Source organism: Phragmites australis, chromosome 2, assembly GCF_958298935.1.
Source record: "Phragmites australis chromosome 2, lpPhrAust1.1, whole genome shotgun sequence".
Classification (NCBI taxonomy): Eukaryota; Viridiplantae; Streptophyta; class Magnoliopsida; order Poales; family Poaceae; genus Phragmites; species Phragmites australis.
Genome location: NC_084922.1, coordinates 47,765,189 through 47,836,895, shown reverse-complemented (window position 1 = coordinate 47,836,895; position 71,707 = coordinate 47,765,189). Strand labels below are relative to the sequence as shown.

Genomic DNA, 71,707 nt, shown 5'->3' with positions numbered 1-71,707 from the left:
TCTGAATGACAGCAAGAGTGAGTACGAAAAGTACTCAGCAAACCTTATACTACTTCAAGGTGTTGATAGATGCATAAAGGATTTATTCAAGGATAAAGCTTTACAGTTTAGATTTAAGCGTAAAGCAGTTTATGCAGATATCCAATTGTATCAATTATGATTGACTTCAAAATATTTTAAGTTGTTTGAAATCAGGTAACAAGCTATATTTGGGGGTTTTGTCCTGGGAGGAGCTACACTTCACTCCGTAGTCCATATTATCACATTTGGTATATCTCTAGTACCACACAACTTCTGGCGGATCGAGCCAGGAGCTTATCACACGAACATCTAGTCTACACACTTACTCATCAAGACACACGCACCTGGAGTCTAGTCAAAAGGTTCTACCATCGTATGTCCATGATCTTGGACACGGCTATTCGAATAGATTTACTCTTTGTAGAGGTTGTACAGTTTTATCCACGCGATATGCTCAGCCTTCAACCGTTGCAAGCGGAGGAGCTAATCATACCGAGACTTTCCAAACACCTTTCCTGCCAGGCTTTTCCACGAGACACGCCAAGTACCAGAGCTGCATGTTCTGAAGGCCAGCATACCTTTTTAAGCCTAAGCCGGTCCCTGAAACCTCCAAACAGCGGAACAGATAGACCCTTGGCTGCTCGTTGCTTTCAACCCCTTGGTATAATGCCCAACTCAGTCCGGTGAAGGAAAGTCAAGTCTTGCCCATACAGGATGCATGGTTGCACGAGGTTGCTAAGGTATGGCTGTGAAATGACTCGGTCCTTAAATGGCTGGGCCAGACATCTTCTTGAATTTATATGTATTTTTTTTCTTTTATTCTTATCTTGTCCTTGTTTAATAAATGCTATCACTCTCATAAATAAATAAGTTGTCTTTTCTAATACAGAATAAATGAAAAACAACATGATTATTTAATCTATTTTTTTAATTTTTATGTATAAATTTAAAATGACTTACGTATGCAATCGGATGGAGTATTTACTTTGTTGTAATGCTTTTCCGTTACAATTGCCGCTGCAGCTGTGAAAGCCCATACGTCATGGCCTACCCTTTTGTTGTCACACTGTTGTTTTTGCAGAATCCTTACACAATGATGCAGTTCGTCTCATTTGTCCCTGTATTTTCTGCAGTGGTGGCTGGCCATGACGAGGTAGGCCCGATGTTGATGTGGCTCCTGTTTCTTTTGCCACCGTGGCTGGTGTGTCTGTGTTTGGAACCCATCTGTCGAGGGAATGGAAGGCAAAACTTAAGAAGCAGTCCCTTTGAAGAAGGAACGGGAAAAGCAGGCATACGAATATCCGGTAAAAATCCAAAATTAGATAATATATATGGATATATTTGTTGAAATAGATAATATATAGTCGTATTTATTAATTTTGTATCCGTATTCGGCACACGGTGTACCAAATATAGATTTTCGGTACACCGTATACTGAAAAAATCATTTTCACCACAAGATGTGCCGAATATGGCATTGTTCCCGTATTCGGCACACCGTATACAAAAATAGATTGTATTCGGCACATAGTGCCATTCGGCACATCGTGTGCTGAAAAACATTTTTTTTACCGATATGACCGTGTACCAAAAAAATATTTTTTGGTACATTTTTTAGCACACAGTGTGCCGAATATGGCACTGTAGCCCGTATTCTGCATACCGTGTGCAAAAATGGATTGTGTGTCAAATACAGTCAACAGTGCCATATTCAGCATACCGTGTACCAAAAATGCATTTTGCCGAATACGAATGTTAAATTAATAAATACAAGTACATATTATCTATTTCAACAAATACACTCATATTTTTTCTAATTTTAGATTTTGACAGCAATATTCCTGTAGGTTTGACACCGCTGGCTTTTGCTTGTTGTAAAAAAGCAATAGTGTGCTGCTCTTGTACTGCAGAGCCTTTATCTATGGATCATGAAGTTATAACTCTTTTTGTCTTTACTATTTAGCGGGTCTATGTTTACTAGTATCTGTTTTTCAACTGTGATAAGTGCTAATATTTGTCTTGCTGAGTCATAAGCAGAGGTAGTAGTATCGAATTATCGATGCGAAGTGGTCAGAAGATTTGCAGGCACTGACGACGCTAATGTGATTACCTTAGTTCCTTATATGCATGAACGATTCATTTCCAGATATTCCTCATTTTTGGAAGGGTTAGTTGTACTGAATGTATCTAATCACGCAAGGAAATCATATTGATTTGTTTTGAGCGAAAGGTATTCAGATCTAGAATAATTCCAGAGCGAAGTGTAAAGTATGACCAAATTTCAGTCTTCTTATATCTTCTGTGCTAGGCCGATTTCTGGTTTTGAGTCGAGATCGGCAGCGGTATGAACAAAAAAACATAAACGCTTTGTCGTCTAATATCACTCCGAATCACACTTTTGCTCATAAAAGGTGCAAACCATGCATTAAAATAGTGTTTCATTCGAGGAGTGGTGACACAAGTGAAAATAAAATCATATTACAGGGGAGTAAGAGTTGGGATCAGTTATTAGAACCATTGTGTGGTGTTACATAGGGATGTAAGTCTATTCTGTTTGGAATCGTCGGGTCGACTCAAAACTTACTTAAATGATTTAAAATCCACATTCATCTAATTGACATAACATTGCAAATGGGCTAAAGCAGTAACTCAGAACTACCCATTAGTATCACCATTTGCATCTCTAATTTTATAATTAGCGATACTAGATACAAATTTTGATAGAAAACTACAACGACAATAAAACCCTACATTGAAGTCATCATCCTGCTCTCCAGACGCTGACGCTATAGCGAGAGGTGGACACAAGGATGAGATGTGCGAGGTGGCAGCACCTAGAGGCCAAAGAAGGCGAGCGAGACAAAGATATAGAAGAGGGAGGGGTGTAGTATCAAGTTGGTTTGTTTGAAAGAAGAACATGCTGAGCCGTATTTGTGTAGGTTTGACACCCTTGCTTTTGAAAAGACTTGTTTGTAGAAAAGCAATAGTGTACTACTCTTATGTATTGTTGGGGTGTTATCTCTTAATTACGACGTTATAATTGTTCTGACTTCTTTAGCTACTCTCAGTTAACTAATATTTGGTGTGACTTATTTCCAAAATAAATATATATATATAAAGTGTTATTCTATATCTAAATATAGAATAATTATTTTACACTTAGCTAAGCCTAACCCACACTAGCCTCGCGCTGCCCACCCACGTTAGCCCACGTGCGTGCCGACAGCCCACGCACCTATGCTTGCCCAGCGCGCGCCCCTCGCGTCAACGTTGCTGCAATGGTAGTGCCCCTCGCGCCTATGTAGCCTATTTTTTTAATTGATACTAATTACGATGGGAAGATTTGGTATCCGGGTGTCATGACTCATGCGGTTGAGATGATTGAATCAACGGTAGTGCTGTTTTTTAATTGACGCTAATTATGTCAGTATTCAGTGCGATTTAGTAGTAATCAGTAATTTTATATAGTACTAGTCAGTATTTAGTATCATTTAGTAAGTCATCGGTACCAGTAGTTTGTTTAGTAGTGTCAGTAGTTATTAGTAGAAAACTTTTTGTTAGTGCTAGTAGTTTAATATTCAGTAGTTTTAAGTTATAGTAATTTTATTAAGTAGTTTATGTCAGTAGTATTAGTAGTTGTCAGTAGTATCAATTGTTTATTTAGTACTAGTTATTGTTTAGTAGTTGATTCTGCAGTATTAGTAGTTGTCAATAGTTATTTAATAGTTATAAGTTATAGTAAAATTGTTTAATAGTATCAGTAGTTTAGCTCAGTAGTTGTCAATAGTAATTAGTAGTATCAGTAGTTCTAAATTATATTATATTTGCTCATTAGTTTTGTTCAGTAGCATCGATAGTTTAGTTTAGTAGTTATGTCAGTAGTTTGTAATTTAGTTGAGTAGTTATACCAGTAGTTTAGTAATTTGTAATTTAGTTTAGTAGTTATGTCAATAGTTCCGTAGTTTGTATTAGTAACATCAGTAGTTCACACTTTTATTTGCACTGTATAATCTGTTTCGAATTAGTTAATTTATCCGGTGCTCGCAACTCGCAAGCAGTGCACTGTGGCTGTGTCAACGGGTAGTGCTGAGGAAATATGCGGCGAAATAAACAATTCAAGACACGTGCTAGTTTCTTCCGGTGATTTACACTACACTGTTCTGGTCATAGCTGCCGTGCGCACATGTTTCATAATCCAAGTTGGCACGTCGTCCGCGAAGACGCCCAGAAGCTCTCTCTGGTGCCTGACGCTGTTTCCGGGCCTTCCTCACGCGGTGTGAAAAGCCTGCAGCCAGCCGGCCTCTGGTGCCACGTGGCGCACGCGGCACGCAGGCGCGCGAGCGCACGGGCGTGCTATGGTTTGCACGGGCGGGCTGGGCCGACGGCCCGCTGACACAAAATTGTTGAGATGGGAGGCAGGCACGTAGGGACGAGTTGGCTAGTGTTATTGTATGTATATATATTGTGTCTAGAATAGTAGTTTATCTCTATGTATATCTCCGTTACAATCTCAAAAATAGTATAATTATGATTTATAAAATATATCAGTTACTACAAATATATATGGCCATAACTCGGTACCTTTTCTAATTGTAATTATACACATTTTGTTATGTGATCGTAACTTGTTCACATCTGCACACACCCCTCAGTTACGATCCAAAAACAATATAATTGTGATTCACAAGATATGTCAGTTATTACAAATATATATAATCGTAACTCGATACATAATCTAGTCGTAATTATATACTTTTTATCATATGATCGTAACTCATCTATCTGTGTCATCGTAACTGACTATTTTCTTAGTCGTAACTTAGAGGTGACGCAAAGGTGAATGTAATAACTGAGGGTGGCGTAATACTGAACTATAATGCAACTAGACGTTGTCGGAGGATGAACTCCTGTCGCAGGGATCCCGAGAGACCCCTTTTTAAAGATTCGGCCGAGGGATGATTCGGAACGAGTTCGTCAGAGAAATAAATGGAAGTGGAAATAAATGCAACGGCCGGTGGTGGGGGATGATCGACCTAGTGCGAAGAGAAATAAATGCACCGGAGTTTAGACAGGTTCGGGCCGCACGGGGGCGTAATACCCTACTCCTGTGTGGATGCAATATCCTTCCTTGAAGGGAATCCTTCAAGGATATATCTGGTTACAAGGGTGTATTGTCTAGAAGAGAGCTTGAGGCTCCTTTTCTCTAGCTCTACTCGAGATCGCTTGTGGTGTTCTTCGGATGCTTCAGGGGAGCTTCAGGGGTGATAGCTTCTTTTTTGGAGAGATTGCTTCCTCTTTTTTTTTTCTTTTTTTGATCCAGGTTGATCCTTTCCTTTTATACACTCGCCGACCACGTCTTACCCCAAATGGGAAAGAGGGGGCGCAAGTTCCAAGACGCCACGGAGAAAGGCGTCATAATTCCCTCTGGGCGAAGCGACAGGGGCGGTGGAAAAACTCGGCGCGCATCCGACCACCCGTCACTGTGGACGTCCTGACGCTGTTGAGAGGGCCCACCGGGCGACCACAGAGGCACCCGGCGCGCCCACCCTGTCTTGTTCTTCTACCAGGGCGGGGTGGCAGGCGGAACGCTTTGGTCCCGGCAACGTTATCCCGAGATTCCCCGGATGATACGGGACGGGATCCGTGCAATTAATGGACCCACGCGCCTCTGCCAAAACATGGCAGGGACTGACACTGCGGCGTGGACAGTTGGGAATGTCAGGATGTCAGGCCGCGCATGCCCATTAAATGCGGCTTCGGACCTTTGACTGGTTGACACCTCGCCTGACGGGTCCTTCCGGGTCGTCGGGGCGTCGGGTGATCTTGCGCGAACCTTCGGGGAACCGGGTGCTCGGGGGCTGCCACGTGCAGCCCCGAGCACTCTCTCCCGAGCACTTCCGTAGAATCTTCGGGGAACCGAGTACTCGGGGGCTGCCACGCGCAGCCCCGAGCACTCTCTCCCGAGCACTTCTGTAGAACCTTCGGGGAACCGAGTGCTCGGGGGCTGCCCCGAGTACTTGTTTGTTCGGCCCATCGGGGGACTATGGTACTCGGGGGCGAGCGGGTACCTCCCCGAGCACTTTCTTCCCGGTACTTGGACTCTGCGGGTCATCGGGGAACTGGGGTGCTCGGGAACCAGAGGCTGTGGCCCCGAGCACCTTCTCCTGGAACTTAGATTTTCCTCATCTTGCAGGGGACCTCGCAGGATGGTGACACGTGGCGGACGGCCGGCCTGTCCTCGGGACTTAGGGACCCATGGTTCCTGATACACCGACAGACGCAGAATAGACTCGTCATGTGTGTGTGTGTATATATACGGCGAGGCTATTATGCGTCTATGCACAGTTGCTATTCGTACTGCGCACATCCCCCAATTACAACCAGAAATATTGTGAATTACAACTTGTTAGGTAGATCAGTTACAACTTCACGTCCAGAAATACATAATTGCAACACGAGAAGCTAACACTATGAGTTACAGCTTGTTATTCGCGCTACGCACATCTCCCAGTTACAATTCGAAACATTGTGAGTTACAGCTTTTAGATAGACCAGTTATAATTTCACGTTCATAAATGTATAATTACAACACGAGAAGTTAACACTGTGAGTTACAACTTGTTATTCGTGCTGCGTACATCTTTCAATTACAATTCGAAACACTGTGAGTTACAGCTTTTTGATAGATCAGTTATAACTTCACGTCCATAAATACATAATTACAATACGAGAAGCTAACACCGTGAGTTACAATTTATTATTCGCACTGCGCACAACTTGTTACAACTTATTATTATGTGTGTCTATATATATATAATGTTGTGCCCTTGTGGAGAGTGCTAAGGTGTGTATTGCTGGATTGCACAATGGTACGGCGCCAGTCTCCGGTTCTTTTAGCACAATGACAATTGGTACAGGATTCGACTTGAATGTTGTTATTTGTTGATCATATTTGTGATTCGGTGTATCATTTATTTCGCTGCACAACCCTGTTTTTTTGGGCATCCAAGTGTTCTTATTTCAGCGGACTGTTCCCTTGTTACACTAGCAAAGAGAAAGTGTACTTTTTATGTTAACAATGAATGAATAGATAGATGTTAGCATCTCTGGAAGAAGAATAAAATTCTGCTGACAGTTGGGATCTTGCACATCCAAGAGCCAGAGAAGTGGTGGGAGCTTGCACTGGTCAGTTTTCTTGTCGTACGAAGTCACCGTTATTTAGGTCTCGCTAGATAGAGGTTTGTAACATAAAATAAAGAAATTTAAATATCTATTTTTTAGTCTAATATAAGAATAATATAACTCAATCAAAGATTCTTCATCTGCCTATAACTCCAGTTTAAAAAAATTTAAAGCTAAAAATAATTAGTTCTAAAAATTATTGGATCTAGAGCTTTGTCAAACAAACCCTTACACTTAGTCATACTTAGAAAAATTAGTGGCGTGCTTAGAAAAATTAGTGGCCGGTTCTCCTCCTCACCTTTCTATAATCCATCATCATCGAGCCTGGTCAACCAAACTCGTCCAAGCCATCATCCCCTTCTCCCCTTCTCCTAATAATTCCTTGACACGTACAAGCCTATCATCCATGACTCCAATGTGCTTGTCGCCTAATGCCCCATAGCATCACCTTAGAGCTAGCACTTGCCTTCTGGGTTAGTTTTCCAAAGAACAAAATAGAATTAAGTAAAACCCGTTGAATGATTTGGTCTCTGTGAGGATCCACTGTAAAGCAAGGCTTGGTCCAACTCTGACAAATTTTAAATTATGAAGGGAAAAAATGCATCATGGAATCATCGGGCAGTGGAGGGGCCATTCACACACATCTAAATACAATTAATTTTCTCTTAATTTACTGGTTAGTACTAATCTAGTACATAAACAAATAATTGGGATGTCAATATTTGTTTGTTTATTCTTCCTGTCTCAGGGCTGTGTTTGGTTTCAGCATCTGATGGAATCAAAGATCCTTTGCAAATAAGGAATAGAAAAGCTTCCAGTTGGAGGGGTCACTATGCTGGCACTAGCTTAGATCTCTGTGCTAATCTTGGTTTCAGTTGTTAAGTTTGGGATCAGATTTTGCCATTGGCTCATCGGTGGATTGTTTAGAGAAAGGGTACTGTGGCAATGTTTGGCCAGAGGCAAATGCAAGTTGGCTTTAATTTTTTTTTTGAAAAAGTGCCAGAACATCAAGCATGTGTAGGGCTGGAAACGAGCTGAATCGAGTCTGGCTCAGCTCGTAGAAGCTCGGTGAAGTGTAGGCTCGGCTCGGTTTGTGAACCGAGCTAAAATGATGGCTTGGCTCTGCTCGGTAGCCGGCTCGCAAGCCTACCAGTTCATCAAGCATCAGTGCAGATCAGAAGCTCGAAAACATCTCACACGTAAACAGGGAACACATGATAACAACAACTACTAGATTTATTTATATACATTTATGCATAAGTCATAAAACACAACTTAGGCTCACACCAGATAGCACTTGTTGCGGCTTTGCGGTCTGTATTACCACACCCAGCTATATGCCTATATAGCTCTGCACTACATCCGTCACGAGGCCTAGGTATGAATAAATAGGGGCAACAAATTAATGGAGCAAAAATATGTACACACGCACTGTCTACAAATAAACAGACTGATGTTGGAGTGCTGAACTACTGAGTCGGGCATGCCAAGAGTCCATGCATCAGTTCGGCTCACGAGCGGTTCACGAGTTAGGTCGGCTCGGCTCGGTTCACAAAGCGAGTCAATGGTGTGGCTCGAACTCAGCTCATTTGGGTAAGTTACCGAGCTTCCACAAGCCTAACCTAGCTCGTGAGCCATGAGTTTTTTCCCCAGCCCTAAGCATGTGTTGGTTGCACAAATTGTTGTGATCTATAAGGACATGGCGATACTGTTTTTGGCTAAGTACAAAGGTACTTTTGTGAGTTGTGAAAACCATATTTTCATGGAGACAAACTCCTATTTATAACGTTGGTTATTTTAGGTGCATTTCCTTATTTAATAGGCTTTATTTATACACAGACGAGTTCTGATATATGTATGCTGACAAAATGCTTATATGTCTTTCTTTACTGTAAAGTAAAGTAAAAACTGAGACACAAACATTTGAACAATTTTGAGCAAGTGGTTGAACATCAATATCATCTTTGATTGGGATCCCTTCCTACTACTTGTATTTGACGTGTCTTTAGATGTAACTATTATAACTCATATGTAGATTGAAGGTTCATGAATAGTGACATTTATCCTACTTTTACTGAAAAGGATAGACAAATAACTCACTTATCCACAATTATGCTATTATAATTTGCACAATTTCTAAGAATGGCTAACACGTTTTTCGCAATAGTTTTTTAGTATGATATATCATACTAGAATTTCAACAATCAAGCCATGTGTTGCTATCTGTAAACGTTTCACAAGGATTGACTAAATAAAAACTAGTAGAAGAAATACATGGTTGGCATTGAAACAAAGGAAAAAAACTAAAGTGAATAAACAGAACAGAAGCCAATCCAAAGTTTCAGTGCGAATTTTGTACTCTTCTATTCAAACACAAACACTCCCACACACGCACACTAACCAACCATACAATTAGATGTCCACATCTCACATTCTGCAACTGACAAATCATTACCAAGAAATGAAAAGGCTTATCCAAACCACCAAAAGTATGGTGATAAAAAAAAATACTAACAAAGAAGGGAGCTTGAACCAGATTCCCCCCTTGAGAGACACTTAATTAAATAAAAGAAAATCCCACAGAGAAAAAGAAAATGGCATTTATTTCACTTTCTCAGTCCCAGGCCCTGAAATCTGAATAAAATCCACTCTCCATAATTCCTCTCTTCTCCTCTCCCCCACCGCCCCCTGCTCCTCCTCCGCTGCCGCCGCCGACCGCCGGTGCCGCGTAGGTATCCGGCGGGCGAGATCCGTGCCGTCGTTACGGATAGAAATCTGAGGTTCAGTGTGGCGACTTACAAGGTGTGGCTGCATTCGGCCTCCCGCTCCTCCACGCGCGCACCCAGCCTCCCAAGGCTGGCTCTGGAGACCAAGCCTGGGCTCCCAGTGCACCACCGCTAGCCCTTCTACCGCCGCAGTCACTCCCTCCCTCAGCCGGATCCTCAGTCCACTGCCACCGCCGCCGCAGCGCCGCTCCTCCTTCGGTCTAGCGGAGTGGAGATCCGTCCGGGCGTGGATTGATTTCTTCTTCTGTTGGTGAGTAATCCTAGCTTGCTTGGATGGATGCTCTGGAGAGTTCGTTTGTTGTGGGGGCCCTTTTCTTTGCTGTGGCCGTGGGCCATCAAATCCAAGTCTTTCCTCGTCTCCATTCAGTTAGTTGTGTGCTGCGTGGTGCCGCGCCCTTCATCCATCCGTGCTCCAAGTAGGTTCATCTTCAGCGCGCAAGATCGATTTTTTTTTTTCGAAATTTTTTGTCGGTTCAGCTGAACCCTCATGCCCCACGCTAAGTCAGCTGTCGACCTATGTTTCCTTTGGCATGAGAAGAGACAAATGCAGCATGCTGGGTACATTCGAGCCTTAGATTTGTACAAAAGAGGTGAATTTGGTCAGAAATCTTAGGCTTCAAGAGCTGGAAATATCAGATTTTGTGAAGGAAAGGTCCTGTTCGGTTAGTTGATTCTGAAAGCGAAAGTTGCCTCTTGGAGAACACTTGTGTTGTGGGCTTGAAGCCGGTAGATGTTTACTATTCTATCTCTTCCTTACGTGCTAGTAATGGCCTGAATGCTTGCTTTGTCCCATCGTCCAGTGCCCAAACCTATTCTTTCCTTCAGTCCTAGGGAAAACCCTATCCAGTTCTATCTGATGACCCGGTAATCTTATTTGTTAAAAATGAGCACCGAGGGGGGGGGGGGGGGGGGCGTCCCCTGGGGATTTCATTAAGAGGATGCAGAGCCTGAAACCCGGGCCGGCTTAGTGAAACCGTGTTCGACTGACCGTTAGCACCGTGAGAGGCTTGACAGCAATCTTATTTGTTTTTCTTATGAATCTTATATTCAGATGTCGGAGCTCAGGTAGTAGTCAACTATGGATGCAATGGAGACTGAAGGGGGTCCTTTTCTGGCTAATGATGCCAAGGTATAATCTTTACAGTGGTTTTATTTTGCTGGCAATGAATATATATGTTGTTCCTGTTAATCTGTTAATAGTCTACCTTTTGTTTTAAAAGGCTACCATGCTAGTTGATCAATGAGAGTTACTTTTCTTTTTTGTATTCTCTTAAGGAGTAGTTGTATCAATCGTTAGTCCAATTGCAACGTTTTGATTTCTATAAAGTTTCTTTTATTTTTTCAAAAAACAATAACAATTACTTAACATGCGTCTTTTGTACTGTATAGAGCAAACAATATACTTGTAATAAGTTACTGGAACCTTATGCCTTCTCTTTTGGGGATTTATTTAATTTTGCTACGAACTTTAAATGAATTTTGGTTTATGCAGTTGCATGCAGGAATGTGTAGAGTATTTCATCCAGCGGTATCTAAACTTTCCGCCATGTTCCCTTTCATCGAAGCATCAAGACCAAGAAGCAAGTCTGGTATACAGGCATTGTGTTCACTGCATGTAGCTCTAGATAAAGCGAAAGGTCTTCTTCAGCACTGTGCAGACTGCAGCAGGCTCTACTTGGTAACTTGTTGTTCCCCTCTGCCCTAGACACTTTCGATACACCTAGATTGCAAAGAATCCATGGTGCATGAGCATCATTGCTTTTGGAGATTTCTGCAATTGGAAAAAACGAAATGTTAATGTGAAAGTCTTAACAGTGATGTTATTTCATTTCTAGGCCATTACTGCAGAAACTGTGCTTCTGAAGTTTGAGAAAGCTAAAAGCCAACTTCAGGAAAGTCTGAGGCGCGTTGAAAGCATAGTAACGGAAGATATCAGTTGTAAGGTATGTTGTGCAAAAATATCACCTAGTCAATATCCTTGGACCACAAGTCCTTGACTTTTTTCCTTTGTTACTTTATGGTTACGATATATTACAATGTGTGGTACTTATTGATACCCTGAACTTCTGCTGTACAGATTGTAGAGATTGTTAGCGAGTTGGAGGAGATTGTATTTACATTGGATCGATCTGAGAAGGAAGCTGGTGATGAGGTGATCAATTTGCTCCAGAGAAACAATAAAATAAATGGTTCCAGTGATAGTGGGGAGCTTGAGGTCTTCCATATGGCTGCTCTGAAATTGGGGATTACATCTTCTAGGGCAGCACTAACTGAGAGAAGAGCCCTCAAGAAGCTAATTGAGAAGGCTCGTTCTGATGAAGACAAGCGGAAGGAGTTTGTTGTGTCATACTTACACAACCTCATGAGGAAATACTCGAAATTCTTCAGAAGCGAGGCTGGTGATGATACCGATTCTCAGGGATCGTCCCCATGCTCGCCTACCGTATTAGGCATGGATGACATGTATGGACCCTATGGCAATGGCCGAACATTCAGTAGACAACTTTTGAACATTCAGTCATTCAATTCTAGGCTTGGATCTTTCAATTCTAGGCTTGGGTCATTCAATTGCAGACGTGGTGGCCCAAGGTTCGAAAATATGCCAATCCCTCCTGAAGAACTTAGGTGCCCTATTTCCTTACAGCTTATGTATGACCCAGTCATCATTTCATCTGGGCAGACTTATGAGCGTGTTTGCATTGAGAAATGGTTCAATGATGGTCACAGCACATGTCCTAAAACTCAGCAGCAACTTGCCCACCTGTCTTTGACTCCAAACTACTGTGTCAAGGCCCTGATTGCCAGCTGGTGCGAGCAGAATGATTTTCCAGTTCCTGATGGTCCACCGGGATCTTTTGATGTAAACTGGAGACTTGCTTTCTCAGATTCTGAGGCAACAGGTTGTGTGTCTGTTGAAAGTTTTGATTCTAGCAATGTGAAGAGTGTCAAGGTTGTCCCGATGGAGAATATGAGGAAAGAGGAGCCGACAAACAGTGAATCAGGAACTCTGGATGACAGCTCTTGTTATGATTTCAATATAAATGAGGGCTATGGGAACTTGTTGCTCATGCTTCATGAAAGGACCAACATGCACAAGCAATGTAGGTTGGTGGAGCAGATAAGGTATCTTTTGAAAGATGATGAAGAAGCAAGGATCCAGCTAGGCTCAAATGGGTTTGCCGATGCTCTGGTTGAGTTCTTGAGGAACGCTGTGAATGATGGAAATGAGAAGGCACAGGAAGTTGGTGCCATGGCTCTTTTCAACCTTGCAGTCAATAATAACAGGTATGAAGTTTATTTCCTAGTTAACTGGTGCTTGCCAATTGCCACTAGTTGAAAATATCTAGAGTGCATTTTGACTCATGATTAATGAAGAGTTTTTTTCCTAGCATTTTTGCTTATCAAAACCCTTTCTTATTTCAGAAACAAGGGACTGATGTTATCTGCTGGAGTTGTCAATCTACTTGAGCAGATGATATCGAATCCACGTCTATCTGGTCCAGCCACAGCACTCTACCTTAATCTTTCCTGCCTCCCTGATGCAAAGAACGTCATCGGTTCGAGCCAGGCTGTGTCGTTCCTAGTAGACCGTCTGTACAGCCATGACGCCGGCAACACTAAAGGCAGCTCATGCAAGCATGATGCCCTGTACACACTGTACAACCTCTCAAACCACCAGGCCAGCGTCCCAGCGCTCATTTCTGCAGGCATTGTGGATGCTCTCCATTGCCTTCTTACCGAGTCTCCTGCATCCGAGGGCCTTGGTTGGACAGAGAAGGCCCTTGCAGTGCTCATCAGCCTTGCTGCGACCCAGGCTGGCAGGAAAGGGATCATGTCCACCCCGGGTTTGATGAGCACGTTAGCAATGCTGCTGGACACAGGCGAGCCGACGGAGCAGGAGCAGGCCGTGTCCTGCCTCCTCGTGATGTGCACGGCCGATGACAAGTGCATCGTACCGGTGCTTCAAGAGGGCGTGGTCCCTTCCCTGGTCTCCATCTCGGCGGTCGGCACAGGGAGGGGAAGGGAGAAGGCCCAGAAGCTCCTCAAGCTGTTCCGTGAGCAAAGGAAGCAGGACACACCGCCGCAGCAGCCACAGCAGCAGCAGCTGGCGGAGTCCGGGAACGGTGCCATCGTCTGCCACCGGGAGTCGAAGCTGCTGTGCAAGTCGAAGTCAAGGAAGCTGGGGAGGACGCTGAGCTCGCTGTGGAAGAACAGGAGCTTCTCGCTGTACCAGTGCTAGTAGGGTAGAGTAGAGTAGAGTAGAGTTCAATTGAGTCTATCGGTGGATATGTACATCTCTTCTTCCATGTTTTCCTCCTGATCTTTCTCTCTTTGCCTTTTCTTGGGTGCTGTTTCCTTGGGTAAAGTTACAAAAAAAAATTGTCCCTCCCCCCTCTCGGTCGGGTGATGTAGGGCATTTCCCCTTTGCCTTGTCAAGATATGTGCACAGTTCTTCACTGTCTCTGAATCTCGGCCCTGCCCCTTCTCAGATGTATCTCCTTGAACCCAGACGTGCTTGCAACTGATTCTTCTCAGTCTCCAGTCTGTAAGATGATTCATTGCTTTTTTTAGTGGAAAGATGATTCATTGCTTTTTTGGTGAGGCATAGCTGTTATGTAGCTAGAAGCCTTCGGCAAATACTAGGAGTTTAGACTTCGGATCAGAAACTACTCCATGGTACAGATTATTAAAAGCTGATGTGGTAAAAGTAGTTTGCTAGGCACTACTGCATGTGGTGATAACTTAAACGTATCACGTGGTTATTTCTAGCTGATATCTTTTATTTCTATCGATATACTTTTTTAAAAGATTTTGTTTTTAATTTTTTATATCTCATAATATTTAGAGTTATTTCTTATTTTTCTTTAAGAGTCAGCTCTTCAAGATTCTTCTTCACGCGAGCAAGATTTTTGAATAAGTCAATTTTATCTCTAACTCTATCTACTTCTCTTCTTTTTGCATGCCACAATAATAAAAACTAGCTACTATCTACAACCATTAGAATTATCTTTAGGATAATATTAATGATAAGTAAGATTGTTGATAATGACACCGACTCACCTAGTGTTGTAGGTGAAAATGATAATGACATGGACACATCGGCTGACACGAATGAACATACTGTATCACATCTTTTGGCTTTAGTTTGAAACGGGCATAGCTTTGATGGTTATTTCTAGCTGTTATATCTTATTTCTCTCAGCATATTTCGTAAAAGATTTTGTTCCTAATTCCCTATACCTCATAATACTTTATTTTCTCCTTTAAAAATTAGTTTTCTAATATTCTCCTCCATATAAATAAGATTTTTCTATACATCAGCTTGATCTTTACCTAACTATTTTTCTTCTCTTCTCTCTGTATACTATAATAATAAAAATTAGCGGTTATCTATAACCATCGAGCTACCTAATTTGCTCTTGTCGAACAACCCAATCGAAATCGGGTTAGAAGAAACACGTGTAGATGACGACGATGCCGAACGTAATGCGCAGGCCTACGGCAGAACATGCTTCTGGGGCCCACGCCCATGTGTTATCATCTCCTGCTTTAATCTCCTGCCACCAGCGAGCGAGGTTTGAAAGCCACGGCTCCGCGATTATTTGTGTCGGGAAAGGAAGGAGAAGTCAGGCCATCAGAGCAGGCAGCGGCGGTGTCCACTCCACCCAGCGGGCGGCGGAAGAAAAAAAAGGAATAGCGAAAAGGAGAGTGCGCAACCGTGAGAGAATCCAATTCCAATTCCAACCCTCTCCGCCTGCTAAGTTTGTTCCATTCCATTCCACCTGCCTGCTTGCCCTGGCTTTGCTTTGCGACGCCTGCTTCTCCCTCGCGCCCGGAAGCGGCAGCGGCAGCAGGAGGAGGAGCCGAGGAGGGGATCGCCGCCGCGCGGCGGATGTCGGACAGGGAGCTCCGCCCTCTGCGCTCGATCCGTACGTCCTCGCGTCATCGCGATGATCGATGATGACGAATGATTCCTCCTCCTCCTGTCGACTCCTTTGCCTGTTTCTTGGTGTGTGTGTGTGTCTGTTTAAGTACTAAAAGAGGGTTCATTCGGCGGTGATCGGTGATAAAAAAAGGATCCTTTACTCCTTTTGGTAGCGATTGTGATCGGAGATCTTAGGTTTGGACTCTGATCGAGAATAAAGTGGCTAGATCATTGTTTATCGAGAGTACAATGACTGTAACCATGATAAACTAATGGAGCAGTAGTAAGATGCCTTTTCTACTTTCGTATTCTCTTTTTCCATATTATCTTAAGCTTATATATGATAGTAATTTAAAGTTGCATCTTCAGAGAAGTGAGTATCCCTTTTGGCAAATTCAGAAAACAGAAAAGTAGATTGAAGAAACAAATAGCCTCCTTTTGGCCATAATACTATCATCATAAGTCCATAGTAACAGTAGTTCCTTGGTTTCTGTGAATTCTTTGTGTGGTTAATTCTGATGAAGTTTTGATCAGTAAAATGATGCTATGGATTGCTGAACATATGAATTACAGAGTTACCGCCTTCACATTTCAGGAATCACAGGGGATGGGAGATGCCTGTTCAGGTCTGTTGCTTACGGCGCCTCCTTAAGGAGAGGAAAGCAGGCACCTAGCGACAGCGTCCAGAAGGAACTCGCTGACGAGCTCCGAGCAAAAGTGAGTGCCCATCACCTGAGCTTCTGTTTCTGAAGCACATCACTGCTCTATGTATTTTGACAGAATTCTAAAATAGCATACGCATGCACAGTTGTTGTATTTCCATTTATTTGGTTGTTGAGCTGTTGTTGGTCTGTTCCAGGTAGCTGATGAATTTGTCAAGAGGAGAGGAGACACTGAATGGTTTCTTCATCTTTCCATTTTTAATCTGATGCATATGTTTCCCTGGACAATGTTTCTGCACTAGGAGTAAAGAGCAAAAGAATATGCTTAAAATTGATAAAGTACATTATTCTCACACAACAAATCTACACAATTTTTGTGATAAATATAGCAAGTTTAGCTTTCAAAGTATTCTTACTATTAAAGCCTATGCTAAAGAAATGCTTCAGCTTCAAACACACAGAAAAACGACCTCGGTCACATGATCTTTTCTCTGTTAGGTTCCTCGAAGGCGATTTCGAGAGCTATGTGAGTCAGATGAGAAAGCCTTATGTTTGGGGAGGAGAACCAGAACTGCTCATGTGCTCCCATGTTCTCAGGTAGGCATCTGCCTTGTGCTCGGTTCAGCTTTCCATGCGTAACTGTTACTAAGAAACGCTGCATCGCAGGATGCCCATTACTGTTTACATGTACACCAATGGCTCTGATAGCCCCAGAATCATAGCAGAATATGGTCAGGAATATGGCAAGGACAATCCAATTCGTGTTCTCTACGATGGTTACGGGCACTACAACGCGCTGCAGTCACCTCTTGTAAGGACACAGTCAAGACTGTTAGTATAGTACTGTACAAAATCTGACAATAAGCAGACCTAGCACTGCTATGCATGTTTCTATTTTGGCTTGAGTAATCTCTTCGAGGAACCAATGCCCCTTGTAAAATTGCAGGAGAGAGGTGTAAATAACCAGAGAATGCGTTACCTAAGCTTCTATAGGACAGCTGCATAAGTGTCAGCAGCTCAATCTTCAACGACGTGATTTTGCCCTATTTGACAAACCATATAGCACATGAAGTTCACCCTTGCTTTGCTGTTCAAGCTTTTGCTTTTCGTCAAGGTTGATGTATAAATAAACTTCAGAAACAGTCACAAAATTAACTGCATGACCTGATACCATGTTTTTAAAAAGTTTGTTCCATCATTTTACATCATAGAATGCCTCGCAGAAAGTAAATATATTAGGATTCTTCCTGGTAGTGAGTTATGGTCTTGTCAAAGTCTAATAATCCGCAAGAATTAACTTGAAGACACATAAGATATGTCTACAATACTCCTATCAACAGCAATAACATTCGTGTTGTAATGGAAAATTTTACACACAAGCCACTGCCTCACAGGAATTAAATTATGATAATCTACTTGTCATCTCCTAGTCTTCAAGCCATTGACGCTATCCGTAATACAATCAAGAAAGGGGGGACGCTCAGGCATGGAAGCCACTTGACATTTGAAGCACCTTTGCAACCTAATCTCCTGAAGCAAAAACTTGGGTTCATCGAGCACATCAGTACGACATAAAACCTTGTACATCCGGTTCACCAGCCTCAGCAGTTCTCTTTGCCTGAGCAACTGCAGTTTGCTTGGTTGTGTTTTAGCTTCTGCATGGATTCATTTTAGAATAGTAAGAGCTATGTTTATTTGAAGGTTCAACTCTAAATCTCAATAGGTGTTCACAAATATTAGTTATTTCCCTTTGAAAATGAGTAGTGTAGTAACTAGTCATGTGTCAAAAGTAAATGGGGCGTATCGGCACGGACATGTGGAAAACTGAAAATATGGCATTTATAAGTATATCTGAAATGTGTAATGGAGCATACCTCAACTTGGCCCTGCAGCTCTTTAATGTACTCTACAGCAAGATCCAACATGTCTGACGTATTTGTTTGCTGCAATATTCAAGAGGGAACTAATAAGCTTATCACATCACTTTAAATGATTTTCAGAATAGCAGGACTAGACACTTCAGGAAGATCATGTTCTAACTGTGTGTTAGTGTGTAGATAGCGAACAATGCTTACTGATAAAATGAATTCCCACAAAGCAGAATCGCTAGTCTCTTTGGTTCAGTGAGGACCGACTTTCAGCAATGCTTTGCAAAAATCTATCCACGGAAATGGTAATTATTGGCGCAATGTAACTAACTTACCTTGTCCATGTTTGGCACAAGATCTTGTAGCTTCTTTAGCTTCTTGCTAATCCGTGTCCTTCTTTCCTGAACATCAACAAAAACAATGATTCTGTTTAATACGCAACATCAGAATGTTGCGAGCATATTAGCATATATACTGGAGCTTTAGAAAATGGGCGGGGACTAACCCGCTCAGCGATGCTTCGTGGGTGAGTAGCGCACCCACGCTTTGCACGGACTTTGCAAGCGATCGACTCCTGCTGCAGCTGCAGGTAATCATCCATGCCGGGCATCTCCAACGACGACTTTGACAGACCAAACTGAACCGGAAGAAACAACAGATTGCCATCAACACAAGGCCATCACCTATCAAGGTTCGATCAGTGACCGCACGAGCGTACATTGACCTGCGAGTCGATGTTGCTGAAGCTGGTGACCATGTCGTCGGCAGCGTCCACCTTGGCCTTCTTGCTGGGGGAGGAGAACATGATGGAGTTGGTCTCGTCCCAGGAGCTCATGGAGAAGTTCCGGGAGAGGTAGGAGGACGACTGCGCACCGCCGCAGTCGCTGGAGCTGTTGTATCCACCGCCGGCGACGATGCTCTCCCCGATGTCGGGTATCATCCCCATATCCGATATCTGCGGAAGGTCCTGCCTCCAGAAGCTGCACTGCGAGCTTAGCCGCCTGTGTCCGTGAGCCATTATGGCGTCAGTGCCTGCCTGCGAGTAGCTCCCCATCCCTCTCGTCGCAGCCATGCCTGCCATGCATGCATGCACACATCAAAAAACACATCGGTTCTGCAAGTTGCAACTATTGGTTCACTCGTTCAGATCACTGTGCTTAACCAGCACGTCAGACAGGTGTAACAGCGCACATGTCAGCTGTGACTGTTCTTGGCGATTTTGCAAAAAGTCATTCTTAAGCTTGATATACTTCTGTTCCCTTATGCTTAGCGCCAGAAAAAAAACACAGTGACCCAGTCAGTCAGTCAGTCAGTGCCAATCGTGTGACATGGCAGCATTGCCTCCTCCTGGTGCTACGAGCACCCACTAGGCCACTATCCTGCTACCCCACCGCCATCTCGTCACGTCCCATCGATTGGATGCAACATACGATGCATTTACTGTGCAGCTGTAACAGTGTCACGCTGCAGGTAACTAATCACACTAGCAAGACAGGAGTAATTCTAATTCAGCAACCTCTATGGCAGTACCTTTTTTTATTTAACCTTTTCCTTCGATAAAATAAAATTGTTCCTCGAATCTCTTTTAGCCCCATGGTGCGTAGCCACTTTGTTCTCTAAGTATGACTCCATGTCCATAGTCACTTTGCTGACGTGTTCCACAACATTTGTTGCCAAATGGCTTGACATTTCAAACTCAACTACCGATAAATTGGACTCCACGCAAATTTCTTCTTACTTTTTCCAACCACGCCCTCAGAAAATGAAAAACAGAGCACAATCTCTCGTGACACACGCATGACAATGATCGGGGCGATTATTAGCGTGACTGCAGGATGTAAATGCTGTGACACGCAGCGTCCAGGTTCGCAGTAGCAGCCAGACGCTCGCCAGCAAGCGGGCCAGGAACCGTCGCGTCACGTCGGCAATATACAATCTATTACTAGTAGATGGAAAAGGACGGCCTTTCCGAGAAACCGAAAGAGCAATCAGTGAACGGAATTGAACCAGTTTTGATCCATTGCTTCTGCAGATTCGGTGCATGGGTACCACAGATATTTATTCGCCACAGGTGCATTGCACTGTCACTAGAACCATTGTTAACGCCGCGGATTACAGTAAAGTATTCGCATTAAAAAAATGAGGCACCGGGCACTAGTCTGTGATGATAAGTTGCTCAATACTTGGTATAGAGGAGTAACTAACTAGGGATACGGAGGGACTCACTCCAGTCACAAATGCTTGATGTTTCGAACAAGGCGAAGTCAAACATTTGAAACTATGATAATCAATAATTTTGAAAATACTTAGTTCGAAAATATTAAAATCTTATGGGTACATTTATCTTGAAGTATACTTTTTATAATCTCGTCAATTTATTAGATTTTATAAATATTTTTTAGTATAAGGTAGTTGAAGAAATTTTCATGTATAAAACTTTTAACGTTAGTTTTTTTGGAACGACGCAAACTATTCAACGCTACCCAGATCAGCAAGACCAAGCTTTGACCGTCATCCCACTAATAATCGCTCACTAAGCATCATTAACTAGCTTAACTTAGAGTTAACATTATGCATGTGCACTTACCTCAGAGTCAAATTCAGCATGGCAAAGTGAAGTGGTACCAGTTGTGCTAGAGGGCGATGAAGCCGAGATGGATGGATGACCGAGACGTACGCCGGAAAGGAAAGCCGGAGCAGCCCACGCAAGTCATGCGCATGGACCACGCGGAACGGGCACACGCAACCCCGCCACGCATTCAGCGGCCAACGCGAACCAACGCTGAGGCAAAGCAGAGAGACAGCGAGGCAGGGCGGGCGGGCGTACCGTGCGGGTCGGCCATGAGGCGGGAGAGCAGCCCGGCGGGGGAGCTGCTGTGCCTGAACAACGGGGAGACCCCCGGGCCCTCGACGCCGTGCTGCCCCACCTGCGCGGCGGCGTGCGGGGCCGGCGGCGGCGGCGGGACGCGGATCTCGCCGGAGCCGCCGTACGCTCGCTCGAGCGCAGGGCGGCCGCCGTCCGTCCGGCAGCTGGACTCGCAGGAGGTGAGACCGGACGACTCGCCGGAGAAGAACCGGCTCACGGGCGGCGGCGGCAGCGGCGCGGCCTCGCCGCCCCGGGTGACGGAGTCGGCGATGGCGGCGAGGAGCGAGCCCGGGGCGGAACCGTAGCGCGCCAGCCCCTGACCCGGCGGAGGCATCGCCCCGTGATGCGGCGTCAGGCGGTTCATGTCTGCTGCTGCTGCTGCTTAGCGAGCGAGCGGGCGATCAGTCGGGGAGCGTGCGAGTTCGCCGCTCGTGCCTGGTGCGACCGTGCGAGGAGGTGGTTGGGAGGTGGCCGCTTGGTGGCTGAAGCTTTTTAGCGGGGGCTCCAACAAGTCCGAGCCAGCCAGGACCAAGGGGGATGGACGCACGGTGGCCGGGGCCCACTGCAGTTTTATACTGCTGGTACAGGTGGATGCGGACCGGGGCAGGGGAAACGCCAAGTCAGATGACGCGCGTTAACCTTTACAGCGTCAGCGATTAGAATTTCGCCGAAATTTCGATGAAACTTTACGAATTTTGAAAATTTTAGAGAAGAATGAAATATTTAATTTTAAAATTTCCTTTTTCGGACATGTGAAATTCACGTAGCAGATGACAAAAAGATTAAAATTTTGATAAAATTCACAAATTTCAATCTTCTTATTAGTAAATGAAAAAAATTATAAAACCAAATTAAAATCCCCAACAGCGCCGACCGCCTCCTCTATTGGGCTTTTGGGTTTTCGGGTTCGGTCGATCAGGGTCAAGGCCCGTCCTTCCTATTGATCGGATCATTATGATTCGTTCTCATCCTTTCTTTCTTTTCTTTTTTGCAGGAAACTCATCCTTTCTTTAAAAAAAGAAAAGGAAAAAGAAATCTTGGATCACATTCAGATCGAGTGAGTAGATTTATTTTCGCACTTAATCCAGTTGGTATGACACACTCAATTTTAACATTTCACTGGCTACATCATGAATATAAACTTTATGCCGATCTTCTCATATCTGATTTCCTCGGTTCCCCGGCTATTGATTCTTGACAATCACCTGCACCCGATTGGCAGAGAAAAGGGGAAAAACGCACAGAAATATGGCTAGATTTCCTGGTAGCGCGACAGCAAGCGAGCAAGCTGCAGCCATCAGCAGATTCGGCTTTGCTTCGCGCAGCAGCAACTCGTCAGACATCCTGTTTTTATTGCTCCGGCCTGCTGCGCTGTCGAGTTAACTCGTATATAACTATCTTCACGTTTTTCGGGTGCGAGGTCTCAACCTATATGATCTCTGATACCTGGAGAGAGGGCCTGGAAAGAAATGGCGTACGGTATATGTACCTTCTTCTGTAGGCTCTTGTGGCAAATGGAAGGAGCAGCACAATCTGGGCTAGTGACCAGATGGTGTTATCCATGGACCATGGAAGGATAAAGCCTTTGCCTCCTTTTCGTGGACTCCACGGGCGGCGGCGGCGGCGTAGTTTCAGCTCGTGCGGCGGACGGACGGGGGTCCCATGCAGTCCCATGTGACGGGAAAGTACGCGCGCACGACGGCTGCCTCGGAGACGGGAAAGGCAGCTGGAAGAAGCTCATGGCCACCAGCCTTATTTTACAGGCAAATGCCCTGCTTGCATCTGTTGTTAAACTAAACAAACAGGCTCAATCTAATAATAGATCACTGCAAGCTAAACGAGAGACACAACGTGCATGGGTTGGGGCGCTTTGGATTGACAAGCTGCTCATCTAGTTAGCATGCAATTCTCCGGGATGGCGGTCATGGCGGACATGTTGAAGAATGAAGCATGCCTCAGTCTGAAAATTTTCATCAAATTGATCCTCTATTAGTTAGTCGTGTTTACTCAGTCGTGATTGTTAGTTGTTAGCTGGTACTTGTAAATGCTTTAATTATAGGATCGCAACCGAGTTATGAGAGGCGTGGGTTAGAGCTAATTGATTCCTGAGTTGTAGCCAATATTGTTGCGTTCGACAATAGCCTGTTGTCAGCTGAATGGTTATAAATACAAGCAGGACAGCTGTGCATCCTTTCAGCAACTGGAGACCACCAATGAAAGAAGGGCCTTGATCGTGGTGCTCGCCACTTGTTCAGCGCTCCCAAGTTGGCACGGAGACCACCAGCTGAGCTTCCCAGATCTCCAAAGTACTACTACTACAGTGGACAAGTAGTAGATCCTCAAACGGGGTGGTGTCAACGGAATGGGATTCCCTGTCAGGTAACTTTAATTGATGTGAATCCTTAGATTTGAAGTGGACAGATAAAATCTGATGCTACAGTGATGTTACAGTATTTTCGACTACAATATCATGATACAGTACATTTTGTTGCAGTATTTGAAATCATGATACTATTCCTCCTTTTACATTTTACTGTTTATTCGTAAGTTAGAAGATTTCATCCGGTGTCAACGTCTTCAGTGTTCTTCTCTCGGCGCAACCGCTCAAGTGGCGCGCGGCTTCGCATCTGGAGGCGGGGCACAACTTTTACGCTGCATTTGCACTGGCACCTGGCAACTCGCAGAGTGCGAGATGATCGAGCAAGTGGCGCTAATTATATAATCGGTGCCTTGTGTTGTGCCGCGCCACAGACAGGCGGCCACGTACGCTGGTACGCAACGTCAAGGCCATGCGCATGGATGGTCGGAACCTGAAGTTTATCGAGCTCAAAGCACCGAGGATGCATACGCCAAATTTTCGGATCAATGTACTTAAAGTTGACAGCACGTAGCTTTCTTGAAAATCATTCTTTTGAAGAAAAGCTTTTGTTCGAAGTCAAGCTACGTCAGGCTCAGATGACGAGTAATTCATTTCAAGCTCGTCGGCACTAGCCCGCTTCTGAAGTTTACGCCCGAAAAAAAAATCTATAGAACCGGATCTTACAAAATACCTTCTTTTATATAATAATATATGTCATCTCTCTTCTTTTCAATCTAATCGTTAAATCAGAGATATGTAATTGGATCATGATCTTATAGAGATCCTTTATAGAAAGATCTTATACAATATATTTTTAACATCTTAAATGTTAACTCAATTGCTAGTACCTTCGTGTCGATTTGGATATGTTTTCTTGCGGTGACCTGGATCGTTGTTTTCTTACGGGGCCATCCGACTTCTTCCTGTAGCTCAGCCCATGGCCTGGTAGAAGGGAGAAACCGCCCTCAGGCTCAACTCAACCGCATCCAAAAAAAGATCAATAGTCTGCCACTCTCTGACTCGACACCGGGCGGCCTGGTAGGGTAAGGCCAATCATGAGAATCCTTCTGCACAACGCAACCATCGTGTCCTGTCCAACCATGCCTTCGCAGCCAGAGAAACCTGAACCAGTCCACTAGAGTTATGACGGGTCATGATCACTTGTCGTGTCCTAGCTGCCAGCCGCTGAGCGAGCCACGGGTGAGTTTTATTTATTTATTTTATCTAACAGTAATATTTAAATAAATAAAATTTTGATAATTTTTTTTGCAAGAATAAACACTAACCACCCTCTCACGAGACGCTTAGGTCCATTCCACCTCATCAGAGCACGATGCTATGTGTGAACAAAACTGTGTTGAAAGTACTGTTTATGGTTCTATTTTTCTTTCTCATCTTCTCTGTATAAAATAGTACTCTTCTGTTACTCTAAAAATCCTAGAAATTTATTGTACGTTTTTCATAATCTATGTGTAACCTATTTTAATTGGATTCACTCAAAATATCTATGCAGAATTTAAACTAAAATTATCAAAAATGGCTACTTTTATAAGTTTTAACAATTTTAGGGCTAAAAAAATTCAAAAATATGAAAAAATTCACTAATATTCTACTTATGTGATGGACTAATTAATAAAATTATTTTTAGCCCTAGGAATATTGGGGAAAAAGTGAGTTACTTTGTACTTCCTCCGATTGCAAATGTAGGTCGTTTTAGATTTATGTACAAGGATTAAAAAAGCAGATCAAATGATCTTATTACCCTTTATTTATTGTGCATTGGAAAAGATAACTCATTTATTTGTGAGAGTAGTAGTATTTATTAAACAAGGGTAAGAAGGGAACAAAAGAGAAAAAAGTGCATAAAAGTTCGAGAATGACTTATATTTAGAGAATAGTTGAGGAGGCTAAAACGACCTATATTTACGATCAGAGGGAGTAATACTCTATTTATGTGTGTTTTTATCATTTTATGTGATATTCTTCTTTTTATTCAATTTGAATTCGAGCATATACACCCCTTTGACCGCGCCAAAAGTATTGTTCATAGCTCTATTTTACTCTCACATTTTCCCTCTGACCTGAGATGTTGAAGTACCAATCAATTCTATTTATTTCTCATTGTATCAAGATTTAACATTACACTACATGTTACATCTGGAAAACCTTACATCCTAGACATCATCCAGACCATACCAAGTATAAGCATAAACACCATTATCTTAAGGTGGTTCAGACTTATTTCCATTTCATTTATATTCATGGACACTTCCTTCAGAACAATCAGTTGCAACCCTATGTACTGTAAAGCTTCTACTTTGTACCTTATATCTGCATTATGGTTCATTGCTTCCAAAACAGTGTGGCTTCTGTTGTCCGCCAATATATCCTCCCACATGAAAAAGTTGCATTTTGCAACTCATGAAAAAAAACAATAAGAACCTTCAAAATTCAATTTACGTTGCACATAGAAACAAAACTCACCCTAGCTAGCATATGAGGAACACCCTATCATAGTCAGTCGGAGTTCTAGCCCTCCATCTTATAGCTTTGCTTTTGCTCTTGCGATTGCAACAAAATCTGAACAAGCCCAAATACGCAGAGCCCTTGAATCCGCTAGAAGCACTTATCTCTGTCCCTCTCTCTCTTTCTCTCTCTCTCTCTCTCGCTTCTCTTCTATTTTGCAGCCATGTTCCCACCGTCGGTTGGCTATTTATAGCCATGCAAGGGTAAAATAGTCCAGTTTCTGATCAAACTCTCTAACTTGACATCATGAACCGTCCGTTACAAAGTAGGGGCAAGTCGATGGCTTCAAATCGAAAAGGCAGGGGCACTGACACTTTTGGTCCGTTAAAGAAACTAGAAGAATTAGGGGAATGAATTCAAATGAGATAAAAATCATTTATTAAATAAATCTTACTTTGTTGAACGTTAATCATGAGACCATGTTCTACTTATTTGGTTTGATCATGTAGCCCAAAGAATTCGATATCATAGCGTATTTGGGATAGTAGTCATTAGTGAAAAAAGAATAGTTATACAAACGAGTGAAGTAAACCTATCTTCAATAGTCTAATAATTCTTATCTTTAGACCACTCTAAGCCATTTACAAACGAGTGAAGTAAACTCATCTCCAATAGTAACTTCCCTAAGTAGTTAGGTGCTTGAGTCTATAAAAGCACATGCATGTGTTGACGTAACTCGATCGTGTGGTCACTTTATGTTTGAAACCTTAGTTAGGATAGAGATGTTGACATTTAATTTATGATTAAAGCTCTGTCGTGTGGTCATTTTTTGTGTAAAGCTTGAGTCATAATATAGGTGTTGTCATTTTATAGTTAAAGCTGAGTCGTGTGAACACTTCGTATCTAAAGTCTTATGGACGACAGAGTATTGTCATTTCATACCTAAAACTTTGTCGTATAGTCACTTCGGGTCTAAAGTGTGGGTTATGACAGAGATGTTTTGCTGGCAGCAAGGTGTTGTCATTTTATGCTTAAAGCTGAGTTATGTGGCCAGTTGCACTGTGACACACTGGATTGGTAGAGAATGTAATAGCCAAATTTACAAAATTGAAAATAATTTTAGAAATTAGTCCATCGCATAAGAAGAATATTAGTGAATTCTACCATATTTTCAGAGCAACAAAAATTCTCTATTTTATACAGAGAAGATGAGAGAGAAAATAGAGCTATGAACAATACTTCAGGCACAGTCAAGGGATGTATATGTTTGAATTTAAATTAAATAAAAAGAAAAATATCACATAAAATAATAAAAATGCATATAAACAGAGCATTACAAATGAATTTACTTTTTTACCATATAACCTAGGGATAAAAATAATTTTAGAAATTAGTCCATCACATAAAAAGAATATTAGTGAATTTCTCTAGATTTTTGGAAATCTTTTTGAGGCACTAAAAATTGTTAAAAGTTATAAAAGTGACCATTTTTGAGTTTTTTAAAATTCTACATAGTTTTTTTGGTAAATCTAATTAAAATAGGTTGCATATAGATTATGAAACACTTATAAAAAATTATAGAATTTTTGGAGCTATAGAAGACCACTGTTTTATACAGAAAAAACGGTAGGAAAAAATAGAGCTGTGAATAGTACTTCTGGCGTAGTACTATTCACATTGATGAGGCAGTAAGGTGTTGACACGGTATCATAGATGCTTATCGTCTCTTGAGATAATAAGTAAGGTACTAACCGTCTTATGAGAAAATGATAGATGTTTATTTTTACAGAATTTTTATTAAAGATCTGTTCATTTAAATATTAATGTTAAAAAATAAAAAAAAAACTCGAGGCCTAGCTGCCTGCCGCTTGTGATTACGGCCCAGAAACTGATATGCCGCTTGTGATTACGGTCCCTGCTCTCCTGCCCCCCACTCCGGCCCGCCCGCCCGCTTGGTTGAAGGTTAATCAACTCCGACCCCGGCCACAACACCGAATGCCGCAGGCCCAGCCCGGGCGGTGAGAACCCAACAACCGGCTCAGACGGCCGTACCCTCCGCAGCAAGGCACCGCACCGCACCCCCTGCACCTGAGCGCGAGGGGGTAACGTTGCTAGAAAGTAGAAACCGTGGAGGGCTGAGTGCTCGACAGCGAGATCGTTCTCGCCGTCGGCCGCGAACAGGATGGAGAGATTGCTGCTGCGTGCTTAGGTAGGTTCACCGGGCGCGAGAGCAGGGGTCGTTCCAGTCCTTTTTTTCCGCCTTTGATCGGCAGGACCGGGCCTTCTTTTTTTTTTTTTCCGTCAAGTTTTCCGTGTTGGTTATTCTGTACTGAACAACGCTTCGATTCCTGCCTAATACAAAGACACGCACGCTGCTCTTAACCGAATCCTGAAACGACAGATCTCTGCATGGTTTTGTTCGGTTGCTACGTGTGTGAGCACAGTGCCCACCTGGTAAGTGTATCTCATGGGCAAAGCAGAGATATTTTTCTCTACGTGCTTATATCGTCCTCCCCTTTTGATAATTTTGACCCGAACTTGAAACTAACAGAGAATTCTCAGCCAGTACAACTTTCCCACTTCTCAATTTCGAGCCGATGGATGTTAGGCCGCGAAACAGTTTAATTCTCCGAGAAATCGCGAAAAAAAATCTCGCCTTGAAGCCATGCATCGCATTCAGAACCACGAGTCACAAAAGTCATTTCACATGCACTTAAAACTGACACGGCCTCTTTTTCGTACCCGTGCCAACTCCCGATAGCGACGCGACCATGTGGAGCTCTATTTCTCTGAGAAATGCAACTCTTACTTATACTCATCTAATTCAAGATTCGCATAGAACACCTCATTCCTAGAGAGATCACCCATATCCAATATACTAATGACACAAGAATCGATGGTTCTATTCTCAATTTTAAGATCATATTATATTATTTTGAATGGTTATCTAGTCTTAAAATTAAATTTCATAAAACTGATGTTCTCTGATTTTGAAATAGAGCAGGATGAACAATAAAAGTAGTCAATATGCTCAACTGCAAATTAGAACTGCTACCTCTGAAGTATCTAGATTTCTCTATCTCAGATCACCACCTTAGTATTGCTATTTCTTCCGATGTCCTATCAAAAAATGGTCAAGAGGTTAGACCCATAGAAGGGTAAGAACATGACCTATAAAGACAAATTGAGTCTGATAAATTCTTGTCTTACTAGTTTACCTATATATACTATAAAGTTTTACCTCCTTAAGGGATACCAAGAAAATGGACACTATTCGATCTCGTTTCTATTGAAGGGAGGCTAAGGATATGAACAAATACAATTTAACTAAACGATAAGCTATTTGCAGCCATAAAAACTTTGGTGGTCTTGATATTTTAAACCCAATGATTATGAATGAGTGCTTGCTTATCAAATAGATCAGAAAGATCTGCTTAGGGTTTGAGGGGACCTAGTTCAAACTCCTCAAAGCCATGTACATACCAGATGGCAACTTCTTCACCTCCAGACACAGAGGCACCTTTTAGTTTTGGCAAGGCTTGCATAAGGTTAAACACATTTTTTTTTTTCCAATGGGGAGCTGTTTACAAAGTGAATAGAGGTAACAAAATATCCTTCTGGAGAGATGTGTGGTTGGGAGAAACGCCTCTTAAAATCTAATTCCCTACCTTTTTCGGTCTGAGTGCTAATCCAGACTCTCTTATCTCTAACTGTTGGGTGGATAATGAGTGGGAGGTTTAATTTAGTAGAAGTTTGACGGCACATGATCTGCTACAGTGGGAGGAGTTGATGTAGAAGCTGCATAATATTCAGCTGAATGACACAAAAGATGAAGTGGTTTGGACTCTAGATAAATTAAGAAGATTTACCACTAAATCATTATATAGGTTTTTAACTTCCGAAGGGGTCTTTAGCAATAGGGCTAAGAAGATCTGGACAACCAAATTACCTCTCAAAATAAAGATCTTTTTGTAGCAGATGTTACACAATAAGCTCTCAGTGGCCTTCTCCCTAAGAAGTGTAAAGGGAATAAGCATTGTTGTCTATGTAGTAAACCTGAGGATGTCAACCATGTATTATTTGGTTGCATTCTTGTATAGTTTACATGAAGTGTTCTGCGAGATGCCTTTGGCCATAATGGATTTCCTACCTCGGTAGTTGACTTATGGGCAAGTTGGCTTCCGAAATTTTTTAACATCTCTCAAAACTTAAGAATTTTCCTTTTTACAGGTATGGCTTGGACTTTGTGGAGGACATAGAACACCATGCTGATTGAGAAGAGATTCTTCAAAAGGCTTGCTGAAGTTCTGGTCCTTGCTATATGGTTCATGCAAAAAAAATGGAGCATCCTTCTACGCAATGATGATAAGTTGAAGGTGGACAATGCTTCCGCTCATGTCCGGGAGTGGGTGCGCGGCTTCTCTCATAGCACTGGTCCAGTGTCTGATATATGTGACTTATGACTTGGTGCGTGCGGCCTTAGGGCCTGTTTGTTTCAGGTTGATTCTGGCTTCTGCTTTTGTCAGAAGTCCAAAAGCCAGAAACCCAAATAAACGGGTTTGTTGAAAAGTGGTTTCTGGATAAGCCAGAAATCTGCTTCTGAGGAAATAAACTAGAAGCTGAGAAGCTAGCTGAGAGTAGCTTTTCTGAGAAGTAGTATGCTGAGAAGTCAAAAAATTATTGTAAAATCTAACAGCTAAAATCTAAAAGCAGTTTTTTCAGAAAAACTAAAAGCACAACTTTTCAGAGAAGATATAACCAGAAGCCCGAACAAACAGGCCCTTAGTGTAGTAGGATAGCGGTCTGTTTTCTTCTGAGTGTAAACGTGTTTGTGCCTTCTAGTTCGCTGGTATTTCAGCCCCTATCTATTTTTATTTCAGTGTTTGTCTTTTCTCTGGTAGTTGCGAACCTGTTTATTGGCTTTTAATAAAAACCAATGTAATATTTGTTAAAAAAAATACTCATCCAATAGTTGATTTTCTCACATACTGTAACTTTTATTTCATATACCGCATGAGTCCGCAAGGCTATTGGAATTTTCGTGTTCCTCTGCAGGCCTGCACTGAGCTGCACCTGTTCCCTCCATTCCTTCTGTCCCTGCTGCCATTACAGGCTTCTGCAGGCCACGGTAGCAAAATCAGAGTTTTTAGCCATTTCAAACTCGAACACTACTCACGAGTGTTATCTGAATTTTCTTTCTCGCTGAGAATGCCGCATGGTATCTGAATCAGGATCTTCAAACACCATATGGCTGGCCTCTAATTCGGGCAGTCTCTCATTCTCATAGGCTCACAGAGTGAGGCTAAACACTGCCGAATTCGCTTACCTGGGACTCTAAACAGTCGCTGAAACTAGCTTTCCTTTCCAACAACTAGAAGCAAAAATAGCATGCATCAGAACTTCTCCTTGACTTCCTCGGCGAACCTGAAACGGAACATTAACCATTAAATCTTTTAGATGGATGGTTCGCAATAATTTGGGTGCACCCTAAAAATCTCGGCTGACAGAAGCACGGATACGGAAGAGTACTGGAGTAGCCGTCGTTCATCCGACCGTTTCACGAGCTATCAGAAGTACAAATGAGCAGGTGATGCTGATGTAGTCTGTTATGAACTTAAGCCAAAGTTACCAACCCAGGGACTCCTCCTATAGGCTCTCGGTTTGCAAGCAATGCAAGCTGGAGACACCATGAGAGCAAGCCCCTGGTACCAGACAATAAGAAATATCTTGTCAGAGGGTGAGGCCGAGGATGATCTTCGCCAACCTATAACCAACCAGCTAGGGCTAAGATGATTTAGCATGATAGCGCAATGATTTTATACAACTAGGGCAGACATCTTCGGTTGGCAATAAATACCATAAAAATAACTTAACCCCAAGAGCATCCTGTATCGAAGGACTACTTTCTCCTACCAAAATAGTTTTCACTCATTTTTCATAGAACCCATCATATCAAGAATTCCATAATCACCAAAGATTTTTGCATATGAGTTGAATTGATTAAACGGTGAAGTGACATCTTCGAAGTGATGTATTCCACTAGCGACTTCTTCGAAGAGGTTTATTCTATCATAAGTATGCTAGATATCATGACATCATCCGATGTTAATATAGATAACGATAGGTAAAAATTCTAGGCTGATATGTATTTTGAATAAGACATTTAATGTATAACAATTATTTGATAAGATTTAACTACTACAAGTAGTTAAAATAGCATAATACATAGCATATACGATAATAAGTCATGTTTTAAATTGATCGATTATATTATTGTAAACATAGGCTCAAAATGATCAAGGAGATATGACTTGCTTTTTTCAAAATCTTCTTCTAACCCTTGGTCGAAGTGGCGATCCTCCAGGTTCTCCGCGAAATCCTCTGGTTCTGCAAACATAATTACGATTAATGATGGCCTATACTAGAGAAGAATCAAATAACATCAAATGGAATACCAAATGAGCCCTAATGGATATCACAATGATATAGAAAGATATATCTCAAATTTAGATGAATTTAAGCGAAAGAGTCGCCAGAATCAGAGTCATAATGGAGAAGTTACGACTCCCGAAAGATTTAATCTAAATTAAATCGAGAAATTATGAAATTACACTATTTAAAGGTGGGGCCCACTGAACTGTACACTGGTGGGGCCCACTGTATAGTTCTCATATTGGGCTAATCTGTGCTGGATATGGGCTTAGGCTTGGGCCTTTTATAGCCCTGTGGTTTGGCTTGAGGCGTTGCGGAGCTCGCAGTGTCACGTTGTCCACGGTGAGCAGCGTGGTGGCTGGCACCCACCTTAATTCGTGTGGCATGGTAACTCTACGCTGGCTACGTGCATGTGGCGAACGTCGAAGTCACGTTGTCTTAATGGCGCGGTAAAGCGGCGGCGCGAATAGTAAAAATGACGACAAGCTAGATGAGGGAGAAGAGCGTGGTGATGGCGAGGTCCATGTGGTAGAGGGAGGAAGAGAGAGAGAGAGAGAGAGAGAGAGAGAGAGAGAGAGAGAGAGAGAGAGAGAGAGAGAGAGAGAGGGAGGGAGGGAGAGCATAGAGGGGCGTGTAATGGATGGCTGACGTGTGGGCGGACGCACGCGTGAGCATTGGCTCAGCCAGGCAAACGCGCCACTGGGCCAGAACGGCACTACGTCTTGTGCTGTAGCAAAAATAGCCATATTAGGCCACGATTGTGATTTTAGTGATTAATGATGACATAGTCATTGGCACTAACATGTTTGTTAGGAATATATGATTAGCAGGTCTCATGGATGCAATACATGAAGAAGCCACCGTAGCTGGGACAAAATTTGACTGAATTGGAAAAGTCATAGAAAAATTTGCGTCACCAGATGGTCCAGTGCAAAGAAGTTTGCTCACGCTAGAGTATTCTGTCAGTGGAGTTCAATGAAGATTGCACTCACCGGAAGGTCCGTCGATACCCCGATGAACACGTCGGAGCAATTTTGACAGAGGATGAGGAATGCCTCGCCAGATGGTCCAATGCTAGGCACTAAGCAGCACCAGAGTGTTTTGCTTTTGGGCAGAAGAAGAGCAACACACCGAAAGGTTTGGTGCTTGAGTTGAACACACCTGAGAATATGCATTTGAGCATTTCTTGCAGAGGCGTTTCGAGAGTTGAAGAGTGAAGATCAAGGCACTGGATGGTCTGGTGACCAATGACGTGTGCACTATAGGTTTACACTGGTGAATTTTGTGCAAAGAGAGTTCAAGTGGCTCGGTTGACTTAAGATAACTCACCGGATAGTCCGGTAATATATGTTGTGTACACCAGAGACTTACACCAGAGTATTTTATACAGAGAAGCATGAAGTGGCTCGATCAGGCACAAGACAGCACACCAGATGGTCCGGCGATGGAGTTAAAGGTACACCGAAATGTCCGATATTCACAGAGGTTTTGAGTGGAGTTCTAACAGTTAGTTTCTGATGTTATACTCACAGATAATTCGGTGTTAGTACTACTGTTATCTCCGAATCATCTAGTGTTAACAGTTTTTTCTAAGCTATTGGAAAAATAACTAGTTGGCAGGTTTGAGGCTATAAATAACCCTCGACTCAATTATTTGAGGGTGTTGGAGTCCAGTTTAGCTCGTATACACTTAAGAAGACATCCAAGCCATCGAAGTACTAAAAGTGTTCATCCAATGTGATTAAGCATACTATTAGAGAGTGATTATTGCTTATAAGTCTAAAGATAAAAGTTGCTAGGTGCTGCAACCTAGAGAGTGAATCAAGGAGTGATCCAATCGTGTACCGAGAGGTATGCCGGCACCTTAAAGTCTTTATGACTCACTGGTAACTTGTTGACCGTCCGACTTAGTATGGAGCGGCGGCAAGAAGATTATATGGGGACGTGGAGGCCCTTATCTTTATGATTAAAGCTCTGAAGTGAAGCCTGAAAGGGCAATGATGTCACCTAGAGGGGGTGCATAGGCGTTTTTTCAAAAATTCGTTCCCTTTTACCGTTGGTCTAAACTTGCAGCAGAATATAAACTATCAGATTTTTCACAAGTGAAAAACCTAAATATGCTAGACTCAACTAGTGCACAATCGCACTAAATAAGTGTGAAAGTTACAATCCAAAGATGACAAAAATTATTCAATTCCAGCAAAAGATATGCAAGAAAACATTAATTGAAAAAACCTGAAAACACTGTTCACCAGAATATCTGGGTTGATCCAGATACTCTGAATTGTACATTTTCGGAATCTCCTAGTAAATCTGGAATCTCCGGGGTCTGTACAGAAACTAGCCCGAAAACTAAAATTAAACAGTGGGTAAAGAGTTCTAACTTAAACCACATGAAATCGTGTGTTCCAAGTGATGATTCCAATTAGATCCAAGAAGAACCTACAATCAAATTCACACGAGCAAGTAGATCGAGCAATATGTATAAATATTGAGCAAGAACACAAGAATGAGGAAACAAAAGAGGAAACACAATGTTTGTTTCTCGAAGTTTGGACACCTCTTCTAGAGGTTCCTACGTCTAAATTGAGGGGTTCGGTCACACTTGAGCCGGGTCTCTCTTAACCCTTTTCCTCTCCAAACTCGATCTTACTTGAGCTTGGCTTCCACTCTTGATTTATTCCCTTACGGAGGTAAAATGGAAGCCTTCACAAACTTCTCGCGGCACACCACAACCTTGGGTGCTCGCCGGCGATGCCTAGCCGTCTAGGAGCTCAAAACTCCAAGAGTAACAAACGCAACGATGAACTTCTTGCCGATGAACTCGAGTGCTCAAGAATGGATTTTAGCTCACCTGCACTCAATCTTCTAATCTCTCAATCCAACTCACTTTTCTTCTCAAATCTCACACTAAAATGGAATGGGAAGGAGTTCTTTTGGCTCTAAAAATATTTTCTTTCGTGCCTTTGCAGCAACCCCAAAGGATGGGGGTGAGGGGCTATTTATAGCCCACCTCCAAAAACTAGTCGTTACAGGCTTTTCTGTACTGACCCGGAGTATCCAGGTCAACCCGGAGTATCCGGGTTACTCTGGGTTGGCACAGGAAAGCTTAACCGAGAACCCCTGATCGGAACTCAACCCGGAGACTCCGGGTGAACTAAACAGCCCCAAACCGAGACCTCCCCTCGGAACCTCACCCAGAGACTCTGGACAACCCGGAGAATCCGGGTTCAGCACAGCTGACCCTTAAAAACGATGATAACTTTTGATCCCAAAGTCTGATTTTGACGATTTTGGACTCTATGGAAAGCTTATTCAGAGAGCTACATATACAAACTGAATTCATGACCTAAAAACATTGGATAAAATTAGGAACACTCCGAAATCCAATTCAGACACTTTCATACTTTTCGCACCGTGAGTTCTAAAAAGAACTCTCATTTGGGTTTGGTTAGAAACTTTTGAGTACTGAGACACGGTAATTAGCTCTACATTGCATCCCTCTTAATAGTGCGGCATACCTATACTCAAATTAAAAGATAAAACTCGTTTTAACCACTTTCAGCCTTTGAATAACTTTCATGTACAGCTTCTTTCATTCAAACCTTGAGGGTTGACAACTTTCATATATTCTTCACTCCATCTGTTCTTGATTCTTCATATGATTGATGCGAATCACTCATAGTTTCCCATGGCTTCACACGGTCCATTGTTGCAAAGTCTTCACTCGCTCTTCACCACCGTCTTGGTCCTTTGGCGCCAAGCGATTTGCTTGCCCTTCACCACCGGATAGTCCATCGCAGCTAATTCTTGCTTGCCGTTTACCGTCTTGCCATAGAAAACCACTCTTGTTCTTCACTCTTGGTATACATATGATTTCAATTGAACTTATGCCTTCTTATGGAACCTAACCCTCATCTCACTTTCAAGCACAAAACACATGGATTAGTCCATAAAACCTAATTGACAACTTTTGTACCTTAAGTTACTTGATCTCCACACGTAACTTATTAGCCTTCATGCGTATTGTCAATCTTCATATAGAACCTAACCCCACTCATTTTTAAGCACATAGCACACGGGTTAGTCCATAAAACTCTATTGACATTGTCATACCTTTAGTTACTTCATCTCCACAAATAACTTATTCTTCCAGTGTATTGCCAATCTTATTGAGTTTTTCCTTCTCCTTATGAGCATCACTAAAAGCTGAGTATCACTTAGAGCTCATTCATCTTGATGCATTTTTAATCTCCCTATTCACCTATAGCTCATGCATATCTCTCAGTGCATTACCTATAGAACAACCTACTAACACACTAAACACCATTATTAGTCCATAGGTATTGTCATTAATTACCAAAACTACACATAAGGACTAGATGCACTTTCAACGACTGCGCACAAATTACCGGAAGAGAAGTTAGTTGTGAGACCTCAACTTGGTGGCTTGGTGGCTCATTGTACTTTTAGCCTTGTCTTTATGACTCGATATCTCAAGAGCTGTGACCAAAAAAGACTTAGTGACCAGGAGCATATCATTTCTGAAGCTTTAACATGGATTATGAGTGACATAAATGTCATCGATACCATGAGATAAAAATTATTATGCCAAGTTTGCTCTCTCTCTACCTTATTTATGTTTCTGTATTTACATACTTGCAATTTACCTCCTAGATAGGTTGCAAACTCTTTTGATTGGTAGAGTAGACACAATAGATAAATTAAGAGCACATTTAGATAGAATTTAATATAGGTTTATCTTGTGTAGTTTTTGAAACCGAATAAATTCTAAGTATCCTAATTTACCCCCTCGTAGGACGTCACCGATCCTCACAATTGGTATCAAAGCTAGAGGTCACATTTGCCTTTACAATTGGTGTTAGACCCTCACACCTTTTATAAAGTTTTTCCAATTCAAGTGACATTTGAGGCTTAGTTTTACTGTGATCGGTTAGGCTTCACCGTCTAGTGAGTTATGACGTCCAGAATCAGGATGGATTCCTATAGTGCTCTACTTTTTGATGACACAAATTTCTCATGTTGGAAAGGTCTAATAACTTGTTTTTGCAAGCCTGAGATTTAGATGTTTGGAGAGTCAACGAGGAAGGGATGAAACTTTGTATCACAAACAAGGAAAGACAATCCGATGCTATGGCAAAGAGTATCCTTTTATCATCTCAATGCATCGATGTTTCTAATCATGTTTATTCTCTCACCAATGCATATGATATTTAGACTAGTCTCATTGAAATACATGAATACACAAAGAATGTGCGTAATGAAAAATATCATGTGCTAGTAATTAAGCTCAATAACATCAAATAACTACTCCATGAAAATACTAATGACATGTACTCACGTTCAAATATTGTTGTTAATGAGATCAATGGGCTAGGTTTGACACAAATTAAAATTGATCAAGCGGTGAGAAGAATACTTCAAGCTCTTATTCTAAAATACAAGTTTACAGTCTGTATCATCTACGACAACAATGACATCAAGAAGATAACTCCAAGTCAGGTGCTCGACAATATCACCGCCCATGAGATGACCATGAAAATGGGGGTGAAAGCTTCTTCTTCATCCGACACTAAGAATCTTACTCTCACAAGCAAGCAAGCTCAATACCAACATATAAAGGCAAGGATGATGAGAGAAGAGCAAGAGTCAAGCTCAAGCGAAGATAATAGTGATTAAGATGAAGAGAGCAATAAACAGGATGATCAAAGCACATTAAGTGATGAAAAATTAATCATAAGATCGTCAAGTTTTTCTCAAAGTTAGAGAAGAATATGAAAAAGATAAATACCAAGATTGATCATCCAATCTCAATTGAAAACTTGATCAACACAATTGATCATATCAAGAGAGAGAAGAAGACCAAAAACAAGAGGGGATAAGAGAAAGAGCCAAAGCATTCGCAAATATAGAAAGATGGGTGAGTGATAATAAAGAGTCAAGCTCAAGTGATGAAAGCTTCATCATCCTCCCTTCCGAAAAGCTCTTTCTCAGGGACATCATCACATAAGTCGTTACACAAGCTATCTCACAAGTATCTTATGACAAAAGATATGTATAATAATGTAAGTGATGATGAATCCAATGAGGATTCCCGCTCTCTAAAAGAACTCCTTTATTTGATAAATGAGCAGCAAAGGTCATTAAGAAACAATCTAAGGAATTTAAGAAATTCAATGCTATTAATGATATTCATGCTATATTTGTTTCAAATTATGAACAATTATTGTACAAATTCAATTTGCTAAATGAGGAGCATGAAGAGAGTAAGACTAAATTTAAGTGCATTGAATCTCAAACTAATGTCCCTTTAAAGCAATCTACCTCGATCTTTAATTTTAATCCTAAAATAGATGCTTTTACTTCTTGTGATGATTTAAATGATTTATCTAGCTCATCCATTTGCAATGAGATTTATGTTAAGAATATTATTGTAGAACCACCTAACAATTTAATTGCACAAGAGAATGATGAACTTAAGCAAGTAGTGGAGAAGTTCAAGAAGGACTTGACAAGATTAAATGGCAAAGAACGTGTCCAACCTTCTCAAGATAATTGTGCTACCATAGTGAAGAAGCTTGTAGAGGGGTCAACCGTAACATGCTTCTAATGCCATCAAGAAGACCACAAATCCTTCTAATGCAAGCAAGTCAAGAAGGAAATCAAGAAGAAGAAGAAGATGATGACGAACCTCTCTAACAAGACATCCAACCTCTACACCAAGCCCAACTACAAAGTTAAAACCAAGAGCAACTACTACAAGCTCAAGCAGAAGGACAATTACAAGGTGGTTGCATAAATGGTTAGGAGAAAGGACCAGAGGTGGAACCAACCTATTTGGGTACCAAGGAAGTCATCACCAATATGAAAGGTCTCAATCGGTTTGGGTTCCAAAGAAGACTTGAAGCCCGAGGTGGCTATAGGGATTTGGAGACTTGGCTCACTAAATAGAGTGGAAGTTCAAGCAAAGAAGCCAAATGTACAAGATTGAGTACACTGATGAAGATCCTGGTTATCATATACCCAAATTCTCTTCTAAAGGTAAAAGAGGTAATGGTAGCTAAATTCTTGTTCATGTATTTTATTTTGCATCTAATTCATTTGCCTTGTCTAGGATTGCATATGCATATTTTAATTTATTGCAATACATAGTGTAGGTTTTCATATGGTATGTTGCTTGCGTTTCTCTCTAACTCATGAGCAATCTACATGGCTTATTAGTAGTAGGTCCCTTACATGTCATATCTCTCATTTGATATATTTATGTATGATGAGTCCAATCTATAGGATAGATTCCCTATTATTATCAATAACGATTGCATATATCTCATAAGTATTCAACACTTGTATGCACATATTTAGAGGGAATATATCCTATGGGTTGTGATTTTGAGACTAACATGTGTTTCAAGTAATATCTTTTATATTCTGATGGAGTGATCAATAAGTCCTCAAAGATATACAATATTTAAAGGCTTCAATTGATATCGTTGTCAATTCACTTATTCATTTAAGCTACCTCAATGCATAATATGGCTTAAACTTTCATCTTGACATATTTTCTAGTTGTGTATATGTCTCTCTCTTATCATATATATACAAACATATATGGGGAGTTTAAATCATATTATGTGAGTTTCATGAATTATGATCCGTGTGCTTTCATTTCAATTGGTACCAAATTCTTGAAATATTATCCCTATAAGTGGTATACCTTCCATTGGTATCATTTGATTGGATCATGATTTATGAAGCGCTCTCTCATGTACTCTAACGCTCTTCCTCGAGTTCACATTGTGTTTGTAGTCCTTTTCAAGATTATTGACAAAGATGAGAAGTTTAACTATCAAAACAAGATGCATGACTAGTGAAGAACAAGCAAGATGCCAATGTTGACAAAGGGAGAGTCATCTACATTTTGTATCAAAAGTATGCAATGAATAAGTTCTTGTATAGGTCGATTAACGAAGATAGTAACAATGGAGAAAGGGGGAGTCATAACAAAAAGGGACTAAGTGGTAAGAAAATGCATCCAAATAATATTCTAAGACTTTAGTCTCTACAATTGGTACCATTTATTATTTATCACTTGTTTTGGTTGTGTTGTAATCAATCACCAAAAAGGGGAGATTGTAGCAAAAATAAACATATTAGGCTATGATTGTGATTTTGGTCATTAATGATAATATAGTCATTGGGACTAATATCTTTGTCAAGAATATATAATTAGTAGGTATCATAGATGCAATAAATGAAGAATCACTGAAGTTGAGACAAAGTTTGATTAAATTGGAAAAGTCCTAGAAAGATTTGCGTCACTAGATGATCCGACGCAGAGAAGTTTGTACACGTTGGAGTATTTTGTCAATGAAGTTCAATGAAGATTACACTCACTGGAAGGTCTGGCGATACCCTGATGAACACGCTGGAGCAATTCTGACAGAGGGTGAGGAATGCCTCACCAGATGGTCTGGTGCTAGGCACTGAGTAACACCAGAATGTTTTGATTTCGGGCAGAAGAAGAGTAACACACCGGAAGGTCCAACGCTTAAACTGAAAAACAAAGATGATGTTTTCAATGGGTTTTAATGGTTGTATATGGTGCAGCTCAAAATGAGCACAAAAATGTCTTTTTGACTGAATTAGTTCATTCCTGTCGTATAAAGTTGTTACCTATTATGGTTGGTGGGGACTTCAACATTATTAGAAACACAGGAAAAAAAATGATCAGTATGATAATAAATGGCCTTTTTTTCAATGCTATTATTAATGGCTTGGATTTGAGAGAGCTTGAGTTAACATGACAAAAATATACTTGGACCAATATGAGAGAAATCTCTACTTATGAGAAGTTAGATAGGATTTTGGTTAACACCAATTGGGAGCTCAAATTTTCTAGATTCATAGTTCAAGCATTGACAAGAGAAATTTCGGATCATAAACTGTTGCATCTAAACACGAGGAATTCATCTTGTAGAGCTAACCAACATATGTTTAAATTTGAACTTGGTTGGTTGACTCGAGATGGTTTTTTTTGAGTTGTTAGTGGATATATGGCAGAAAGAAACTAGGGGGGGGGGGGGCTACTCTTCTTCAAAAATGGCAAAATAAAATTAGAAGATTAAGGCAACTTTTGAGGGGATGGGCTAAAAATGTCAATGGTACATATAGAAAGGAAAAGAAAGAACTAATTACAAAGATATAAGAGTTGGACAAAAAGACAGAATAAATGAAGCTACATCAAAATGAGATAGGTTTAAACCATTGCCTAAAGGAAAGACTATTGCATTTGTTAAGAGAGGAAGAGATTAGATGGTACTAAAGATCTAAGACAACATAGTTGCTTCAAGGAGATGATAACATAAAGTATTTTCAGTTGGTGGCATATTGTAAATATAGAAAAAAATGCATCTTTCAACTCAAACATGGGGATCAAACCATCTAGGGAGAGGAAACACTAAAAGAATATATCACCCAATATTATAAAGGTTTATTTGGACCTCCTAAGGAAAGTGATTTTTCTTTAGTAGAAACCCAGATGGATGATATTTCGTAAGTTTCAGAGATGATAACGAGATGTTAGTGGAACCTTTTACAGAGACAGAGGTAAAAGAGGCTATTTTCCAGATGAAACACAACAAGGCGCCAGGTCCACACGGATTCCCGATCGAATTTTATCAGGTCTTTTGAAACATCATAAAAGATGACATCATGGCCCTATTTAAGGAGTTCCACAATGGCACTTTGCCACTTTATAGTTTAAACTTTGGTGTTATCACTTTGCTATCTAAACAAAACGAGGCCACACATATCAAGCAATTCCGTCCAATATGTTTACTCAATGTTAGTTTCAAAATCTTTACTAAAGTTCAGGTTAACAGGATAATAGGAGTAGCGGATGAGGTGATAAGACCAATGCAAACGACATTTATGCCCGGAAGAAATATTATGGAAGGGGTAGTTATCTTGCATGAAACAATACATGAGATATATAGGAAAATGCTCAGTGAAGTAGTACTTAAACTAGACTTTAAAAAGGTGTATGATAAGGTAAAATGGTCTTTCCTTCAACAAGCATTATGAATGAAAGGGTTTTCAACAAAGTGGTGCAGATAGATATAACATTTTTTTTTCGAGAGGTAGTGTTAGAATTAAGGTCAATGGTGATGTGGGAAGATTCTTTCAAAGAAAGGGCTCAGACAAGGAGATCCACTTTTACCAATTCTTTTCAATTTAGTTGTAGATATGTTAGCTATACCTATAGTATGAGCCAAGGAAGATGGTCACGTTGAGGGAGTTGTTCCACATCTGGTAGATGGTGGCCTCTACATATCACAATATGCATATGATACTATTCTATTTATGGATCATAATATCGAAAAGGCTCTTAACAAGAAGCTGGTGCTTTGTGCCTTTGAGCAATTGTCTGGCCTAAATATTAATTTTTATAAAAGTGAATTATTCTGCTATGGAGAAGTGAAGGAATGTGAAGAACAATATTCTCAACTTTTTGGATGTCGGATTGGTGAGGTTCCATTCCGGTATTTAGGAATCCCCATGAGCCATAGGAAATTAAGTAACAAAGACTGAAAAGGGGTGAAGGAATGTTTTGAAAAGAAATTAAGCGGTTGGAAAGGAAAACACATGTCATGTGGAGGCAGACTGATCTTAATCAATTCTGTTTTGAGTAGTTTGACAATGTTTATGCTTTCCTTCTTTGAGGTGCCAAAAGGAATCTTAAATAAATTGGATTATTACCGGTCCAGGTTTTTCTGGCAGGGTGATGAGCATAAAAAAATACAGACTAGGAAACTGGAACATGCTATGTAGACCTAAAGAACAAAGAGGTCTAGGAATACAATATCTTGCTATTCAAAATAAATGTCTACTTAGTAAATGATTATTTAAATTCATTAATGAAGAGTAAGTATGGCAGTGCCTACTAAGGAAAAGGTATCTAGGTACCAAGACAATTGCTTCAGGTGGAAAAGAAGATAGGAGATTCGCATTTCTGGTCAGTTTTAATGAATGTCAAAACACTCTTTCTATCTTTTGGGAAATTCGAAGTACAGAGTTGAACACAAATTAGATTCTGGAAAGATAAATGGCTTGGTTCAAGTACACTAAGTGAGCAAATTACAGTATTATATAATATAGTTTATAGAAAACATGCCACTACATTGGAAATGTTAAACTCAGATCCCCTAAATGTCTCTTTTAGATGTGCATTAGTTGGAAACAAATTAATAGCCTTGCATAATTTAGTGGCAAAATTGATCATGTTCAGCTTGACGAAAACTCGGACATTTTCAGGTGGTCATTAAAGGAGAATGGGCAATTTTCAGTCCAATTGATGTATATGGCTGTTATAAATGAGAACATTGTAGACTATAACAGATATATGTGGAAATTAAAAATCCTTCTAAAAGTCAATATTTTTTTTTGGTTTCTATACAAAGGTGTAGTCCTTACAAAATATAATCTTACTAAAAGAAATTGGCATGTGTCGGTGGATGAACACCGCAAGCAGGAATCCTGAGGGACCCCCATTGAGATTCGGCCGGGGGTTGATTCTGGATCTACCTCGTACGTGGCGTTAATGCGAATGTATGGAATCTAGGCGGGACGAATGATCGTCAGCTAGTAGGAGTAAATGCACAAGGGATTTAGACAGGTTCGGGCCGTACGGAGGCGTAATACCCTACTCCTGTGTGTCTGATGTGCTATTAATGCTCTTGGAATACCTTTCTCTGGATCTCTATGTTACAAGGTTTTTTTTGTCTATCTATCAAGTCTTGAGCTTCGGTCTTCAAGTAGCTTCTCACTTCTCTTAGCCTCTCCTTCTACGAAGTGCTCCCCCCTTTTATCCTATCGGGGGGAGGCTTGGCGTGCCCAGATCGGGGGCACAAGTTTCCGTAAGCTATAAATAGAAAGCAACAATTATGGGTCTACAGTTTGATGTTACAGGGGTTGAAAATGCACCCTTCGGTCAGTCCCGTCGGTCTTTACGCCCCAACTTTAGCGGGCGCAGAGGGGGCCCACCGGCCAGCCACTGAATATCCCCGCATGCCCATCCAGTCAGAGTAATTCTGACACGATCTGATGCGGCAGGGAGATAGGCGATACGCCTCGAGCCCATCGACGATATCTTCAAGCCGTCTTCCTTTATGGGCCCCGCGGGGTGACGTGCAATGGGACCCGTCGCATTAATTGTCTTCACGCCTTCCTGCCAGGCGGTGGCAGGGACTGACGTACTCAGTACAACAGACGTGAGGGGAGTGGTTGGATGTGACCGGCTACGCTCCCCCTTAAATGCAGCATGGGGCTTCCCACCGATTGACACCTCACTGTGGAGCCCTTACGGGGTCTACCGGTAAGGGGTTTCTTATGTCCTCGAGGAACCCTGGGTACTCGGAGACCAACTGTTCTTGGCCCCGAGCACCCCCTCCCGGGCCTGGCTCTTCTCGGGTTCTCGAGGAACTCTGGGTACTCGGGGACCAACTATTCTTGGCCCTGAGCATCCCCTCCCGGACTTGGCTCTTCTCGGGTCCTCGGGGAACTATGGGTACTCGGGGACCAACTGTTCTTGGCCCCGAGCACCCCCTCCCGGATTTGGCTTTTCTCGGGCCCTCGGGGAGATGGTCCCCGAGGGATGGCGCCACGTGGCACTATGTTGTCCTGGCCTCGGGACTCAGGAACCCCGGTTCCCATATCACCGACAGCATGACAATGAAAAATATTGTTTTTTAATGAGAACGAAACAATTCAATATTTATTCTTTGACTGCAATCTTGCTAAGTTTATTTGGAGAATGCTAGAGATAGCTTTCGGTGTGCATCTTCCTCGTAATATTCCTAGTATGTTTGGAACATGGCTTAGAGGAATAGGAACAAGATTGAAAAAACAATTTATGGTGGGAGCTAGTGCTATTTGTTGGGAATTTGGCTGAGCCAAAATGATGTGATTTTTGATTAAAAAATTCATTCTTCTATAGAGGTTGTCTTCAGGCTAAGCATTGGAAGGGATTTTGGATATTGTTGCAAAATGAGGAAGGTAGGATAAAAATGTGCACCGCATGCCGTGTGTTGGAGACGACTATAATGAAGATCTTCGCCATGCATGGGTTACATTCTAATAATAGATTGTGTCTTTAATGATGAATACTTGTTCGTTTAAATCTCTTTGTAGGAGTGTGTGATGGCTATATGGTAGATGGTTATTCACATCATAGCCAATATGTTTGTAATAATTATCGGTTATATACATCGAAAGATGTAGAGACCAAGATGCTTTCATTTGGTTGATGAAATAGAACTCCTATCTTAGAAAAAGTACCCTAATTTCATGATCATATATGTCAACCGTGGCATGTTTGATTGATTTTTTACTGTGCTAATTGATTTTCTACGTTTAAAGAACAATATGATTGAAGATATGATAGATTTTGCGAGAAGTTATTTTGGAAAACATCTTGGGTGTATAGCAGTCAGCAGATACATGGCCCTGGACAATTATGTGTTGTTTTCATTCTGGGTGTGTAAAGGAGAAGATGGGTTGCATTGTGCACTAAACAATGGAAACCAGGCAACCATTGTGAGATACTTCTCGGCACTGTAAAGGAAGCAGGAGGATCGGTCATATGAAAAGTGAACGCGCTGATATGACACTAATGAATATCAAAACATCCAGCCATACTGATGGAAATTTTGAACAAGAACAATCAGGCTATCATATTCTTTATAATTATGTCATTACATATAGGTTTTCTCTACTACTCTCCAGTGCATTAACATATTTGCTCCGTCTTCCCTCATCGTCCGAAACTTCATAACCCATCTATAGGGCTATCCCATATAGCGTTACTACTTCAAGCTCACTTCGAATTTTACGTATTATACAACGACCTGAAGAACTAAACTATCTTATGCTATCTAACATCACTCTCCTCTCGTGGTTCCACCCTTTTCCATGTTTCATCTTAGCTAACGACGCGCCGAGGGTGTGCCCCAGGGCTTTCCATTCCAGGTTCTAGCAAACTATTAGTACTAGTGGAGTTTCTACAGGTTTCTTATTTTAATCCTATAGCAGCAAAGGCATATGTATTCTTCAGAGCAAGATACAAAGGAAAATTTGCATGAGGCCTAACCTTATACTGAAATTTCTTAGAAGGGATTCTTCGAGATTCCTATGTATTGAGTCATTCCAAAGGAATTTTGTAGGGACTAGAGGAGACCAATACTCTCCAAATTCAACTTGCATCTCAGAAGCGCACACCACAAGCGTCTAAAGAAGGTATAACACTCTTCACAAAAATTCAACTTCCACCTCGAAAGAAGGTTTAACTTGATGGATATCAAATTCGACTTGCATCAACATCAGCCCATAGAAACCACCAAAGTGGGAACATAATTTAAAAGCATATACATTACATAACCACACCTTGTTATATAAGTAATCGCACAAGCTATTAAATTAGTAGATGAACTAGAGCTATCATGTTTTAAGTAGTATTATTTGCAGATTGGACTTGAGGCGTGTTGGTGTAGGACAGATATCCTCCGATGAAGTGGGAAAACACCTATTCTTTAATTGTCACTTCGCTGGATCGGTTTGGCCCATTATCAAAATTGTCCTTGGTATAAGTACACCTATAAGTATTAATCATGTGATGGGTGATTAACAAATGGGAGTAGGGCATGAGCATAAAAGGAAAATATTTGTTAGCGTAGCTGCTTTATGTTATGTTATATGACTATATCGTAATGATATTATTTTTTATAAAAGAACAATTATATATTTTTTGCAGATATTATTTAAGGGCACATACTAGCTAAGACATTTAACTCTGTTGCAAAAATTGGAAGAGAGGGAAGAGTTGCGAAAAACATACCATGAAGGTTGTGGCTATGAAAATATTCGTCAGGAATAGATGGCGATTTGATAATAGCCTATGTGGTGGATGACATTTCAAATATAATGTAGCTTGTTATGTTTATTCTTTTTACATTCCAACGTGACGCTGCAATGATGTAATAATGAACTAGACTAGGTGTATTGTTATGATGCAGAGGTTTTAAACTCTTTTCCATTATTAAAAAATGAAGTGGGAAAACGAAAGAAAAACAACGGCCGCATGTATGGTGAGGGGAAGATCGAGCGATTGACCATACAAGCCGTGAGATCCCAGTTATAATTCGGGTATATTTTGGTATGCTCATGGCGGCTCATCAGCAGCATTTCTTAAGATCTTATTGCCAACAAACACATATAAAGAAACGATAGAAATCTAATAAAAAACCGAGCAGCTTGGAGAAGTAGGACGAACAAAATCCTAGTGGGAAGCGACTGGGAACTCCGGGATTTGATCGGTAGGAATATGTGATGACGGAATACGCAACTTAATGAGAGGCGAAGAATAAGTACCAACTTAACCTGGAGAATTACTTGGAAAGGATCGGTAACGATTGCTGCTAAGCATGTCCCAATCCTGAAATCAAAGCACAGCTTCTTGGTTGGTTCCCCGTTATCTTGGCCATGACATCGTTATCAGAATTTCTTTTAATTTGATGAAATACAGCTGCACTAGTATACTACCCTTTTTTCATATGAAATACTAATGTAATACTGGCATTTAAAGTATTTTTGTTGTAGGCAGGGGTCCTTTTTCCTGGAAAAGAAAGCAAATAGACGAACAATTTTGTGAGCCGTGCCGGATCGTCGGAGTCCAATGTTCCCAAGCAACAAAATATACGGTGACGCACTTGCGACATGTCATCCGACGAACCAAATCGAGCCGTGCAATTCAATCCCATCAGCAGCCGCCGGCAGTTGAGACGGACGAGTAGCAATCCAACAAATCGGGGTAAGCTCTGTCGTGTGTTTGCCTGCTCTGTTTCGAGCATTGCTTTCGTTACATGGTCGGTCACTAGCTGTACACTGTCTCTGTCCGAACGGAACGAAATGACAAAGAATTCTTTTGTGATCTGCCTCCTATGATGATCAAGTTTAGCTAATCGATCTGTGCAGAAGAAATTAATGAAAAAAACGACCTTAAATCCTCCAAAAAAAATTGTCCAAGAGGATCAGTGGCCGCTGGTTGATTCGATCAGATTAGTCCGAGGGTCTGCACCAAGCCGCCCATCTGCAGAGCCGCGTCCTGCCACGGCACCGCGCCGGCGCGCTGCCGCCCCACGAACTCCATCACCTTGGCGAGCACGCCGCCGTCGTGCAGCTGCTCTGGTCTGGATGCAGACGGCTGCGGCGTCTTGTTGCCGTTCTTGAGCAATGCGACGTACGTGCCGAGGTCGTGCACGCTCGCCAGGTCGCTGACCTTGATGAAGTCCAGGGCGAGCTCCACGCCGACGTGGGTGTAGCAGGACGCGCGCCACGGGCGGAGCACCCCCGTGGTGGCCTCGTTGAGGAAGATGCCCGGGAGCTTGGTGATCGGGTCGTGGACGTTGGCCACTCGCAGTGCCTTCACGCCGAGCTCGTCGCACCGGGCCTTGAACGCGGCGTTCCCGACCCTCGGCCCGCCGAATGAGAACACGGTTACCAGGGAGCCGCGGTTGAGGCCGAGCTCGGCGAGGTCGTACGCGAAGAGCAGAGCGAGTGCGCTGCCCATGCTGTGGCCGGCCAGGGTCACGCTGACGTCCTCGCCGGGGTGGTCCTTGGAGCACGACTCGAGGAGGCGGGACACCTCGCGGAGGAGCTGCTCCCGGCAGCTACCCGCGCCGCCGAAGCGGCACGTCTTGTCGGCGGAGGTGTAGAGGCTGAGGAAGCCCGACTCGACCTTGACGTCCTGGCGCGGGTCGCAGGGGTCGAGGCGCGCCGGCTCGAGCGAGCTCATGAGGTTGGCCATCCACTCGGCGGGCGTGACGGTGCCGCGGAACGAGACGAGCACGTCGCGCCTGCCCAGGCGCCGGGTCATCTCGTCGGTTGACACGGCGACGTAGCCGATCCACCGTCCCCGCCCGCTGGTGGACGGTTCCATGGTCGGCACGGTGACGTCCGGCGCCGCGTAGATGTACCTCGTGACCTCGTACCCCGCGCCGGCCATGCCCACCTCCTCCAGCATCCGCTCCTTGCCGTACTTGCAGTTAAGGTACCGCCGCGACGCCGGGTCGAGGTCGAACGCCTTGTAGCAGGCGTTCACCAGCTCGCCGTACCGTGCCACCTCGCTCCGCAGCACAGGGTGCACCACCGGCTTCAGCAGCCCCTCCCAATCGTCGCACCCCTGAACCTGCCTCCACATGCCCGCCACGGTTGACGACCCCGTCCTCCGGGCCCCGCGCCTCGTCACTCCCGCACCCTCAACCGGCACGCACGCCGCCGCCACCGTCACCGCGGAGGCACTTCCACTTGCCGCGGCTGCCGCGCAGCGCACGCGGTAGCGGGACGCGCGCGGGGTCGTCGCAACCCCGCATTGCGGATAGATCGCTGCCATTGCTGCTGCTTTGGTGGCTGCCAAGGCCATGAGCTAGCTACGCGCGGTGAGGCGGTGGGAACGCGAAGACCATAGATGGCGCAAGGAGAAAGATGGAAGAGTGTTGCATGGAGGCGCGCAGGGGAGGCTTATAAAGAGCGCGCGAATTTCACTTGGGGTGGCTTGCACGCATGTCTCAATCCTTCCATCCATCCCACGCACAGTGTCGCTGCTACAGTGGAGTCGAAGCCGCGCTGGGGACTGCGGGGCGGGACGGAAGCCTGCGGCCGCGCGCTTTTGGCAATGACTTGTTGGGAGGAGGCAGCACCGCGACCTGCCCTCGCCAAGTTGCCTGGCATAATTGCGAATGGATATGCAAAACAAATGACAAATTGCGATCAGGCAGAGTTATCGACTGCTGGAGAGACAAAAAATAAAGTGATGGGATGATGTTTTTCATTTGGAATGAAAAAGGCTGGGAAAAGGCAGGGCTGCATGCTTGGTTTGGCAAGTGATTGACTGGGAGACGAACTGCACGCACGGCCTGATGATTCTGAATTTCTGAGATGTTTCTTTATCCTTTGGGTTTGGTTGGGGTTGGTCCAGGAGCTGATGATTCCGGAGGTTGGCTGCAGTCAGAGGTCATGACCAGAGTCTACAGACCAGGGGGGATGGAATCTCAGAATTGTTGGATCCTGCCCTCCTCAAGTGCGAGCAGAGCGGAACAGAGCCGAGCAGAGCAGCAGGGGTTTTTTTTTTTTATGGAAATATGCCTTTACGGGCTATAGCTCTGGATTAGTCTAGGATCCACCGTACAGGAAATTGCAGTTTACAAAAGGGTCAATTACAAAGCTGCAAATTATAATCCGGACCTTATAACTATTGAAAAGGAGATAAAAGAAAATACAAATTACAACAAAGTCCTCATTTATCCTCAACGTACGACACCAACAGTGAGAAAGAAGACCAAGCTGACGCTGCATAGTGAGGAAAAGAAAGCAAAAGCGATTCCCGTATAGGTTCGCCGGAACCGCCTAGGATGTCGCGGGAGCTACTTCTCTAGCAGACTTGAGAAACCCTTTTACAGGCGGCGACGACTGATCCAATCCATGAGAGCAAAGAGGCCTCCAATGCTCATAAAGAGCGAAGGCTGTAAATGCTCGCTCGGGATTAGCAACAGTAATAAACACCAATGATCTACCTAACATAGAAGCAAACCACTGAGCTTTACAGATGCTGTTGACAATAGCAATAACAACCTTAACTAAACCTTGAAACTGGGTACGATGAAATCCGAAGATCCAGAGCAGACAAAGAGAGAGGAGGGGGGGACCACGTACGCCAGGGAGAATTCCGATAGCGGAATCAAAAGACATATTGCCTACACCCTTAAAGAAGAGCAGATGAGACAATTCTTACAAACTCCGGCGGCCAACAACGAACAAATCACCGGCAACAGCAGCGATGGGTGGCACAGGGAGGGGAGAAAGGTCCATAGAACCAAAAAAACTATAGATCTACTCATAGCTGTACATGTATGGATCCCTCACCTGTCAGATCGTTGGCAGATAGTCGGAGAAGGTGGAGAGGGGCCGGATTCTACCGGAGCGGGGAGAAAGTTGGAAATTACCGCTGGTACTGTAGCAAGAAAGTAGGATCTAGAGTACCACTTGAGCAGCAGATTTAGCTGGTGTTTTTGTCTCCTCTACTACATTGATTTCATTTTGCCTAGAATGCACAAGATATCCCCTTTCTACAAGGGAAAAGAGTACTACTACAATAAGAGCTAACCGTTTTCACATACGAAAGTCAGATCTTGAGAATTATAAACTGACGTGAGGTACGATTACCATAGATGTACAATGAGCAGACGGTGTTTTGTGGAGAGTAGGGATGGCTATCGGGTGCCATAAGTATGGATAGTACTCACTTATATCTGTATCTGTCAGTTTTTTATTCGTCTGTTGGTATACTAAAGACAGTAGGAGAAGAGAAGCTCCCAAACCTATTACCTACGGGTACCCGTTATCTATGAATATATCTGTTTACCCGCTAGTAAACCATACTAGTCTGACAATATTTAAAGAAAATTTTCCTCAATTCATAAAAGACAAATTAACAATGTCCTATTTGCTTCTATGATCAAATAAAGAAATCACTAATGCATGCAATAAGGACTTATGGTTTGCACTCAGTTCAACATTTACTTCAGAAACACCTTATAAATTGTATGAAAAAAATTATAAGTGCAGTCAGAGTGTGTGCTGAACTAATGACTGATAAACCATTTCTATCATCTTATACCCATCTCACATGCCACTATTAATTCAGCTTAGCTTAATGTGCAGTTGAGGATTAAGTTGATCCAGCTGTCAGACTTATTTTCCGAGTAAACGAATTTTGTGGGTATAAATAAGTCTTACCAATACTCATACCCGTTTACTCGTCAGTAGTATTTTTTCCCATGAACAGCCTATAAATATCAAATGCTACTTATACCTTATCCTATTTAGATATTTATCCACGGATAAATAGGTAATAGGACTAAATTGCCATCCGTTGTGGAGAGGCAGTCAGGAACTTTCTGAAAACTGCTGGATTTACTGGGTAAGTGGCAGAATGCCCCCCATTGGGTTAGTAGGACGCAGGCAGACAGATTGACGTAGCTTATGCTTACAGTGTAAACGCGTCAGTCTATGTATTCAGCCAAATGACCGGTACCCGTCAGCTTCTGAATAGTACTCCACAGTAACAAAATCTATTCTAGCTTAACTGCACGAAATCTCAACTACTTGTATAAAAAAGTCTCCCATCATTTTCGCTAAAAACTAGCAACATGACACACGTTAATAGCATGTTTAATCTAACTATAATATTTTATTATGATACTTTTTAATTAAAATTTAGTCTCTTTTTATTATTAATTTATTTTATTTAGACTCTTTGTTTATTTTTTTTACCGAATCATATGGAAATCAAACTGCTATTTTTTTATAATTTTTAATTCCGAATTTAATTATTTATTAATTGTATTTGAAATGAACTCTTTGTTTTAATCTATACCGTTAGATGTTCATAAACATAAGTGGTCTAAATCTTTTTTTCTGATTAATGTGGCAATTTTATAACATTAAAAACGAATATAGCGACTTCTTTTAACCCCTCAAATAATAATATAATATTCTATCCAATCATAAATACTTGTCAATTTTGATCAAGATCTTGTCAAACTTTTAAACATTTGACTGTCAATAGCTTTTAAAATATTAGTTTAAAAATATAAAAATTACACATGTAGATTTATCTTAAAAATACTTTCATGATATTATATTTTTATTAGGTATTATAATTATATTTTAATAACAAATAATGATTAAAATTGTACATCAAAATTTGTGAAAAATAAAAACGACGATGTATTTATGACCAGAGACAGCAGATAACTTAGCTACCAGTACTCAATCAGTCAAAGTCATGAACTCACTGAGGATCATCTTTTGGTGAGTTGGACCAGGATCGCGATACGGCTCAGGATCGTTAGAATCGCGACACAGATGCGATTTTGTACGATCCGATGGCGACTGCGTTCTCACAATCTCCAAAGTCCAAACAGATCGCTAGCTCTCTAGCTCTCTGCCTTTCCCCTTCTCTTCGATCTCTCCCATCTCCATTCCTCCTGCTCCTCAGAGTCAATCTGCAGAGCAGAAGAAGCATTCGTGAAGAGCTCCGGCTGTCCGGCACCGCCGCCATGCCTGGAACGTCCGCTGGCCGACCCTCGTGCAGTGCTTGACCGGATCTGGCACCGGATCTCGCCGCCTCTCTTGCTCCCCAACCCATTTTGCTGTTTCCCTAGACCAGCCGTAGCTCCCATCGACGGAGGCGAGCTCCACCAGAGCAGCAGTGGCGGCTTTGTTCTTTTTATTTTTCCTTGTGTGCGTGGAAGGAGAGGAAGTGATGTACAGGTGTGGCCTGTGGTATGGTACTTCTATAAAACTGTTAGGTGCACACTATTAGGCTACACATGAGCATAATTCAGTAGTTTCTTCAACGGCAAAAAAAATCTAAAAAAATATATAATTTACCTATGTTTTATAGGAGTACCATTATTACTGAAATTCTATAGTTTGTATCTTCAGAATCTATATTTAATGATATTTTATACTTATATTAATATATTTTAATATAAAAAATAAATTAAACTTTAAAGATATAAAACTCATACGATAGTTATCCTATGATCTGATTCTGCTCGGCAAAAAATGAACCTACCTATAAAAATTTAAAAAAACATATAATTTACCTATATTTTATAGGAGTATCATTCTTACTTAGAACTCTATAGTTTATATCTTCAGAATCTATATTTAATGATATTTTATACTTATTAAATATATTTTTGATATAAAAAATAAATTAAACTTTAAAAATAAAAAACCATAGGATGGTTATCCTATGATATGATAGTACGATCTGACTCTGCTCGGCAAAAAAATAATTCTACCTAAGATTTTAATCTAAAAACCTTGGTATGGACACCTTCAAAGTGAGTATCTTATATTTACTAATTGGAGGTTCTTTTTGATGTCTCCATGTTAATTCTGAGAAAATCTTAAAAAATTTCAAAAAAAAAAAGCAAAACATTCAACCGTCAAATTGATTTATTGACTAACTGTAACTATGGATCAACAACCGGACAAAATAACATAGAAGATTACAAAAATAAATAATAGAATCCAACCCTAAAACTACTTCTTTCCTTACATTTTCTTCTTTTTTTTTAGATACCCTTTGTCCAATAAAATTACGTTAGCAAACTTCAACTTAGTTACGTTAGCAATCAACACACCTTTTCAAATCAGTTAAAACATGCCAATTAAATATGCGTGTAATCAGACATTACACAATTAAAACAACAGAACGCAAACATATTACAGATTATTACATAAAAATAATATCAAAAAATTTATAATGTATTTCAAAAAATAATATGAGATACGGTGACGACGTTAAGAATAATAATAATTTCAAAAGATCAATAAACAAATAAAAATCCATTTGCATAACACATAAAATGAAAAATATAAATTATATCTATTCACAAATAATAACATGATTCCAATATTATAAACAAAAATTACATTTATATTTTACATTCCAATATTTAAATATAAATAATTAATGTATTTTAGCACACAATTATTATTAACATAAATATCTATAATTTAATCGTAAACTAAATTTATAGTCTATACAGTCGTACGAGTTTATACGCTATTGACAGTTACGTTCAATCAGGGATAGTACCACTGCCCCGTACATTTTCAATACTAGTTACTCCAGATATTTATGCCGAAAAGGTTGCAAATCAGTACGCAATTAAGGAGCTGGTTGGAAAGCAAGTAGGCCAGGCCATCCTCGCGCGACGAAGGGTCGTCGCCGCCGACGTGGCCGAACCCAGGCCGTGCCGCCGACGACGCCTCATCGCGCGGCGACGTGGCCGCCCCCGTTGCGCGCGCTTTGGGGATTTAATCCGGGCGGGCTGATTAGCGGGTGACGTGGACGACGCTACGTTCCCCGCGGGAAAGCCCAGGGTCAGGGCCGAGCGAGCGAGCGGGCGGGCGTGATCACAATGATGAGGGTTTGGGGAGACGTTGAGCGGCAATGGTGCTGTCGTCCCTTCATAACCCGCTCGGCGGTGAGGGTCAACGACCCGTCTGTCGCCGGAGACAGTGCCTTTCGGCCATTGAATTGGATGATGCCTATCCAACAAACCAATGAAGCGGATGCTGATATGATCACGTAGCTTGCGGTTCGTGGAAGTCGAACTCAGATCTCTTGGTCGGAGAGCCGAGTGAACTGATGTGTGTTGCTAAAATGATAGGAGAAATGCAGTATTATTTAGACATAGATATGAGTGTCGAAATTTAATTTGCATTCAGATGTTTAGCTGGGTAAAAAAAAAAAATTGAACATATGAAATACAACTCAGAATCTAACACGGGTGTCAGAATTCGACTCGAATTCGTAATATCCGATTCGACAAATAAATTTAGACACAGGTGTCCAGATAACATTAGGGAAATGTGGTCAAATATAGATGTGCAATCTATACGAAGATGTTAATGACCTGATTGGAGGTTGACCTAGCGGAGACGACGGTTTGGGATCCAAATCATTCGGGTTTGGATCAAATTTGATCTAGATCCTAAGAATTAGTTTGGAACAATCATCTCTCATGTCCTAATTAAGTTGCATTGGTCCCATCATATGCGGTCACGCGGGTGAATAGTGCAACTGCGTGACCAAGAGGGTTGACCGGGTTTAAGGAAGCCAAGAATTAAAGAAGTGCAGGCATGCAGCTCGAGGGTTGACTTCGTGTTCAACGCTGATACGCCGTTGGCATCCACACGGTTGGAGATTTCGCAGTTGTTGTTGCAGTGTAGGCATCGGCCATCAAGGCGTTGACGTTCTCTCTCTCTCTCTCTCTCTCTCTCTCTCTGTGCGCACCCGCGAGTGAACATTCTATGCACTGGTCATTGAAAGGTGAAGCTAATGCGACGTATATAAGCTAACCAATTTTGTGGACTGTGTGTTGGACTGTTGGTATGGGGGCGCTAATATATCAAGAAACTATCTGTTGCTCCTTGTACTATCTACTACTAGTAGCTTGTTCGTTGGCCTTTTAAATTGCTTGTCCAGTTGGTCCTCTCTTTAGTTTCTTCTTCGAGGATCTGAATTATTCCTTGCCTGATCACTTAACTCACCAAACCAGGAAAGCCAAGAAAGCAAAAGAGTCACACACGAGCAAGAAACTACCTTAATAAGATAACTCAGATGCTTGATCAGTGTTGTGCAGATAAAATATACAATACTAAACTCGTTGAATCTACGTACATAGTACTATATATTTAATCTGCACAAGTAATGGTTAAAGTACATTAGGTATCTATCTTACTATCGCGTACGTTATTTTGTGTTCTCACATGCGTGATCGATGCTTCCATGTTACACGATCGGTGACACCCCCTGGAGCTCGCGTTGCATGTGTGAAGGCCGGAGAATTAATGGATGAGATGAGCGGCGGGAGAGAAGAGAACGTCGCGCTCAATCTACAGCGGACAGGGACACGAAGGAAGGGGAGGGGGAGGGGGAGGGCGAGCGAGAGCGAGAGCGAGAGTACTGCTAGCTGTGAGAGTGAAGATGTCTGACTTGCCGATGCTGACACCCGCCCGGCCGATGTCGCGCATCGACATGGCTTGTTACTGGCCAGCCAAGCCCGTCCGCAGGTCCTAGTTGAGCTTAATTTTCCATCGAAAGTGATCGCCGATCGATCTTTGAATTCTCACGCACTCGCCTCCCGATCGATCGTCGTCCCCAACAGAAAAAATGATCCGCCGTCCACGGTTCGGAATCTCATCTTTACAGCGTCGCCGACGGCGACCGTCGCGGCGACGTCGACGTGCGTGCGTACAGTTACATGCGCCGATGCGCGGTTAATTATTAGGCGCACCCAGGAATTGACCGGCCGCCGGCCCGGCAAAAAGAGGTCGTCGTCGTCGTCGTCCCCGGTCGAAGTTGGCTGAACGCACGCACGGTGCGTGGCGCTTAGACCGCTTTTACCCCTGGACGGGACCGGGTGCGTTGTAACGTAATGGTGACCTGGTTCGATGCATGCATCGGTCTGGCTCTGTGTGCGTGTGGCGTGGCGTCCGGATCATATCAACGTGGCGCTTTTGGACTCGGCTCACCGCAGCCGACGACCTGCCGGCCGGTTTGAGTCCAGCACGAGTCAACAGTACTACAAAACGGATTAAAAATATCACTTTATCAGTGTTGGTTAAAGAGTAATTATGATGGAAGATGTATCAATACCGATTTTTAATCTTTCATACACGAATAATGATTAAATCGTTAAGAACCGGTACTGAAAACAACTATTAGCATCAGTTCATAACCGATTCTATCCTCTAACTATCAGTAATAAATAATCAATAAAGATTTAAAACTTATCACTGACAATAATTTTAAATCACTACTGATGATATGTTCTACTTAGTGCAACGTGCCTTCAAGTGGCGCATCGGCCGCAGTTCGGTGCATGCACGCCTCGGTCCATCGCTTGCGTGGCTGCGCGCGTTCGTACGTATACGTACATGCTGCTTCCCGGAAACCCGGAGAAGGCCTTGACGTGCGTACACACGTACGTATCCTGATTAGTGTAATCATCAAGCATGCGAACGCACGTACAGTCGTACATACGCGTAGCTGTATAGTCCAGGTTCCGTATAGCTCGAGTACGCTAACATGTTTCATACGTAACGGTCACTGAAACTCTTACGGTCGGTTGACACGTCGGTAGGTGCAAAACCGTGACCGGATCGGCGACAGCAGAGCACGCAGTGTCCTCTTACGGTCGGTTGACACGTCGGTAACGTAGGTGCAAAACCGTGGCCGGGTCGGCGACAGCAGAGCACGCAGTGTCCTCCAGCAACCTTGTAGCAGTTAGTAGGCTAGTAAGAGGAGTACTCCAGTAGCAGAAGAGTTGTGGGGTTTGTATCTGGGCGTCGTTGATCGCGTCCGGGCCATACAGATGTGCGTCGACCGACGAAGCGGAGCCTGTCAAGGTCGGGAAGGAAGGAAAGCGCCATTAATGCCGGTGCTGACTGAGTGCGCGCGCGACGTCAACCGAGCGCGGCGCACGAGTGTACGTTTTGAAGGCCTCTTTTGACCTGACCGCCCCCAACAACGACGAGCGGGTCGCTCAAAAGCGCGCCACGCGTGCGACCGTGTTTGTTGCGTACTCCTCCTACTTGGGTTGGGGGTGTCTGCGTTTCGGTAGCCGCAGCTGCGGCTGCGAGCTTTCTTGTCCTGAAAGCGAGCGAGCGAGCGAGCCAGCAGCAGCTGCAAGCCATCTTCTGGATTGGGTTAGCTAGCAGATTGGACGCATGCACTGCATCGGAATGCGGTGAAGAACTCGAGACTTTGGGGGGCCACCGCAAGACTTTGGTCGCGCGTACCACTCCCAGTCCCCTAGCTTCACAAGGGTGAAGTCAGATTGAAACAATATTTTGAAGGATAAAGTGAGGAAGAAACAGAGTGCTACAGTATTTTTTAGTGAGTAGCTGCCGAATATACTGTTCACAAAATATTGTAACATCAGATGTTACCTGTCCATCATCAGATCTTATCTATTCATATGAGATCCAACCTCACTAAAAATAGAAGTTATCGTGACTCCACCTCATATGAAATGAAAGAATCTCATTTCAATGTTACTAGTGCACCTTGAACGGTTGCCTCCATCAGTAAAATTATGCTAACTTGATACTGCTAGGAGAATGGATGAAATTTCACTAGCCTTTACATATTTATTATGATCGTTTATTTATGTTAAGGTAAATGTTGGAGAGGCCGTAGAAAAAATCTTAGAGTGGATAGAGAGAGTAAATAAATAGATGAATATTAGATTTGGTAAGTAGATGATTAAGGTAAATTATAAGTTCAATAGACCAGAATTCCATATTGACTTTCATTTCCACCACTGCTAGTAGTAGTAGGCGAGCTGTCCGGACTGGGCGGTGCCGGATTGACAATGCGGGTCTGAACGACGACGGCGTACGTGACGTGACGTACGTGCAGCGTGATCTGATCATGTCTTCTCCCGGGGACCCCCTCCCCTGACTGCTGCATGCATGGGTGGGGCCCCCTGCTTCCACAACACCTTCGTGTCTCCTTCTGACACTTGGCCACAACGCGCGCCTGCCCGCCTACCTAGGTCCAGCTACGAGTTGATAAAGTGTGATCGACTTCGATCGCCACGTCATTGGTTGGTGGGTGTGGTCTCGAGTCCACGTGCTTGCTTGGCTTGGCTTGGCTTGGCTTGTAGACCAGCAACACCGTCCGCTTGGCGCGGAATTTCCATCGTCGTCGGCTGGCCGAGGAAGATCGATCCATCCATCATCGATCGGCAACGCGATCAGACGTCCCTCGCTTGGCAAACTTTTGTCAAACCAGACCGGTGCTCGATCGTTTCCTGACTTGCTTGGTCACTGAAACTCCAACACGATGCCGGAAAAAAGTGCGAGGAAAACTTGACGCGCGGCAGGATTTTCCTCAGGAAAGTGCCGGTCACAGAAAAAGCCACCGTACGCCGCCGCCGCCGCCGATTCGCCGGACGACGAAGACGGGACAAAGAAGCTAGCTGAAAGGGCGAAAGTTTGGAGCCACTAGCCAGTGATGCGGCGGTGTTCGACACGGGAGGTAACCTCTGAAGCTTCTTGTCGCCCGCTGGGCCGCTGGCCGGTGCAGAATTAAACGAGACCTGCAGTGCAGGAGGAGGAGCTGAAACGAAAGAACAATACGTGTATGCTTGTGTTTCACTTTGTTACGTAAGATTGGAAAAAAGCTGGATTAGCACATCGAATTCTTGCCATAAACAAGCACTTGCAGGAACAGCACTTTCGTACTACTACTTCAAATGATAGCGATGAATGATCGCATAAAACTCCAGAAATGATAACGATCACGTCGAATATATCCATCCGCCTGCCTTTTGGTTCCTAGCCCGGCCTGATCACTTCGAGTTACAAAACTGTTTCCTGGGATACATTACGTGCTCCAGGTCCTTAGCGTCATCACGTACAATTCTTTGGTTCTTTCCAATCTGATGGCATACCTGTCTGCAGGATCGAATCATTTTTCAGGAGATCGATGACGATAGGTTTGGGTCCCTTAAAAAGGTCGCCCATGACACCTTACTTGGTGGGGCCGGCTGACATTTGTTTTGGCGCTTTATTGTGGTGGGGATGAGGTCGTTGAGGTGCTCTAAATCTTCCTTCGTCCCATCGATCCTTGTCAACTGATCAAACCATGTGCTGCCAGGCAGTATCCCCATCACCTTCTGGTTGTCACACACTATATATCACTACAATATACATATTTATATGTACTTGATTCATAGATATGTAGGAGAACTATTGTTTTCTGTCAGACATAATTGAATGCAAACTAGCAACTATCCATGGGAAAGATTAGTTTTAGTTTAGAGTTTTGTCCAACAATTTAATGCAAACTAGCAACTCTCCATGGGAAATCTCATAAATATTGGTTAAAAAACTCTAAACTAAAACTAATCTTGACAATCGAATGACAAGGAAAGTCTTGTGCTTGTAACTTCCAAGTTAGCTTTTTGAATGAATTGGTGTATCTTTGTACTTGCGAGTAAAACACACCTTCAATCACAATGTTAATGTAGACCTGGTTCAGAAGTCATACCTGAGACAAACATGTCGAAATGCTCTTCGTAAATGAATGCAAATGCAATACTAACAGGACTTTGATTGGAACAGGAAGGCTGGAATCAATACTATATATTAAAGCTCAAGAATTAGAGCGATTCTAATGGCCAAAACACTGTAGCTACTATTTATATGGGTCTTATGTATATATGTGTATATATATGGATATGTATCTGTACACATATATGTATATATGTATCCGTATATTTACATGTATAACATATTTTTTTGAAAATTCCATAAAAATAGCGAAAGGTATAATAGTTATATTGATAAATCGATTGAAATAATCTACATATTAAAATTATGTAATGCATAAAAATAATACTGTTTTCCCATAATTAAATGAATGTATTAAATATTAATAAATTCATAAATAAATATTGAGATGTCCAAAATTAATGAACTTAATTTTTTATTCTTCTTTTGTCATGTTCTGTAAAAAAACAGGCGCAACGTAGGCGCAGACCAACAGGAAGTAAACGTAATATGAAGGAAACTCCTTCACAATAGGAACATATAGTTTATTCAGTAAACATATATTATATTGCCTGGCAGTTCATATTTTACTTTTGATAGTTACATGAGAGTGCAAGATATCAATGCTACAACACCGCTTCAAGCAAAAACTGATGATACAGGTTCTAATTTGGTACATTGGTTTCACGAAATACAATGGTGGTTGATCTCAGTGCAAGTCTGTGTACAATAATGCTGAGATTCAAGTATTCTTCACCAGAACGGACAGATGGCCTGTTTCGGCCCTAGATTCTTCTACTTACAGACAATAATGTATATGCAACCAGTAACCAAACCTGCACATGCAGCAGGCCATATCCTAATTTCCGAACGTATGTACAAGAAATAAGGCAAGCGGCAGAATAATTTACACAACATCCTCTGTAGCGAATGAATCATGGGTTAACTGGTTCAGTTTCCGTGTCTCTATAACCCTTTGCATGGCATAGTGACACCTACAAACCATAGAGGTCAATTCTATTAGTTCAGAAAATACACCATCAAACATTCTTGCAGTTGTCTTTGCCAGATCAAGTAGAGTTACTAACTCCGCAAACAAGAATACATGCATGCACATTGCCATTCACTAGCTAAGTCCTACACTTGTTTTTGTGCCGATGAGCTACTCCATGAAAAACATGCACGTTTGAAATAACACCGGTTTCATAATGAAAGGGCTAACTGAAACCAGTGCTATTTCAATCGTGCTAATATAGAATGGCCTGGAATTCATGCATACTAGTTTTCATTTGGAATAGCACAGAAATATATCCTTTAAGTATATAGAACTTTCATGTGAGTAGAATTTTTTAGGATATACCTCCAAGGGAGATGATCAAGGAACATGCGTGGCGTCACAACAAGGTCCATAAAATCTCGCCGATTAGCTAAAAATGCTTTGTAACTCTTGTTCTTGTAACGAGTCACAGCTGTCTTCTGCAACGGAGAAGTACCTTTCTGTACTGGAACAATATGAATTACGAGGCCGGGGAGATAAACCTCTGGCATTTGTCCTTCGGATGAGCTTATAGTACTGATGTGCTCGTTAGATGTGGGCGTGAGTCCAGTACCATTATTTGAGTGAGGCGACCTGTATCCCCTATCATATTCATACAAGTCATCTTCTCGAAACTGACCATCTCTGTGTGCATTATTAGCTTCTCCACAGTGCGAAGCATCCAGAAAATCACGGGAAGCAACCATGCATTTCCCTCCATCACTAACAGCAATCATTCTAGATCTGTCCAACTCATAGTTAATTGTTGCTGTGGAGCTGATTTGATGTTTTGGAGTATTTATCAAGCAAGATATTGCTTGGACAAAGAGAAATAAACCACCTCTAATTGTATGCATTGGATTCCTTCCATGGATTTGATCATTACTTAGCTTAGCCTCACTGACTGTCTGCAGAGCACCAACTGAAGCACAATGATCTATTGCATTTTTATTGTATGTCCTGATACTCATGAGTCCACCTACTAGTTTATCAACTTTAGCAGAATTTGGCGAAGTATCCTTTGTGAGAGCTCTTATAGCCGAGCCACGCAATCTAATTACCGAATTCATGGATAATCGTGCAGAAAATTCATCATTGTGGACAATGCTGTAAGTGATGGACGGTTCATCAGAAATCACATGTTGCTGCCAGCATTTGCATATAAATAACTACACAGTAAATTCACTTGAAAAGGATTCGAATTTCACCTGGTAACATACTGTGAGCATGCGTCGGCTATCACATAATCCACACATGGTGCGGCTCCATATGCATACACATGTAATTTTGGGAAGCGTCCATATAGCTGTGTTTTAGAATACAAAATGAAAATGAACTTACTTGCATGAAAACAAATATTACAACAGATAACTCCAAACCAAACCAAAAATAAACTCCATCACGAAAACAGCCAAGCTATGTATTCCGGAAACACCTTTAGCATTTTATGCTTGATTTATTGCTCAATCACCATGCGTTTTGCATATTTTTTACTCACGGTTGCAAAGCAAGGGACTATTTTGTTCTGATAAGAAATGGTTGTTTGGCTAATCAAATGGGTTGATCTTCCAAGGTGTGACCTGCTATAGTGCTGTCCCAAAAAAATCAGTAGACAAAACGATACAGGGTCCATCTAAAATTCTCCTGATGGGGTGTTACCTCATCTAGGAGCCCTGCATTTGATCACCTCAACAAAGAAATTAAATCCTAAAGCATCCTACCAACAGTGGCCTCATCGCAACAATGAACAACCATAAATCCCCAAGTGAACTCAACACTTGTGAAAAAGTGAAACAGCTAAAAAGACTAACTCAACTTTCTAACTAAATATGACAAATCAACATCATCAAGCAACTTAAAATAATTCCCTGTATGCTAAAAATAAATAAAAAACTTACCCTGATACCAAGAAGTGCAGCTACAGAACCTCCTAAAGAATGTCCAACAATTTCAATGTTGTATCCATGGCACTCGCAACCATCCCCAAGAAGAGAAGATAAGAATCCAGCTGTCACTGCATCTGACTTATCTGCAGCCAGATCCACGACAGCAGTTAAATGGTATGGTGCTCCAGTGCAATTTGTCAAAGAATAAAATGATAGAGTGAAAATTACACTATCGGAAAAAAACAACGAGTCATTTGTTGTAGCAGTAGAGGTATTCTTGTTTATAGTTAATGCAATACTAGGTTCTAATCTTGTCGAAAGTTGGTAAATCGATCTCAGCTACTCAATAATAGAGAGCTCAATGAACAGAGTTTAGACAGGTTTAGGCCCCCTTTAGAGTAATAGCCCTGCGTCATGTTATTGCTTTTTCGCCTTGTATTATCTCAAGAATTGCAGAGTACAATGGGGGTGTGTCTAGATCTATTCTTAGGCTACTTGGTGAGTTCTTCCATGTGTTGGATTTTGTGCAAGGTTACGTTGTCAGGCTCTCGTAGGGCGTGACTTGCATCAAAGAAGGAGAGATTGGATCGGATCCCTTAAACATGCTCCCTCCCCTCCTTATATAGCCTTGGTATGGGTAGTCGTATCTCGCCTGGAGTCTTGCCTTCAAAATATCTAAGAGATATTTTCCTTGTAGTACACGATAGATTCCCGGAAATAGATTTCTGGCTTGTTTTATCTCATGGCAATTGCAGATATGCCGTACGGGTGTATAACCCTTGATTTAATGGGTATTCCATTCTTAGATCCTACAGTTTATTAGGTAGTACCGTATTTATTAATTATCCGATCCCCAACAGATTTATTGTTGTAGTTTAGAATTCAGAAAAGAAGAAAAAGAAGCATACAAAGATAAACTAACAGACTGAACATACAAAACAGTTCCAATGCATATGTACTGTGTTGACCTTGATGTATTGGGTGTCCCTCAAGTTCTGTGTACAGCTCTCGAGCTGATTCAACAATTCCTGCATGTCCATAGTGTGGAAAAGATGATAGGACAGCATTCTTCACTTGAGAGGACAACTGATCAGAACTGCAATAGAACAAACCATCTCATCAAGCGAAGGAAGAGTCACAATTCATAATTGAGTTCAGAGGTGACCATCAAGACCACAGTGACTTAGATTGAATGATTTAAAAATTTTGCAGGATAATTCATTACAGCCAACTAGTAGGGATTATATAGTCTAAAAATCGTTAACCGGTAGTTGTTAGTCATCCTCCTAGAAGTGATTGAATGGTGTAACCGGTTGATTATGTGCCCTAACTGGTCGGCTATATGGTAACACGTATGTCAGGAAGAGCATCCGTTCCTTGTATACAGCCTAATAGACTTGTTTCTAGAACATAAACACAAAGGAATCTGTCTGATGATATGAATCACAATTGTCATTCACTCATTCATTTATGTGTTTTTGCAAAAGGAAATCTACAGTTAACTCTCAATCAGTTTCAGTATAAGAAATATGGCGAAGGTATAGTCAGTTACTTGATCAACCCATCCAAGTCATCCATGGTTAAGGCACATTCCTTACATAAGCCATCAGTTATAACATCTTCTGGTGTCTCAGTTCCACGGATGGAAATGACTACTGTTTTCAAATCATGCAGGACAACAACAAAATAGGCAGCCTCGCGTTTCGTCTGCAAGCAATAAAGAAGAGATGGTTACAAAAGAATTGTAATTATAACTGGATGTAGAGGATGAGCCACTGTACCTGGCTAACACGACCTTTTCGGAGGACTTCTGGGGCCACATTGACATATTTTAGGAAAGCAGCTGCATGCCCTCTCCACCAGTTGTCACCTTCAAGGATTGGTCGCCTGTGGAAGTAAAGTTCTATAAGCCTGATTATGCAGAAACATATTTTGGAGCCTCAACATGTTGGTGTGGATGGAAATACAAAAAAAAAAATCCTTTTCTTTTAAAAGAATCCTGTTTACTTTTGAATGCAAGGGAGAAAGTGAAAAACAACTCATATGCGCCAGTCTATGCCTCACCAATCACATAATGGAAGTTTGTACCAAACAACAGTACTCTGCATTCTTATTCTTACCTCAAAAGAATGAAGAGACACCAACTTGAGAAAGCATGAATTACAAAAAAATTGCAGAGATTTGCAGGCACTGACAAAAAAACATCCCAATCTCTCAAGTCTATACAGCACAATCTAACTGTTGACAACAAATTCTTCTAAGAAGGCTCACAATATTTACCTAGCACGAGTCCATGGAGTCAAAATACCTTGCCTATTGAGCCACAGACAGGGAAACATAATAGGATTCCTTCCAAAATCAAGCAGTGGGCCCTGAAAGGATAATATGTTTAATATGCCTGGAGAGAACTGAAAATGAGACCCAGCAAGGATGAAAGGAATAACTGTATAGGCAGCTTCAGCAAATGGATGAAAGAGAACAGCCTCTTGGATGAGATCTTGAGGAGTCTCCACTTGTTCTTTTGAAATAACTGCGGACCACTTAGATTTCTGCAGCAGTGAAAGTCCTGAAGGAAAATCATTTGGGATGTTGCAGATAATAGCAGGGTTAACAAATTTGTCGGTTACCGCTCGAAATTTGTGGTAACTGACCTTACCGTTGTGCTCCGATAATATAAACCGATCGGCTACCGAATTTGAATTAAAAAAATTCAAAAAAAAATCCTAAAAAACTAGAGATAATTCTAAGAACTTATGTGATTTTTTTTTCAAAAATAATGTCATTTGCATCATATTCTATAGGGAGGAAGTTTGAAAAAAAACTTAAAGCGCGCAACTCATTTATTAACTCATGTTAAGGAAAAACTTAAAATGTAAACACATACTTTTCTTGTGTAGGGTGTATCTTAAGAGGATCTTTAAAATTGGTTTCACTCCGGTTAGAGTTTTATTAATTTCTCCATGATTTTTACAAAGTTCAAAAGCATAAAGTGAATATGTTAAGAAACAGCATTGTGATTAACTTTTTCATGTCTACCATTATTTTTCCTACATAAAGCATAGTATAAATAAACCAATAAAAGTGGCTTGATTAATTTTGGAGGTGTGGTGGGTTAGTTATGAATTAATCTAGTTGCAATACATTTATACAATCCTGCATGTTACAATAACTATTTCATGAGTTCATGTATTTTTAAAATACATAAGATCATGTAAGAAGACTAAACAAATTGGTTTCATGATTTTTGGATTAGCAAAGAGTAAACTATGCATTTAACTTGGTTTAGCAAATACATTTTCTCACAGAAAATAATCAACTTTTTTATGACTATAAATACTTTTATCATGTAGATCATGTTACAAGGAAACCAACAAAATTTGTTTCACTTGATTTGAAGCTCAAATGAATTAGTTATTGATTTTACAAGGTTGAGCCATTTTTTTGATTTTTTTGATTTTTTTGTTGAACATCACTGAAATTCGAGAAAACCGTTCGATATCGCTAAAACCAAATGGTTACCGACATAACCGAGTGGTTACCGACAATGCGGGAAATGGGCTCAATAAATTGGCAAAACCGCTCGGTAACCGTGCAAACCAAGCGGTTACCGTTCAATCGATTCGGTCCAAATTCTCGCCAAATTTCAAATTTGATCGAGTGAATGTTGAACGAATTCTCGCTGAATTTCGAGCAGTTATCACGATAACCGTGATTTTTCGGTTACCATTGGGTTTCGGTTTTCGTGCTCCAAACGGTTTTGTAAACCTTGGATAATAGTAGTTAACAGTGAACAGTTTCATTTTCTTCACTTGCCAGGGCAAATAATCAAAGTTCCAATATGGTTCTTTAAAATTTCGTTTGGCTTTAAAAGGCTCATGATATAGCAGATTCAGCTTCTTAATAATTTTAGCTGACTTACCTGACTACCCTTCTAAAGTAGCTGCTATCTTAATCACATTGATGTTATGGGCTTTTATCCATTAGGCAAAGATAAAAACACATATATTCACCAAAACTGAACAGAATTAAGTTTTGGATCGCAAGGTAAATGGAAAATCAACCTGCTACGAGCTCAAGATGACCAGTTCCAGATGCGCGATAAGCCATAAGATCACCCAATAACTTCGCCACAACACATATATCGTCATCTTCCAACACACTCCTAGCAACGTGAAGAATGAAGTCAGTGAGATTGTTCAAGTATCAATGATGTTAGGATATAAAAATCGGCACCAGACAGGAACATACGAATACTTAACCCGCCCTAGACAGCATAAGACTTCACGGATTCCATGATCAAACACCTCCCGGTAGTGAGCTCTCCACGCAATATCATGGGATGCATAAAATGACCTCCACCTTAGTACATCAGAACCTGTAGCGCATTGAACTATAGTTGCCACCCACATACTGACAAGAAAGACTATTAACAAGATGTTATTACGGCCACTGTTGTCCTGATGGTGTCCTGATAAAATTCACATAACATGACTCAGTGATTAGTATTAAAGGCTGCCTCTTCTTATATGTATCAGACTCGTTCTTTGACAACGGCAATTTAAGCATGACGAATAAAGGGCACACAAAACAGAAGAAAGAGTAATTGAAAAATTAAATTCTTTATCTATGGGGACAATCTGCATAAGTTTCTTCAATAATACAATTTAGTCCAGTAAAATGCACTATTGCGCATAGGGTGGGTCTTCAAGTCCTACATACCATGTCAAAATAACTCCCGGGTCAAAGGGAAGATATACCAGTATCAAGTCTCAACAAACGTCTTATCTAATCCCATCCCCAAAAAATAGTTTATGGTATTGTGAATGTACCTGAAAAGCACTGTCTTGAAGAACCTACGGCCAAGACATCCTTTATGATGATGCACATCAAATAAGTTGCCAACACAAATTGCAGCATTGTAATGACCATTCCAAACCGTGTCCACCAAAGCCATTTCTTGTACCGTAGCTGTCCGCAAAAAGAATAAAGCTTCAGGTACTACTACAAGAAATCTAAATCCAAGTCAGATATGCATTCTGTTAACACTAATCACGCTACAAGGCAATTAGTTTAAAAAACAAAACAATAGGAGGACAAACTATCACTAATCGAGATATATTGGAGGAAGTAATTGCGATTGTTCCATGCTGATGAAGGGAAAATTGTCAAGACAAATTCATCAGTATGACTTCAGCGGCAACAGAATTATTCAAGTAATTAAGAATATCCTTCTCTCGTTTTTCGATGAATTATATCTTTATCTTTGATGGATGCAAAGATGTCAAAGACCCAGCTATACTAATGCTGCGAGCTGCAAAGGCAGAGCGCACGATGGCAGCAGCCAGAGCACTCTGGGCTCTCCCAGGCGACAGCATGAAGTAAACCATAAAGCTGGCAACAAGCAACACGGTCATCACCGCCATCTCGCTATGCCCATGGAAATCCTCAGGGGATGAAGCCAAAACGGCTCTGCTCACAAGAACCGACACTGCATTGTGAGCACCCAACACCACGGAAGCCTATCTGAGGGCCCCATTGTCCGGAACCACCAAGCACTGAATACGACATGATCACCACCTCCCCGCCAGGTCTGGACTCTGGAAACCCAAGTGGCATGAATCAAGGAGAATTTTCATATTTCCAAATAAAAGGCAGCTCTTTTGAGCACGGGCTCGCTCCAATTCGGCCATGGATGCCGTTATTACCGTTACCCCTAGGCTTCAAATAGCATTACTACTCCCCATGCCATTTTTGAACAATTTAATGCTTCTCATTTTAGGAGTTAGTAATCTGCAATTTACAGAGGAGTAAATAGAACACAAGATTGCATTAGGCTCTGGAGCTTGGAGCTTACACGGGAGAGTTGGCGGAGGTCGCGCTCGCTGTCGACGTGGGCCCCGATGGCACCAGCAGCGATGGCGGAGGCGGCGGCGCCTTGCGCGAACCCCGCCGCCGCGGAGGCGAGGAGCCTCACCGCCGAGGCAGCCGACGCGGCGGCGGCGGCGGCGCCGAGCCCGCCACAGCGCCGGAGCGAGACGGCCGCGACGGCGGCGCCCGTGGAGGCTGCCGCGGCGTTGAGCAGCGCCGCGCACGCGGTGGCCCACCGGACGGTGGACAGCACGCCGGCGGCCATGGGGGTTCCGCCTCGGGGCGGCGAGGCCGAGAAGGCGGAGGCGACGAGGTGGAGGCGCACCAGACTAGCACTAGCTGGTGGTTGCTTGGCGTTGCTTGGGTTTCTTTAAGGGGAGGTGGGGCCATGGGGGGGCGTCAGTGAGCGTGTGCTTTGCTTTGTGCGCCATTTGGTTGGCAGTTGAGCGACTCGGTTTTGCTGCGCCCTCTCCCACGGAAAAGTTGGTATGGGTACGAAGAAGACGGAAATGAATTCTCAGATTTGATCAGAGATTTGTGGGAATATTTTTTTTAAAATAATAGTATGTTAATAGAAAGGTTGGAGTTTTTGAAACATTGCAAAAATATTATGCGTTTGCAGAGATTTATAAGCAGGTCATTTTTGCAATTTTTTGAAAACGCGTAATATTTTTGCAATGCTCTATTAAATTAATATGAAAAATATTTTTAAAAACTCAGATTCGTGGGCTCGCAGAAGAACAACCTAGGTTTCGGCCCACTACTCAGTCACTGGAAGTACACTGTAGCAGAAGCCTTGGTTTACACGCGTCGCATCGTCTCTCTCAAAGTTAGAAGAAGTTATTGGGAATCCGGTGCGACTTGTGGGCCCGGAAAGGACTGGTTAGTGTTGGGCCCATGTGTCATTGCAATAGCATGCAACGGGTTGGTTCAGTGTGGGACAGGGATAATGGTTGGAGTTAGTGGTTGGCACGTGGAGCAGAGTTTCCAGAACAAGGCGTTTATTATGGACTGTTCATTTGGTCGTAGCGGCATGTCAACGCAGCGGTTTCACAGTAGTGCTGGGCAGTACTCTTCGTTTAGAAAGTAAAGTATTTATTTGGCAATAAAATATATCATTTATAAAAATAATATACATATGAAATTATTTTAAATTATAAATCTAGTTATATAATTTTTATATACTAGATATTATTATAATTTGATAAAATATTAATTAAAGTAGACAACATTTGTTTTTAAAAAAATACGTGTATTATTTCTGAACGGAGTGAGCAGTTCTCGCTAGAGCGTGGGCAGTTAAAGTGCGGAGCACAGACTTAGGCACACGATGGTGCTGAAGCTGAAAACTACTGACATCGTAGACAGGCAGGCTAAGGACTCAGGAGCGAACAGTGGGTCACCGTAGCCCCCATGCAGAGTAGGCAAACGTAGCTGCAGCCGTAATGTGACCGTGGCACTATTCCATTCCATCCATTGACTCGTGACCTACTCTCACTCCCACGTCTCTACCCGCACCGCGCGCCTTCGTATGACGGGGCAGCTGAGCCGGTCACGACGAGAGGGGGGAGAACGGGTGGCGCTACTGTGCAACAGTGCAAGACGATAAGGCCCACGCGGGAACGGTGGA

The 71,707-nt window shown here is 42.1% G+C and overlaps 4 protein-coding genes across 8 annotated transcripts; 1 reads left to right on the top strand and 3 right to left on the bottom strand.

Annotated features, from left to right (window-relative positions):
- Positions 1-9,811: 9,811 nt before the first annotated feature.
- Positions 9,812-17,732, top strand: LOC133909391 (U-box domain-containing protein 6-like). Its single transcript, XM_062351809.1, has 11 exons — positions 9,812-10,239; positions 11,041-11,118; positions 11,482-11,667; positions 11,825-11,932; positions 12,067-13,274; positions 13,413-14,069; positions 16,491-16,632; positions 16,775-16,815; positions 17,076-17,174; positions 17,244-17,388; positions 17,524-17,732. The coding sequence occupies exons 2-11, from the start codon at positions 11,068-11,070 to the stop codon at positions 17,581-17,583; spliced, it is 2,697 nt and encodes an 898-aa protein (XP_062207793.1). The 5' UTR covers positions 9,812-10,239; positions 11,041-11,067; the 3' UTR covers positions 17,584-17,732.
- Positions 17,733-17,893: 161 nt separating this feature from the next.
- LOC133909390 (transcription factor bHLH128-like) lies at positions 17,894-21,822 on the bottom strand. 2 transcript variants are annotated; one of them, XM_062351808.1, is made up of 6 exons: positions 21,273-21,822; positions 19,170-19,519; positions 18,951-19,082; positions 18,781-18,846; positions 18,452-18,520; positions 17,894-18,232 (listed from the first exon to the last, which is right to left on the bottom strand). In XM_062351808.1, exons 1-6 carry the CDS (start codon positions 21,673-21,675, stop codon positions 18,179-18,181), a joined length of 1,074 nt encoding a protein of 357 aa, XP_062207792.1. In that variant the 5' UTR covers positions 21,676-21,822; the 3' UTR covers positions 17,894-18,178. The 2 variants fall into 2 exon arrangements, with proteins under 2 accessions (XP_062207792.1, XP_062207791.1); XM_062351807.1 differs by having other exon boundaries at positions 19,164-19,519; positions 21,273-21,820.
- Positions 21,823-48,310: 26,488 nt separating this feature from the next.
- On the bottom strand, positions 48,311-50,032 carry LOC133908289 (phospholipase A1 EG1, chloroplastic/mitochondrial-like). Its single transcript, XM_062350282.1, has one exon. It carries the CDS (start codon positions 50,030-50,032, stop codon positions 48,695-48,697), a length of 1,338 nt encoding a protein of 445 aa, XP_062206266.1. The 3' UTR covers positions 48,311-48,694.
- An 11,799-nt stretch (positions 50,033-61,831) lies between these two features.
- Positions 61,832-70,421, bottom strand: LOC133909388 (uncharacterized). Of its 4 annotated transcripts, none has more exons than XM_062351804.1 (13): positions 70,064-70,421; positions 69,039-69,207; positions 68,458-68,677; positions 68,271-68,371; positions 66,654-66,775; positions 66,490-66,581; positions 65,991-66,096; positions 65,762-65,916; positions 65,178-65,305; positions 64,222-64,352; positions 63,532-63,629; positions 62,648-63,430; positions 61,832-62,282 (listed from the first exon to the last, which is right to left on the bottom strand). In XM_062351804.1, the coding sequence occupies exons 1-13, from the start codon at positions 70,340-70,342 to the stop codon at positions 62,195-62,197; spliced, it is 2,472 nt and encodes an 823-aa protein (XP_062207788.1). In that variant the 5' UTR covers positions 70,343-70,421; the 3' UTR covers positions 61,832-62,194. The 4 variants fall into 4 exon arrangements, with proteins under 4 accessions (XP_062207788.1, XP_062207789.1, XP_062207790.1 ...); XM_062351805.1 differs by having other exon boundaries at positions 64,222-64,343; XM_062351806.1 differs by having other exon boundaries at positions 69,039-69,177.
- Between the last annotated feature and the right edge of the window lie 1,286 nt (positions 70,422-71,707).

Bases quoted from the DNA above. Each gene is read 5' to 3' on its own strand.
- LOC133909391 (XM_062351809.1), top strand. From the start codon at position 11,068: ATGGATGCAATGGAGACTGAAGGGGGTCCTTTTCTGGCTAATGATGCC. The intron at 11,119-11,481 runs GTATAATCTTTA...TGGTTTATGCAG, and splicing joins TTCTGGCTAATGATGCCAAG to TTGCATGCAGGAATGTGTAG. The intron at 17,175-17,243 runs GTAGGCATCTGC...GCTGCATCGCAG, and splicing joins ATGTGCTCCCATGTTCTCAG to GATGCCCATTACTGTTTACA.
- LOC133909390 (XM_062351807.1), bottom strand. From the start codon at position 21,675: ATGAACCGCCTGACGCCGCATCACGGGGCGATGCCTCCGCCGGGTCAG. The intron at 19,520-21,272 runs GTACGCCCGCCC...CATGCATGGCAG, and splicing joins CCTCATGGCCGACCCGCACG to GCATGGCTGCGACGAGAGGG. The intron at 19,083-19,163 runs GTACGCTCGTGC...CTTCCGGTTCAG, and splicing joins ACATCGACTCGCAGGTCAAT to TTTGGTCTGTCAAAGTCGTC.
- LOC133908289 (XM_062350282.1), bottom strand. From the start codon at position 50,032: ATGGCAGCGATCTATCCGCAATGCGGGGTTGCGACGACCCCGCGCGCG.
- LOC133909388 (XM_062351803.1), bottom strand. From the start codon at position 70,342: ATGGCCGCCGGCGTGCTGTCCACCGTCCGGTGGGCCACCGCGTGCGCG. The intron at 69,178-70,063 runs GTAAGCTCCAAG...TTTTGCGGACAG, and splicing joins ACCTCCGCCAACTCTCCCGT to CTACGGTACAAGAAATGGCT. The intron at 64,353-65,177 runs GTCAACACAGTA...ATCTGGCTGCAG, and splicing joins GGGACACCCAATACATCAAG to ATAAGTCAGATGCAGTGACA.